General features: G+C 44.8%; 1 long non-coding RNA gene and 1 other non-coding gene across 2 annotated transcripts; one reads left to right on the top strand and one right to left on the bottom strand.

The window, feature by feature from the left end:
* Positions 1 to 34,941: 34,941 nt before the first annotated feature.
* On the bottom strand, positions 34,942 to 58,516 carry LOC125102772 (uncharacterized). The gene is made up of 3 exons (XR_007128188.1): positions 58,506 to 58,516; positions 42,566 to 42,570; positions 34,942 to 35,466 (listed from the first exon to the last, which is right to left on the bottom strand). It is a non-coding gene; the product is annotated as an uncharacterized LOC125102772 (long non-coding RNA).
* Positions 57,259 to 57,365, top strand: LOC125103359 (U6 spliceosomal RNA). The gene has a single exon (XR_007128365.1). It is a non-coding gene; the product is annotated as a U6 spliceosomal RNA (small nuclear RNA).
* Positions 58,517 to 69,836: the final 11,320 nt, after the last annotated feature.

The following is a 69,836-nucleotide window of genomic DNA, read 5'->3' on the forward strand; positions in this document are numbered from 1 at the left end:
TCCATCAGCAAGTGCTTATTCAATGGGAACTAGGAGCCAGGCACTGGTAGTTCTAGGCCCTAGGAAAAAGGCAGAAGTCCCTACCCACATGAATCTTCCATTCGCACACAGGACAAAGAGAGCAGACTTCATAATATGCTGGGGGGAGGGGAGGTAAGATGGAGGTCGAACTGGAGAAGTGGGTTGAGAGAGAGCCAGGAAAGGGGACTTGGGGAGTACTTCAGATGGCAAGGGGTTGCTCAGAAGAACCTCTCTGAGAGGAGCACACGGGATGGAGATTGAACTGCCACAAGAGATGCGTGAGGACGTCTCATGTATATATATCTCCACGGTTCTCATGGCCATGGCAGGTAGTAATAAAAATTAAAGTCCCTCCCATTTTTGCAGCAGTCAGTCATTTATCATGTGCTTTGCACTCGGCATTTCACTAACTTTTCACAATTGATGAGGTATTATTCACACTTTGCAGATGTCGAAATCCACTGCGAGAGAGGGGCGGAGACTTCCCAAAGCCATTTAGAAGAAAACACAGCAGCAGGGCTGGATTAGAACCCAGCTCTCCTAATTCCCAGCCCAGTGCTTCCTAGGGGGATCAGTCATGTTGGCTAATCCTAACATCAGGCAGATTTTGCTTAAGGTAGGAAATAGATGCCTCAGAACATTAAGAAGACTATTCTGATGTCTATCACTGTTTGTGATCTAGCCACATGGTTACAGTGGGCAAATACGTGACCCAGTTACCGTAAGTATCCCATTCTTAAATAACTGGGAGCTGAGTATATTCAGTTAAAACCCCAACAAAAAAGGAGATAAAAAAAATTGTGCACGTTTTGTCTGCAGTATTTACTATGACTGCTCTGTACATATATGTGCACTTTAACAGATTTCCTCTGGACTTTTGATACATGGGTCCCAACATTTCCTATACGTAATGGATTACGAGATGGAAAATCACTAGTCTTATGGAACTTTGGACAAAGCGTTTCCTCTCTTTGGCCTCAGTTTTCTCTTGTGTAAAATGAGCATTTTGAATTAGATGGTCTCCAAGTTTTTTTTTTTTTCCCCTTTCTGACATCCTACAGTTCTATCCAAACACATATTTTTTTTTAAAGATTTTATTTATTTATTTGACAGAGAGAGATCACAAGTAGACGGAGAGGAAGGCAGAGAGAGAGAGAGAGGGAAGCAGGCTTCCCGCTGAGCAGAGAGCCCGACGCGGGACTCGATCCCAGGACCCTGAGATCATGACCTGAGCCGAAGGCAGCGGCCTAACCCACTGAGCCACCCAGGCGCCCCCAAACACATATTTTTAAAATAATAAATCTAGATATGATTAAGGAGCCTAAGAAGCCTTTTGATGCTGTGCCGCATCATCCCTGGCCAGAGACTTTCGGTAATACCGTATCACCTTGATTCATTTTCCCAAAAAAGATGTTCTTCCCAAGCTAACATCTTCCTGAGCTTTTCTGAAGTGAGGTGCAGAGTATGTTTATTTCTCTCTCAATCTGTCAGTTGCTGACTAAAAAACTGAGGCAGGGGAAAGCCGTTGGGGACGAGTATGGGAATCAAAGGGAAGGACAGGAAAAGGGCAGGAAACAAAAAGAGGGGAAGAAAGAAGAGAAGGTGAAGAAAGGAAAGAAAAGAAGCGGTGGGTGGGGGGTGATGGAGCAGTGGGGGCAGGGACAGGAAATGTCCCAGAAAAGTATTTCCAGAGCTTTGTGATCTGTTTCTTGTACAAGGCATACGGGCTTCATTAATAAGAGTGTGTGTGTGTGTGTGTGTGTGTGTGTGTGTGTGTGTCCTGAAACATATATTAATCATGCCGGTGACGAGCAGATGAAATCAATGATTTCTAAAACTTCCTCTGAAATCAACGAGAGAGACCATGTACGTGATGTTTCCTCAAACTGGTACCAACACATTATTCCTCCGTGGGCTGGGGTCCAGGACTCTTCCCCCTATGCTACCCCTTGCTCTGGGAAAAGCCCTCAAGTTCTCTTTCCTTTCCCGCCCCCATCTCTGGTGTCTCCTCCTCTCCAGGAAGGGGAAGACATACCATCTCCCTGGCCAGCTTTAGCAAGGGAAAGCTTTTACTTCTCAATGTTCACACTTTTTCTGTATGCTTTGAGCCTCTGATTCTACTTTCTTCTTTCTGGCTCTCTTTTTCATTGAGATTCTTCCATTCATTTTCCCCTTCACCTCTATTTAGAACATCCCATATCTTACAGAAATAATCTTTAAACTAAGTGTGTGTGTGTTCCTCAAGGCCCAAAGACTACTGGGGGCAGGAGGGTGAATAATTTAAGAGAATCATTCTCCAGATTGTCAACAACCATAAACACTCTTTAACCTAGCACCTCCAGGCGACTATGTCTGAGCCTCATGTCCCTTTCACAGTTAGGTACCTGAAGAAATAGGGTCTATTTCTTGCCCATCCAAGTCTTGCTTTGGCCAATTACCAGAGTAGAAAGCTCTGGGATGCCAAACAAGAGGACAGTTCAATCATCCACTGTTCTAAAAGGAACTCTGTGACAACAAAGCAATGAAGACGTTAGTGAGATAACTAAAAGGGCAGAACCTTATTTCTTTCAGGAAACCACTGTTGACAGAGCTCTGTGACTTTATCTGTGTGACTATCTACTTATCTACGAATTAGAAATGAATGGTTCCCATAGGAACATATCAACAAATGTATTTGAACTGAAATTTTAAGTCAGTTTTTCTAACAAAAGCAAGGTTGATCTGACTGATTTATTGGAAATCCTCCCCTTTCCCAAAGGGGTTTTGTATAACCGAAAATAGGTATTTCAAGCACATATACAATATGCCAAAATTCATAACATTTTCAACTATTAAGCCTATGATTAAAACGTTTTATCAGTTTGGTTGATTTTATTTTTGCTTCAACTTATTTACTGCCTTATTCTCATAAGACGAATATTCTTTAGTTAGGCAGAGCCATATAACCTGCTTTGGCCCATAAAATGTAGGAGAAGTGATGTGGGCCTTAGCAGCCCAGAAGCTTTAAATTCATCACATGGCTCTCCCAGAGCTCTTTTTTTCTTTAACAAGAATATCATGTCCCAAACAGCAGGTGTTGCTTCAGCCTGGATCTTGGAAAGAAGACCTATGAAACAGAGCCATAAATGACCTGCATCCAGATATCAGGTAAGCAAGACTTAAAACTCTGTTACTGTAAGCCACAAGGATTTGGGGCATGTTTGCTACAGCAGCATAACTTAATAAGAACTGGTCAATTATTGATATCCACTCAAAAACATCTGAAAGGGTAAATAACTTTTTAAAATTTATTTAAGGAGCATGAGAGCAAAAAGGTTGCAGATCTTTCATTTTAGATTTATGACCATTTCCCATTAAAGAAGTCACCTTTCACACATTCTTCAGTTTTGTCAGTCACATACTAGATGCAATCACTGGGGACAGAGAAAAGAACACACTTCCCAATATCAAAGAAACGACAGACTAATACTCTAGATATTGTATGGTTTCTATGCTCTGTTCTATAGTCTACTATGTTGTACAGAGATAGACAAGCCATGAGCATGACTGTAGATATGAGCCCGGAGAAAAGAAGTGTTTTGCAGAGAAGGGTTTGATTAAATTTTTCTAGGGTAAAAGATACTGGGGAAGAATTACAGGAGACATAATGTAGGGAAGGACATTTCAGTCAGATACAAATGCATATGTAAATTCCTCGAGATGTAAAAGGACGTGATATGTTTACAGAAATAGAAACATCTGGTGTTTCTGGAGTTCGCTTTCTAGAAGCAGTGAAGAGAGATACAACATGTGGCTAACAGACCCTAGATCCTCTCCCTCTGGTGTTCATACCCTCATATAATCCTCTCTCTTTGCAAATAGAATTGCCTTATGACTGAATTCTAACCAATAAAACATGGCAAAAGCCATGGTAGTATTCTATCCCATTATATAAGACTCCCAGAAGACTTGCAGGGAGTCTCTCCTTCCCTTGCTGGCCGTGAGAGAGCAAGTCGCCATGAAGTAAGTGGACAAGAAACTTGAGGAGGCGTCTAGTAGCTGAGGGAGACCTCTGGCCTATAACCACAAGGAAATAATTTCTGCTGAGAATCAGCGTGAACTTAGAAGTGAATTTCTCCCTCAGTGGAGCCTCTGATGGGACCCCAGCCATAGCTGATAACTTGATGGCAACTTGATTTAGACTGATGCGGAACACCATGCTAAGGCAGGCCCATGATCCCAACATAGAAACCATGAGATAGTAAATGAGTTGTTTCAAGTTGCTGAGTTCACGTAAGTTCGTTATACAGTGGTGGTAAAAACTAAAATGCGTGTGCGCACACACACACACACGCATGCACAAAACGAAAACACAGCTAGAAATGCAGAAGGTGTTGTTCTAAGGAATTCAGATTTTACTATGTAGACAATGAGGAGCCAGGCTGATGGCTCAAAGGAGGGGAATGACATGGAAGGAAGTTTGGGGTTGATCATTCAGTTCACAGCGTGGGGGAAGGACTTCAAGGGACAAGGTTAAAAGCCTTTTGTCTCCCAGGAAGCCAGGCACACAAATGATCTTGTGACCTCAGACCAAGAACTACCAAGAAACACGATTTATTGTACATCTACAGGGTTCTGCGTCAATGACAAAGAATAGAGGAAGAGTCACAAAGAACGGTCCCCATGCTTAAGAAACTTTATGATGGGTTAGGGAATATGATGGCTACCCAGACAAAAGTTTGTTTGTTTTGTTTCATTTTGTCTTCTTAACTAACAATAATCAGTAAGTGGATGGTACTTGAGAGGAGGTCTAGATCAAAGTCTCTTCCCACGGGAGCAGTCAGGGAGGTTTCATGTGAAGAGTGATTCTGAGGTCCATCTTGAGGGAATGAGCAAGGGTGGTATTTAATGGCCTGTAGATAATTTCTCAGTGAGAGAAAACCAGAGCTGGGGCTTTTGGAAAGAGCTTTAGGGGAAGAGATTAAAGTGAGAGATTGGGAAGACTTTGAACTATCCCCTTCTCATTTGTCTATAGTGCTGACTACATCTTGGAATGTGATGAAGGGCCACCCAAGAAGGACTCATGGAGGAGGTGAGACATCAGCACGTTCTGAAGGAGGGCAGGCCCTACACAAGCACCATGGAAATGAGATCACCTTCCTGCAGGAGCAGGGTGTTGCCTGAGGTGTGGCCACGGAGTAGGGGGTAAAGGGACCTAGAGAAGACCTGTCTGTTAGAGAGAAGGGTTGAAATACAAATACAATATAAACATAAAGTAAATATATAAGTACTTTTATATAAATAAAGTATAAATAATTTCATTTGTGTAAGTGAAATAGAAGTATAAAGAGATGTGGGGAAGAGAAGGATGAGAAAGCTAGTTGGAGCCAGATTTTTCTCTCAAAAACTTTAAGAACCATCAGTATCCTTTTGAGCCCCTATTTTCTTAGCCCATCCATATTCATCTTACCCCCTGTCTATTACCTCTTGATCGTTTCCTTTTATCTTTGAGATAAAATCAATCCTCCAATCACCTACTAGGCATCCCCAGATCTGGCCTCTACCTCATCTGTCTGGCTTCAGCTCCTATCCCCAAGACAGCCAGCACTCTGGTCTCACTTCTTCAGAGCACCCAGCTGCTTCTGCCCTCAGGTCCTTTGCACAGTCAGGGTTGGTGGATGCAGGAAAGGGAAGGCACATTCGAGGCAGGCTCTCCCTGGACCCTCCTCACCCTGGTCTGGGGTCCTTCTTTGTTGTAAGTTCTCAAGGCCCTTTCTTGCCTCACACACTCATCACAGTGTCATTTCCACCCTGGGTGAGGAGCCATGGAGTGCCTGTGGGTCTAGCTGGAATATAGGAGACCTGGGGCATGTTGTTCCCCACCACACTCCCTGGGCTCAGGGTTGTGCCTGGCCCAGAGTTCACTCACAATAAATAGCAGCCCCGATGAGTGACGGATCCAGAGGTCCACCTTCGGGAGTTTTTCCCAGCACAGATGACAAGGACTGGAGCTTGAAAGTGGTAACTTCTACCCCTCATGCCAAGCTCTGAACCCAGAGCATGAGACAAAGCCTCCCTGTGGCTTTCCACTCCAACCCACCCGGGACAGAGGGCCACCAGACCCAAGCACACACCACTAACTGACAGTGAGTAAAATACTTTTACAGCCGTGACTCAAAACGAGGAAATGGAAAAGGACAGCTTGGCATCCCTATGCTCTGTATCTCTATGGCTGCGTGAAGCTTTTATTGGCAAGTCCTCACAACAAACTTACGGGTTGTTTTGTTGCTGTTATTGTTGTTTTTAACCATCATTGATAGATAAGGAACCAAGAGATTTCGATATGCCCAGGGTCACAAGACAAGTTAAGAGTGGAACTAAAAGTTCAAACTCAAAACCACAGGATCTTCAACCTAGTTATTGAACAGGCATTGTTCGAATGTGAGCTCTTTGGTTTCCTCTGGTGATTTCATTCCAATTGTATGGGGACTGAGAGAAACCCCAGTCTGGCAGAGGACTTAATACTCAGAATATAAGAGAATTTAGGACTTGCTGGGATTGATGCCAAATCCAGGGCTGAGGACAGATGGTACATTCACAGGAAATGAATGCCCGGAAACAGTGGCCTTTTTGAGAGAGGGAATAAGGGACAGGAAAGAATTGGTAGGACCCAGGCTGGAACACTGTGCAGGAACAAGTGTAGGGAAAAGTGGGTTTGGGGCTTTTAGAAACTCAGAAGGGTGATTTAAAAATAGGGCCACTAGACTGAGTTTGAATCCTGGCTCTTCCTATCTTGGCAACCCCAGAAAAGTGACTTGCTCTAGTTAATTAGTACTCACCTTATAGCTTGTTACACAGATTTAATGGGGAAATTCATGTAAAGTAAGGGTGGCAAGCTATAGTCTGTGGGCCAAATCAGGCCCCCAGCCTGCTTGTATCCAACAAGTTTTATTGAAACACAGCCATCTGTTTACATACTGTCTGTGGCTGTTTTCACTACTACAATGGCACAATTAAGTAACTGCCACAGAGGGTATACGGCTTCTAAAGCTGAAAACATTTGCTTTATGAAAAGTGTTTGCTGATCCCTAATATAAACCCTTTATTTCCTATCCAGGGTACTAATTTTGTACTAAATGTGACGCATGTAATAAAATGCATTTAGTGTACAGACTGGCCCAAATTATGTGCTCAGTAAATATCAGCTAGGTAATCCTCTCCTGTCAGAGGAAGGCCCAGAGAGGGTAAGTGATTTGCCCAGGACTGCTGAGCAAGGTAATAGAAAAGAAACAGGACTCAGGAAAGAGGTTTAGGTGCCAAATAGAGCTGTCAGAAAATCTGACCCCAAAGGAATGTACATCCAGGACACAGGAAGTTCCATTCAAGGAAATCTGCATGTCAGATCCATTGTCTTACTGGTTGAGCTGGATACAGAATCAAAATCCACTGTAATCAAGAATGAAAGGCTGAGGATCGTACGTTCCTCATGTGTGTTCTCTTATCAAGGAAATCCAGGAGGAGAGGTCTAGAGATGAGTTTTCCAGAAAGGATGCCATTGACTCCTATGTGATGGTTGTAACAAATTACCCAAAAGTGATTAAAGCCAGTTAGTGGGGGTGCCTGGGTGGCTCAGTGGGTTAAGCCTCTGTCTTCAGCTCAGGTCATGCTCTCAGGGTCCTGGGATCGAGCCCCACATCAGGCTCTCTGCTCAGCAGGGAGCCTACTTCCCCCTCTCTCTCTGCCTGCCTCTCTGCCTACTTGTGATCTCTCTCCCTCTGTCAAATAAATAAATAAAATCTTAAAAAAAAATTAAAACTGGTTAGCAAATCTTCATCTCAGTTAAGATGGGGGATTGTCTTGTCTTTGCAGCCTGCCATTTACATTTCAGGAAAGCAGAATGAAAAACTTTCCATTTAATTCGTGTTTTGTCTGGAATGTCAATTAGGAAACTAGGCACTGGCAGGTCAATGATTCTTTTGTAAAATAAAATAATCATTTGGGTGTGTCTGAGAGGTGGTAGTTATCGTGTATCAGAAGCTCTTAACATGAAGGAGCAAAGCTGAAGGCAAAAATCACCTTGTCGTGAGGATTTTTTTTGTTGTTGTTCACTCAGTGGCATCTAACCCAGGGATGGTAAATACTGGTTCTGTGAATACTGATCATATGTGCCTCCACTCCTTGATCTTGGCACAGTTTCCCACTGATCCCAGAATTTAGAATTCTCTGCAATGCCATGCTGTACAAAATCTCCCAGGTGGCATGCAAGAGGAAATTAAAATTGCCATCTCTAGATGCATAGGGATGCTTATTAAATTTCTATGGAATGAATGAATCAAGAAATGAATTAATGAATGGATGAACAAGTGATTCAATAATGGAACTTTCTAAAGGCAACAAACTACTTTGTTCATATCACCGGTCACGTAAAAAACCAAGTAAGGATAGCGTGGGAGCAAACTGTGGATTTTTACTGGGGAAAAACAACTCCACCACATCCTTAGAGCCTTGAACCCATGATGTTCTCTTCATCTCTAAGGAACGGAGTGTGAGATGAAATGGTCCTGGAACCGACTTGTTGCAGCGATCCAGAGGCATGGTTCACTGTGGTGAAACTTCACTCCATTTGGTCATTCAATAAATGTCCATTTCATCAATCAGGACTCCAGAAAGATCTACATACTGATAGGAACAGATAATGTCAAATGGGTGCTTTTATGAGAGCAATAAAGAGACTGTTACAAGGGCTAGTGCAGTGCCTTGGGACAAGAAGAAGGGGAGCCATTACCATCCCTGGTCCTGAGAGGTTCTGGCCAGCCTATATGCTGATGTACCTTGGTGTATCCAAAGGGAAGCCAGGGGGGCAGGGAGCCTGTGTGTGCCAGTGTTCGCCAAAGAAACACAACTGTGGGAAGAAATATGTATGGTAGGAATTGAATCATGTGATTATGGAGTCGAGAAGTCCCACAATCTGCCACCTGCAAGCTGGAAAATGAGGACAGCTGGGAGGGGTAAGGCTTATGAACTGGGGGCTGTTGGTTCTGCCTAGAGTCAGAAGACCTGAGAACCAGAGGCTCTGGTATCTGGGGGCAGAAAGAGATGGCCATCCCAGCTTGAGAAGAGAAAATTCACTGTTCCTTGGCCTTTTTGTTCCATCTGGGCCCCCAACAGATAGGACGATGGCTGCCCACATTATTTAATCCACCCAATCAAATGTTAACCGCTTCTAGAAACACTTTGAGAGACACTCCCAGAATTAATGTTTCACCAGCTCTCTGGGCATCTCTTGGCCCAGTCAAGTTGGAACATAAATGTAACCAAAGTCCACACAAGTCAGCTCCAGGCTGCAGAGGGTAGGGAAGGGTATGGAGCGCGTCTGGAGGGGTAAACAGAGACACACAGCCCATTCTGAGCAGCAGTGTTGGTGAGACCTTGTTCCAGATCCTGAGGACTGAGCAGTGAGCAAGACAGACAAGGTCCTCACTCCCACTAAGCCGACAGTCAGGGGCGTGAAGAGAAACACTGGACTTATAAACACATTAAAATAAAATGTTTTCACATACTTTAGAAAACCAAAAGCTGGTGATATTTTACCAATATTGTTTCTAGGTTTTTTTTTTTTTCCAAATGAAAAGACAAATCATCACCAGCAGATAGTGCAAATGCCAAGAGAGAGCACTCTGTCTAATTGGCTTTATTCTTTAAAGAGAAAAGAAGGCAGAGTTTTTTTTCTATCTTGTCTTTTCATCACATGCTCACTTCCAAAGTCATTCTGTCTTGGATCGTTTGAGAAAACAGATTTTGGTTTTGGAATGGGTGACTTGTTTAATCCTGGTTTCTGCAATCTTGGTAAATCAGGGAGAAAGATATGTCCAGCGGGCAATGCAAGAATGTTTTATTTGCGTAAGAAAAGGAAAATAGATATTTTTTTTTTCCTGAGTTGCTGGGGTAGAGTCTTAACCATACTTTGGTGTTTAACATCCGTTCCTCTCAAGAAACATTTTATTTCCAATCTGTTCTGGATTCTCTCCAGAGAGAACAATGACATTTCTCTTTACCAATAATATTTTAAAGCTTACTACCCTATAGGATCTTTCTTAAAGAATGTAAAAAGAGACAGGCTTTGGCCAGGGGGAGAGCTGAAGGATTTCTTGGGGTGGGGGGAGGTTTGAGGGAGAGGTTGGCAAGTGGGAAAGGGGAGAATTTCTTCTTTTTATTCTAGAGTGGGCTTTTTTGTTTGTTTGTTTGTTTGTTTGTTTGTTTTACCATGATATGAAGCCTTGATCCCAAAAATCGACAAGCTATGCCCAAAGTTAGGAAAGTGGAGAAGGTCTGGCTGAACCTCAGAAAAGCTTGCAAACAAATTCACGATATGATGGGTTCACAATATTAAATTAAAGCTTCAGCAATCACAAATCGTACAACACATTCCAGAACAATGAAAAAAGAGAGAGAAATAAAGACCCCCCCCCCCAAACCAGCTGAGCCAGTATTTAAAGCCTTTTTAATTTAACAGAACTCATTTTTTATGGTATCCAGGATATGTTTCTGGCTTTTCAGGCTGTCACATGATCTCTTATCCAGATGTGTGGGTGTATATTGGGACAGGACCAGCCAAAAACTGCAGGACTTTCCTTGGGCTCGTAGCTTGTTACTGTAACTCAACGGTGCTCCTCTGGGCTACAGAAGCACCACATTAATATGTGGTACAACAACAATAACACAGGAGGGGATAAAGTTAACCAAAACATTCACATGGATCTGGAAAAAAGGAGAGGCAGGAGGTGGGGCAGGAGAGGAAGGAGAGCCAACTCAGATAGGTTTATTTGTCAGCTCCATACAACACTGAAAATGAAACCTCCAAGTGTGTGGTGGTCTGAAAACTTCCCTTTTTCTCACCTACTGTGAACAGCTTTCACCAGAGGACAAGACTTCCTGGAGCTTTCTTCAGGAAATTAGCAAATGCCTCTGTTTGGAATGTCAGGTCGCAGGAACCCACACAGCAAGGCCAGAAAGTGCCTCAAGAACCACAAGAGGACAGGGCTTCTCCTTCAGAGAAATTTCTGGGAGCCCAGTCCTTCACCACAGAGGGGGCGGGAATGGGCAGTGAGAAGGCAACTGCCCACCTTATGTATGTGTCTTTGCGGGTGACCTTTGGGGGACTCACCCATCAAGCCTCTAAGACAGCTTCTGGCAGTCAGTTAACTTCGTTAAGCCTTGGTTTCCTTGTGTATGAAGTGGGGATAGTAATAGGACCTGCCTTGGGGGGTGGCGTTTTCAGGACTCAGTGGAATCACCATGACAGCACTTAGTACAGTGCCTATCACACAGTGAGGGTTTCAAGTCAATCTTCCATCTACAAGCGCTGTGTGGAGGTGGGGAGCAGGGGAATCAGGTGAAATTTAATAAGGCAGCAAGGGCAAGTTCCATGGAGAAGGCAATTTCTAAGTTAATTAAATAAAATAAATGTTATTTACAGTCGTATCTTAACTCACAAAAGACATCTATCAACCCAGCTGGCTCTTTCTCCAGATTTCTGGCCCTAAGAGTTGAGAACAAGGGGCTTCATCAGAAGGAACGTGAGCAGCCAGATAGTGAAGAGGTGTCTCCAAGAACACCCTGTCATTTGAAATCCTGCTTCCCCATCCGCTGGGCCCACCATAGCGGCTCACGGGGCCTCAGGCTTGCCTGTGACCACTCCAGGAGCTGCTCCGGTTCACCTGGGGGTTTCCTCTCAGCCAGAAAGCAGAGAGTTAGGACAAATAGATCCCCAAGTCCCCTTTTATGCCATTACAATTCTCCACTAAATGGGCATGAAAGGTAAGAACTGAAAATTTATTAAGGGAAGGCTTTATTTTCTTTTTAGCCTAACTCACACCCTCCCGGTGCCACAGAACAGTCTCCAGAAGGGAATTCTATGCCGGGGCCTCCCCCAACCTCTACCATTTTCAGGACACTTTCCCCTCTTCCTTTGAGTGTCAATCCTTCCAAAGCCTCTGTGTTCTATTTGGTTTGACTTCAGTGTGAGTGGTGAGAGGGAAGATTTATTTCCACAACTTTCTGTGGAGACTGTTTCACAGAAGACGTATTGTTCCAAGCAAGATTTTCACCAGGGCCGTGGGGGAGGCAAGAAATCTTCTCCCAGAAATAATGTCACCGTTCTTCAAAAGCACTGACTCCAAAAAATAAATGAAGGAAAAAAAACCCTCTAATCGTTTCAGTTAGGTAGTGTTCAGATATCTATATTTTATGTATAAATATATGTGGATATGTGACATAATACACATACACACGCTAAATCTTATAATCTCGAGGTCAGAAGGGCGCGTGTGGTCGAATTCCTTCCTTCTCCGTAATGCACTCTGAATTATGCCTGCATTAAATGTAGCGTGGGTCAGAGCCAAGGAGAAATATCGCCCATCTGCAGTCTGGCCTGTCTGCGAAATTCTGCAGATGACACCTGACAAAGTCAGAATCTCAACTCACAGCCTAAATGATGATAATTAAATTAATTGAGAAAGACTTTTATTCAGCTTAAGGTGAATTTAAAGGCCACAGAGTTAGTGAAAGGACATTTACTGAGTTTTACAATGGTTCTCATCTCTGGCTACACTTTCGAATCACCTGGACTGTGATATTTTTAGTCCATCCCTCCAGAGAATCTATTGATGAAGTATTCCAACATTCACGATGCTGGGTTCATGTTTGCAACAGAAAGAAATATTCTGCTTATAATGAAAACTTGTGGCTAAAAGGCTCATATATGTAATTTCCTCCTCATCATGGCTAAAATAGAAATCGCTCTCCCTTCCACTCCACAGTCATAATCTGATATTTTTAATTGGCCTTTGCAAAGAGCCTTTTGATTCTCCTTGTTGCAACTGTGTGGTGTAGTTGAAGGAATCATGGTCTAGGAACCAAGAAACATGGTCTTCCCCTTCTCTGACCCAAACTAGCTATATGATTTTAAGTGAGGTTTTTGGGTTTTGCTCTGTTTGGGGTTTTTGTTTTGTTTTGTTTTGTTTTTAACCTTTCTGGCCTCAGCTCCCTTTTCAGTAAAAATGGGCAGATTATCCTAGGCGATCCTGAAAAATCCCTTCCCTTAGAGAAAAAAGGTTGAGATCATGAAGGAGTCAGAGAATCCCAACTCAAGTACTTTCTAAGGAGTTGCCCTTGGGTTTGTCTCCGAATTTCAGAAAAGCCATTGGTAAACATATATCAAGAAAATGAATTGAGGTGACACACACAGAAACATGTTTAAAAAACATTAAATATTAATTTGCTCTCCCTTTGGCTCCCTTCATCAACTTATGGCCCCTTCCTAAGTTGACAGAAAACTCGAGTAAAGCACAAAGTGGTTAAGAAACCCACTCCAACAACAAAGGAATTTCTACCTGGCTCACTCTTCTGTCCAGTAAATCTATTCTTTCCTATTCAGGTAGCCCAAAGGGGGCCAAGTTGCTCATGCTGTCAGCAGAGTGTCAACTTCCTGGAGTTGACGATCCCTTCGGGACACTAATGGTGGGCATTTGGGGCTACGGGAGAGACGTACTGGAACCAATCCCTCACAGAAACCTCCACATCCCATAGTCACCCCTAGTCTCCAATATCAGACAAGCCCCATTTGTCTCAACTGTTTCTCTCTTCAGTTGCATCAGGGGAAGTCCTCTGAGCGGCCATCTTCAGGTAAACCTAATGTTCGGGTCTTTTCATAGGAGGGAAGAGACTATTGAGAGAGGACAGGAGGCAAGCAGATATTTTCTTGCCATCCCTTCCAGTACACCAGGTATCCTAGGAAATTGCCCAGTCCTCCAGGAGATGGGCTTTCTATAACAAATGGAATCATCTTTTTATTTTTTATTTTTTTTAAAGATTTTATTTACCTATTTGACAGACAGGGATCACAAGCAGGCAGAGAGGCAGGCAGAGAGAGAGGAAGCAGGCTCCCTGCTGAGCAGAGAGTCCTACGCGAGGCTCGATCCCAGGATCCTGGGATCATGACCTGAGCCGAAGGCAGAGGCTTTAACCCACCGAGCCACCCAGGTGCCCCTGGAATCATCTTTTTAATTAGCCCAACATGTCAAACTCAGTGGTAGATACACCAGCCATAATTCCTTGCCACTGTTAGCCATTATACCCCTAGAGTATACGTTTGGTGTATGGATGGTTTTGTGAGCCTGGCAATTGGAAAACATCTAAATCTAACCTGTTTCCTGAATGAATGTGTGGGGGTGTGGGGGTGGCTGGGAAAAGAGAAAAATAAGCCGGAGCTGTGTGAAATTTGACAGTTTCAGTTCACAGGGCTTCTCATTAACTAATTTCAGTTTTAGTTCATGCAGGTTTCCCTCCTGTAGAGAGAAACTTTGACTTTCAGGTTGAAAGAAGCTAAACGGAGCTGAAACCAAATTATTTGACGTACTTTCAGATTGAGTTGGGGAGAAGACAGAGGTGGGAAGGTTGCCCCAGCCTCATTCCAATTTCTCCCACAAAAACTGGCTCACCTCCAGAGTTCTGTGATTTCCGGTCATCTTTCCTCCAAGCCAGACTCACGCTGAATTGTGAAGGCAAAGTCTCGTGTATTTAGCTAATCTTGGAGGCCCATTCCCTAAACCCAGGCTCAACCTGGGAGAGCAGAGCTAGTCTGTAAGGGAGGAGGGGCAAAGTCTACCCTGAAAGACACATCCACCCCAAAGTGTCACCTTGTTGACCTTTCTGGAATCCGCCCTTGAGGCTGGGAAGAATGGTCAGCGGAGAATCTGGGTCAGAACTCCACCTCCACAATTTCTCTCTGTATGAATTTGAATGGGTTAATTACCAAACTCTTGACACAAACATTAATAATTTCAAAACAAATCCTAACACTTGCCTTACTACCTCAAAATTACATTGTTGCTCCAAGTTTGATTAGTCAGCCAGCATGTTTAGTAGGGACACATTCATCTATCTCTGGCCAAGTCCCCTAAAAGTGCTAAGCAATTTTTTTTTTAAAGATTTTATTTATTTATTTAACAGACAGAAATTACAAGTAGGCAGAGAGGCAGGCGGGCAGGGCGGGGGGAGAAGCAGGCTCCCTGCTGAGCAGACAGCCCGATGTGGGACTCCATCCCTGGACCCTGGGATCATGACCTGAGCCGAAGGCAGCAGCTCAACTGACTGAGCCATCCAGGTGCCCAAAATGCTAAGCAATCTTTAAAGAAGTTAGTGATGATGTACCTAAGAATTGTTTGGCAGAATGGGGAACTTAACAGGGATGAAGATGGGCAGAGTATGAAGTAGGCAGAGCCTTGAGTTTGGAGAGCCCAGGAGGGAACAGGAGGTTTAGGAAGTGGAGCCCAAGGGTACTGAAGCCAACCACATCTATTCCACAATTTGGCCTCAGTCAGAAGACACCCTCCTTGTACAAATGTGCTCATCTTTTTCAGAAAGCAGAACACCCCTCCCTGGTTACCTTTAAGTTTGTCAATGTGGTGTATCCCATTGATTGACCTGGAGAGGCTGAACAGTCCTTACATCCCCGGAGCAAAATTTACTTCATTGTGATATAAGATGCTTTTGATGTCTTGTGGAATTCAGTTTGCTAATATTTTACTGAGGACTTTTGCATCCATGTTCATCAGGGAGAGTGTCCTGAAATTTTCTTTGTGTGTGTGTGGCATCCAGGTGGACCTACTTTAGATCATAATCACATTGGAACAAAAAGGAGAGATCAGATCCAAAATAAGAGGAGGAACTCTGATGAATACAGATAGGCCCCAATCAGTTAGAATGTGATTTACTAGTTATTTCAAGAAACCAGAAGGTCTACATTACACGGTTAGAAGAAGAGCCTTAGAGAGATCCTATCGAGGATGGTTTTCTCTCTAGGAGAAAAGCAGCTAAAATTTGTCAAGGTCTGACCTGGGCTGCATATCGAGTCAAGTTGATCTTGCGTGATGTAAGTCTCGTGAGCTGATTCCACAAACCACACATGGTCCACAACTCTTTCTAGGCATGTCTCAAATTCCACCCAAGGGCTAAACAACCAAAGCTTACACCCTCCCACCATGGGTATGGCCTACTAGACCATGACTTGGAGAGGCCATGGTTTGGGGAGAAGGAGGTCATTTTAGTGAAAATCCTTGGGGCATGGATCAAAAACTCTCAGCTTAGCCAAGATTCCTTACCAAGGCAAAGTTTGTAGGACTGCCTTTCCCCAGATTTCACAAACTCCCTGAGGTGATGATTACTGATACCTCCCCATACCTATTCTCTCCGTCTTCCACGGTACTTAGATTCATAATGTTTTGTGAAGCACCTGGCTGCCAGATTAAAAACTGCATTTCCCAGCCTTCCTTGCAATTGTGTGACCATGTAACTAGGTCCTGGCCAATGGGATGAAAGTGGTGTGTGTAATTTGCTGGGGGTGGTTTTAAAAGCAAAGTTGTGCCCTTTGTCCCTGCTCCTCTCCCCAGCCTTTTCCCCTCCCACTGGCTGGAATGTGGAGAGCTGCAGCAGTAATGGGGACCATGGGATAACCTACAGAGGTCACCCAAAGTGGAGGATTCAGATTAAAGAAGCCTTAATCCCTGATGCCATGGAGGGACATTTAGCCCAGAACTGAGCGCCGACAAACTTCCTGAAAGGGACTTGTAAATCAACTTCTACCTTGTTTATGCTGCTGCTCATGGCTAAGCTCAATCATAACTAATATATTCCCCAACCAGGCTGGATGTTTTCTCACTTTGTTTCCTCTTCCTTTTACTCCAATTGTCCCTCTATCAGGAATTCCAATTATTCAAGAAACAGAAATCAAAATAACAATAGTTCATCTTCACGGAGTTCTTCTTATGGACCAGGCACTCTTCTAAGTGATTTATATGAATGTATTTGTCACAAAAACCTATGAAGTTGGTGCTACTTTTTATTCTGATCAAGAGTACTTATTATAAGAATATTTGCAATAGCAAAAAATAGGAAATAAACTATGTTGAGAGTGGGCTGATTAAATAATGTGGTGTGTGTGCACGTGTGTGTCCGTGTGATTAAAGAATTAGAGAGCTTTCTCAGTATTGACAGGAAACAATCTCCCAGGTGTGTAGTTAAGTGGAAAAAAGCAGGGTGTCGAAGCGCGTTTTTACAAATCAGTAAACTGAGGCATAGGGTACTTAAAGAATTTTCACAATGTTGCATTTCTTATAAATGGTTTCGTTCTGGAATGCAAACCTAATTTCAACTCTGAAAAGTGACAGGGAGAGGTTGGCTTGGTTCTTTAGCGGCCAATTGAGGTTGCCAGTGATGGAGGAATCCTCCTAAAGAGCAGGAGGTCAGATCAGATGCCTTCCGAGATACGTTCTAGTTCAAAAAGTTCCATAATCGCATGACTAGGACATGTTGCCAGATCCTTGGGCAGCCAGTGAGGTTTCACTTACGTATTACACTTCCCTTCCTGAAAGAAAGGCCGTGAACTGGAATGTGTCAGATATATTTTTCAGTACCTTTGTTCCAGGACGATTCTAGATTCAGCAAAAACTCAATCATAAATAAAGGAGCTCGCATTTCCCCACATCTCTGGTTAACCAAGCCTCTTTTCTATCCAGTCATGATTCATTCAGTGAAGAACAAGCTAACTTAATCCTTTCCATGTGCAAGTCACTACACTACCTGATCAGGGAGATTAAAATAAAGTAAGATAAAATAAAATAAAATAAAGCAAACAAAGAACATGACATCCTCTACCCCACCCCCACCAATCTGTGAACTCTAGCAAAAGTCATATAGAAGATTCTTAGGCTTGAATTCAGAAGAACTTGGTTTATGTCATGGACTATACCAAAGTCTCTTTTTCTCTTTTGGTATCCATTTCCTTATATTTGAGTTGGGATGGATAAGACTTGGATCAAAGAGTTGGCACTAAGATTAAGTAGCATGAGTAAATCTCAGAGCGATATAAACATGTTTACCTCTTAACTGCCCCTCAGAGCATGCATTTTCTATATAATTTCTTCCTCATTACAATCCAACAGGATCTGTCACATGGATCACAGCACCCATTTCACAGAGGAGCAAATTGAGACCAGGAACATAAAGTCACTTGTCTTATGACATAGAAGAGTCCGTCTTGGAGCAGACGCCTCCAAGCTGAAATCCTGACTGTGCCGTCTCCAGACAGTGAAGCCCCAGAGAGGAAATCGAGCAATTTTTAACATGGACTCAAGAGCCAGGCTCCCTCAGGGTGAATCCCAGATCCACTTCGGCAACCCGTGCCAATCTAGCAGCTGCTTTAACCTCTCTGGGCCTTGGGTTCCTCAGATGTAAAATGGAGATATAATAAGGTAAGAAAGGTAAAAAAACAAACCAAAACAAAACCTGGTGCTTGGTTTGAAGAGTTTTGCAAGCCTGTCCTTCCCTCTTTCCTTCCTTCTTTCCTTCCTTCCTTCCTTCCTTCCTTCCTTCCTTCCTTCCTTCCTGTTGTGATGGCCCAAAACCTCAAAGGAAGAGGACATCACAAGAGGTGCATTGTTTCCTCAGCTAGGGGACCAGAACCCCGGGCTGTGAGCTCACCCCGTACAGAGAATTTCCACCTCAGAACAAGGAAGGCTAGGATCTGCTGAGCACCAGAGGCCAAGTGGGAAGAAGGGATCAAATCCTAAGTGTCCAGGCTCGCTTCTCACCATGGAAACATTTCCTGGTGGCACACAGACACCCAGGGCCACACTGGCGTATACATTTATACTGGGAGAAGCAGATGAATTCACTCAATTCACCAACACTCTTGTTTAATTTGGAGCTTTGAGCTCCCAACTGCCAAGTGACATGGCTGTCTTAGAAAGCGCCTGTGTATTTTAAAGGAACATTGCAGGCATTTTAACCAGAGGTTTCCTCTGTGTGTTTATTTCCAATGGTGCAAGTGCCAAAGGGTGTTAAGTTTGCTCCATCTCATCTGTGGTTGTTGGGACGAGATGACTGGCCCACCTGAGGACACTGAATGATGGGCTACAAGGAATGAATTGGAAATCAGTGGGGGTCCTCTGTTCCCCTTGTTCAGCAAGCAGGTGGGGGCGGGGAGGAAGGTTTAGTTTTATGCAAGGGGGTTTGGAATATCTTCTGAAGTGCAGGGTACTTGGCTCATGGCATTTTTTCCCACACCATCTGGTTAATGCCTCCTGCTTGAATATTGCTTTGCAGGTTAGAATTTACTCCCATACACTCTGTGAGTCACTAGGCAGCTGGGAAGTTCCTGGTCTTATCATTGGGTCAGGTTCTGGGGCGTGGTAGAGTAAGCCTATGCTCAGGTTGCGTGCACAGCCTGACCTTGGCGGGGACCACCACCATCTTCGATCGATGGCATGTCCTAAGTAGGTGTGTGACCTTGGATGGATCACCTAAACTCTCAACGCCTTTCTCATGTTTCCTTTCTCATGTCTCCTTTCTCATGTTTCTACTTTCAGGGGGTTGTGGGGATTAAATAAGGTCACGCATGCCCAGACCTTAGGATGGTGCCTAAACCCTAGTGAGCACAAATACTAGTGATAATGGTGATGATGAAAGAGGTAATGATATGGTGATGGGGTGGTGGTAAGGACAGCAAGGATGCTTCTCTCTCCTTCTTTTTGGTAAAGTAACAATAATAATAGATTTCAGTCCCTTGAGGTCTACTGTAGGCCAGGAAACTGCCCTGATGGGCACAGTTATGCAGCTGGTGTCTAATCTGTGATAAGCCCTATGTGATAGTTGAGAAAATGGAGGCTCAGGCTAGGTACATAACTGGCCTTAGGTCACAGTCCTCATCAGAGGCAGAGGATTCGGACCTGTGGATCTCCAGCCCACGCCTTTTTCTCCATCCACATCTGTGCTTTGTCTCTTGGGCATTTTACTTCTCTTAAATACTTTCTGGAAAGGGGGGTGTATTCTACCAATAAATGAATGTACACACAGAACTTTACCAGTTGAGTTCTCAGTTGTTTTTCCTTCCCTTCTGCATTTTGGTTCACTTTTATCTGTACTTTGAAACTGCCTCTGACCCGCTTCTGTTCCCAAGGTTTCCGTTCACAACGCCCCTCATTGTGTTTTGTGAAACTTCTGAGGCCCCCAGGCCATTTCAACACCAGCTGGGAATCCCTGGGTGGAGTGGACGATACATGGATTAGAAATGACAAAGTTATAGGACTCGGTTCAGTGCAGGGATTGAGCTCCTGGTGTATGCCAGGAGCAGTTCCATGAGTAGAAACGAAGCCCCCGTCCCCAACCGCAGAACCATGTTCTGGGGTATGATGTGGATAGCTTCCATACACAAAAGAGAAATAATGATATCTTCCCGATTTCACTAAAGCTGATTCTTTATAGAGAAAGCCATACATTTCAAAACGTTCATGTTTTCAGCCCAGTCTGGAGGCAAAATTTCAGCATCCAGCCCCCAGCTAGAAGAGACAAAAAGTTGGGAGACCCAGGGTCCAGTCATGGTTCTACTCTCCCCATCTGTGACCTTGAGCAAAGGTTAACCCCTCTGATCTTTGGATTATTCCTTTTGGAGAGAGATGGTGTCTAATCCCTCCAGAGCAATGCCTTGAGTTTGCCTGATATGTTCAACCATCCAAGAAGTTTCCCATTAGCATTTCATTTCACTGTGCCAAGCCTGGTCATCTAGGTCATGTGGAGCATTGGCCCCCTGGATCTCTCTGGAACCCAGTGAACTAGTGGCCGACCACCACACAAGGACCATTCAGCCCATCGTGCAGATCAGGATGGAGAATTCTAAGAGGAACACCACCACCAGCAGTTGCACTGGCTGAGAATGAATGGTAGCCAAGGTCAGGAGAGGAGACTGGCCGGTCTCAGATAAAATATCCTGTGCCTCCCAGTGCCCCCCTGCTTGTCCACAGTTGCTGTTCATTTTGCTGATGGAAATACATAAGTGAGAACTATTTCAGCTAAATGGTGTTTATGTGCATTTTCTCTTGGCATAGAGATCTACATATCCTGAACCTAGATCCTAGTTTTCACCTTTTGGAGTGGTTCTTCAAAGGAAAACATTGGCCCCCCCAAATACCACTGAAGGGTCTGTGTGTGGGTCAGACCACTTCCTCAGTCCTGCTCTTAGGTAGAGTGGTTTAACTTAGTCTTTGAGTATACACAGCTTAGAGGCCTGAATTCAGATTCCACCTCTTTACTCACAAGCTGTGTGACCTTGGGAAAGTTGCTTGACTTGCCTGTGCCTTGATTTCCTCATCTCTAAAATGGAGATAATAATAATTAGGGTTGTTTTAAAGATCCAATCAAATAACGTATGTGAAGAACTTAAGACAGCAAGCAATTAGAAATTAGCCAAAAAATCCACAACAGATAATTCTTATCAGGTAGAGTCAGGAGGGAAAAAGGGGAGGAGGATGCTCAAGAGATATAACTGTGCCCAACGTACCTTGAGCCCTGGCCCTATGCAAAGGACGTGGGGATTTAGCCTTGTCTCAAGTGCCCACTGAGAGCTAGGCATCTTCCAGATGTCTCAGGGTGGATGTGAATTTCCTGCTTTTACAGAAAAGTAAGCCAACTATGGTTCAGAAGCACTAAGATCCTGACATCACCCAGGTAGCTAGTGACTTTCTTGATGATGGGGACCACTTAGGTCCCCTGCCCCATTATTACCTGGCATGTGTCCCTCCCAGATGACCCGTGTCTGGTGGGCAGAAAGTGAGAGGATGTCCAGACAAGTGGGCATGGCAACTGAGGGAAAGGGAAGTTATTAGAAACCCTCCTTCCAAACCCTCCTACACTGTTGGTGGGAATGCAAGCTGGTGCAGCCACTCTGGAAAACAGCATGGAGGTTCCTCAAAAAGTTGAAAATAGAGCTACCCTATGACCTAGCAATCGCACTACTGTGTCTTTACCCTAAACATACAAATGTAGTGATCTGAAGGGGCACATGCACCCAAATGTTTATAGCACCAATGTCCACAATATGGAATGTTCCAAACTATGGAAAGAACCTAGATGTCCATCAATAGATGAATGGATAAAGAAGATGTGGTATATATACACAATGGAATACTATGCAGCCATCAAAAGAAATGAAATCTTGCCATTTGCAATGACGTGGATGGAACTAGAGGGTATTATGCTGAGCGAAATAAGTCAATCAAAGAAAGACAATTATCATATGACCTCTCTGATATGAGGAATTTGAGAGGCAGCGTGGGGGGTTGTGGGGGGTAGGGAAGGAAAATATGAAACAAGATAGTATCAGGAGGGAGACAAACCATAAGAGACGCTTAATCTCACAAAACTGAAGGTTGCTGAGGGGTGACGGGGTAGGGAGAGGGTGGTTGGGTTATGGACATTGGGGAGGATATGTGCTATGGTGAGTGCTATGAAATGTGTAAGCCTGACGATTCATAGACCTGTACCCCTGGGGCAAAAAATATATTATATGTTAATAAAAATATTTTTTAATAAAAATAATTTTTAAAAAATAGATATAATTGACATAAAAAGAAAGAAAGAAGGGAAGAAAGAAAGAAAGAAAGAAACAAACCCTACTTCCCAGACTACTTCCTTGTCCCTCTGGCGTTCTCTGGGATATGAAGCCCCTCAGGCTTTCTAAAGGCCAGATGCCAGCTGGTCTGTGGGGCCCTGAGGTCCAGACCACTAGGAAGAGAGCATCACCAGCATGCATTTGTCCAAACAGCTTCCCTCTCTGCACGTGGCCTCCTCCCTCACCCCTGAGCAGGAATGATGTAGAGTGCACGCCTCCAGTCTCCTGCCACTGGATCACCTCTCAGCATCACCTCTGCTCCCACTCAGTGACTCCTGTTGGGACCCTTTCTCTACCTGGGATGTCCACCTTTTCCTGTGTGTCCTGGGATTGAGACCAGTGCCTCCACCTCCAAACACACACACCAGTTCTTGGCCAAATCCTGTTCTACCCCAGGCATTACTCTCCTGTTTCCGTTCTTCAACTTGCCCTGCAAACTCCACCCCTGGCCACTTTGAGAGAGGTGGGTGAAGGCTAGAGATGAGGCTTCTGAGGCCTCTAAGTGGGAAGTTGCCCAGCCCAAGCCAGGGTGGGGACCTTGGACCCAGCCACAATGGACAGTAGAAGACAATGAGGGACCAGGGAACAAACAGGACAGAGCCAGCCCTTGCAGGGAGGGCAGAAGTGGTCCGGAGAAGGTATCACTGTAGAGGTGTCACATGAGCTCAGTCTTGGAGGCAGGTAGGATTTTGACAGGCCCAGGAGGTGTAGAGGGTGATACCCCACTCAGAAGCCTGGTGCACAATTGGTGGGAATGTAAACTGATGCCCCCACTCTAGGGTGTCCTTAAAAGCTTGAAAACAGAACCACCATGTGATCTAACAATTCCACTTCTGAGTACTTGTCTGAAGGAAATGCAAATACTAAGTCAAAAAGATATGTGCCCCCCCCAAGTTCAAAGTGGTGGCATTTATAACCATCAGGCTATGGGAACAACCTAAGCACCCCAGTGTCCATCAGTGGAAGTATGGATAAAGAAAATGCAAGATATAGATCTCTATATCTATATCTATCTATATCTATCCAACTATCTAGAGAAATAATCGAATATTATTCAGCCATAAAAAGAAGAAATATTGCCATTTGCACAACATGGATGGACCCCAAGGGCCTTAGGCTAACAGACGTGACAGACACGGAAAGACAAATACCATATGATCTCACTTACATGTATAATTTAAAAAATAATGAAAAGCACATAGATAGAACACGTAGGTGGTTGCCAAAGGCAGCGGGGTTGGTGGAGGGGGGGGGCACACAATGGATGAAGGTGGCCCAAAGGTACACATTTCCAGTTCCATGATAAATCAGTCCTGAGGATGGAAGGAACAGCAAGGTGACTGGGCGTAACAATACTGCTTATTTGTATATTCGGAAGCTGCTAAGAGAGATCTTTAAAGTTCACACCGCAAGAAAAACAATTTTGGAATTCGGTGTGGTGCTGAAAGTTAACTAGACTTGTGATGGGGATCATTTGACAGTATATAAACACAGACTCATAACGCTGTCTGCCAGAAACTAATGGAGTGGTGTATGCCAATTACACCTCCATTCACAACAAAAGAAGATGCCCTACTGAGAAGACCCAAGCAAACAGTTTTATCTGAGCACTGCCCCGACTGGGAATGGTGAGCCAGAGCCCGGGGGTTTGCACAGTGGGGTGTGACAGCTCCCCGGCCACTTGGAGTCTTGGCAAACACGAGGGTTTTGAAGCTCTATAGACATGAGTTCTAATGCTGCATCTGTCCTTCTCAACTCTGACGCCAGGAACAAGTCATTCACCTTCCTAAGCTTCAGTTGCCTCATCTGCAAAACAGGACGGTCAAAACCTACCTTGACTCAGTTGGTGAGAGGATTAAGTAGCAAAGTGTTCATACCTCACACTGAGCCTGGACGTTATTCTGAGCTACTCTGAGCTATTCCCTATTCTGAGTGAATGTTTCTTCGCCACGCTCAGGGTCAAACACAAACCCCTCAGTCCTTGCCTGCGAACTTTAATACAAACATATCCATTGCTGTAATTTCATTTTGTATTCAGAAATGGATTTTTAAAAACTATTTTCATAAAACGCACCACAAGATACAAAGCTCAACAAAACCTTGGCTGGGAGGGACGCAAATAAGAAAAGGTCCAGACCTGTGCATAGCAGGGTCACATGACGTCAGCATAAAACTCAGGCTTGGGGTGTCTGGGTGGCTCAGTGGGCTAAGCTCTGCCTTCGGCTCAGGTCATGATCCTGGCATCCTGGAATTGAGTCCCACATCATCAGGCTCCCTGCTCTGTGGGGAGCCTTCTTCTCCCTCTCCCTTTGTCTATTGTTCGCCTACTTGTGGTCTCTCTCATTCTCTGTTAAATAAATGAATAAAATCTTTAAAAACAAAAACAAAACCAAAAAACACTCAAACATTTAGGGGAGAAAAAAATGCTGCCATCTTTTGATTCCAGAGTCCATGCCACAAATTTTGGGACCCATCTTCACCCACTTTTCATCTCCCCTCCCATCTTAGCCAAGCACACAGAAGATTCTGAGTGGCTTCTCCATCCCTCACACCAAGTTCTAGCCTTCTGGGCTGTAGAAAAAATCTAGATTCCTTACAGATCAGCACCTGAGATTCCAGCTCACTCTGGTCCTGGCAATGACTAGACCCTGCTTGGGCATTGGTGATGCTGGCCCCAGAGCTCAGCTAGCCTCCGATGAAATTTCCCCAGGGAAATCTGAGCTTCCAATCTCCTCAAAGCTGTGTTGACTCTGGGTGTACCTGCCTGTTCACATTTGTGCCTTGAGAGAAGCACATTGGGGAAGAGACACCCAGGCCAGTCTGGGGAGGAGCATGAAAAACTGTGCTAGTGTGTCCAAGACACAAGCCTAAGTGTGGGCAGATGAGGTAGCCCAGGTAGGTCATAGCCTTGAGCCACTGCTTCGTCCTCCCACTACCCACGACCTGAGCCGGCTGGTTCGTAATACCCGTATGTAGACAACAAGGCAGCCAGGTGAGAGTGTGGAAGGACCAGGGGACTTGTCTCTGCGACCACAAAAAGAACCCAAGCCAGCCCCAGGGTGGGGATAGACTAGCTTCATCTTGGGGAAAGGATCAGTCTTCTCAAGGAGCTCCATCACCGTGGGTACCAAACATCTTCTCTGTCCCCCCAAATGGTGGCCAGGATGGCAAAGAATTGCTCAGTACTGGAGAAAGCGTTTCAGCAGGAGTCCTGGTCTGAGACCTGAAGATGACACAAGGATTTCCCTGAGTCTGAGGCTCCCCGCCCCAGAGTCCCCGCTCCAGGATGTCCCTCTGATCCTGTGGTTCCTGATATGACCTCCCTACAGAAGGTTCTGTGACAGGACGGATTCAGCAGAAGAGCCTTCCCTCGGGACTTGCCCATCGTGTTGGTGAACTGAGCGGCCATGAGAAGCGTGCGCTCTCAGGACCAGCTGGCAAAGGGTTAGCCCGAATCTGGGATGGCCTAGGTGAAGAAAGAGCTTCCTCCCCTCCCCAAATCCAGCTCAATTACATGTTTTTATATATAGTCTCAGCGATAACTTTTTATAACACAGTGCATTTTGCCCACAAATAGGAACCGCATAGAAGACAGTGTAGTGACCCCCGCCACCACCACCACATGTGGTCCCTACTTAAAGGAGCCTCAGGGCCTCCTCGGACCCCTCACCCAAAAACCTCTCTCCCCCAGGCTTATCATAACCAAGGAATTGCCATCTTTAGAATTTCATTCCTTTGGGTTAAGATAGTGTCCCCTGTCAAAATATAAAAATTCCTGAGAGGAATAACACACTGAGTATCAGTCTCCAGCATCTCAGAATCCATTTATCATGCTTTCATCACCACCCCCAACCCCGCAGCAGCCCCTCCCCAGCTGCCCTGCACTGTTTTCCCCCCAACCCCCATTCAGCTTCTCTTCCCAGCGACTGCTTTAAAAAAAAAAAAAAAAAAAAAAACCAGACAAACAAATAAAAAAAACACAGTCCTTGTCGCTTCCCTGCCTAAAAGCCTTTGTCAGCTGCCCTTCTCCTACAGAATACAACTCAATCTCCTCACGTTTGGGCGTTTTGGCTCCTGAATGGAGATGGCAGCCCTCACCTTCCTTACCCACACCCTGAGTGCTTCCCAAGTGAACCAGGCTCTTTACATCTACCTTCCCCATGCTGTTCCCATGCCCTTCCTCCACTTCTCGTGAAGAACTTCATCTCAGCCTTGGAGACCCACCTGAGATTTTGTCTCCGGTGTGCTGGGTATCCACATGCCACACCACTCCCTCTGTGGACCCTGCTCCATCCGGAGGATTCTTTATGGACACCTCTGCAAAGACACTCATCCCATGGGCCATTGACTGTGTAGGGTTATAACCAATACTATAGACTCTTCTATACTAATATATCACAGATATAATAATATTCCTTCCACTCTTTCCCCTGTGGGCTGTTTATGGGCAACGGCTGTGTCTTAGTTGTCTGTATGCCCCAAGCCCTAGCATGCGGGACACAGCCAGCCTTCAACAAGGATGGGCTCCCTTCTAGCCCGATGGTCAGGAAGAGGGAGTGACAGGGTGGCATGGCATGCAGGCAGCAAATACTTTGCACAGCAATGTGAGGATAGCAAGCAATCACTCCAAGCCTGGATTAAGGAGAAGAATCATGAAAGGCAAGGTCTCAGGGCATGTATCACACACTTTGTCACATTCTCCAGGCCAGCCCAAGCCTAGTGAAGAGTGCTGGCCACTGCCAGCTTTGCAAACTCATTTGCCAGAGTTTCCATCATTGTATCTTGATCGCCAAATTATTTAGATGTTTGAATTCACAAATGGGTATACGTTACCATCTGGCCATTAGCTTCTACCTACCTTAATTGCCTTGTAGCCAGAAAACAGATTCTGTATGTCCCTGATTTTTGAAAATTTGGTAGCCTTTCTTTGTTGCCTAACATATGGCCAGTTTCTATAAACATTTATGCAAAAGAAAACATATCCATCCCAACGGTGGGGTGCTGGCCTCCCTGTATGTCCACCAAATAGATCTTGTTCAACGAGTCATCCAGATCTTCCACAGCTGAGCTCACTGTGGTCGGCTTGATCTTAAGGGCGAAGTGTTGAACTTCTCCCACTGGGACGGTGGGTCTCAGTCTCTTCTAGCTGGCTCATCCTCTACAGACTTACCTGCTCTCATTGGCCTCAGAGGGCTGTCAACTCCAACAAGGCAGTGTCTGCAAATGACAAAGCTTCGTGGGCAGGTTACTTATGACTGCTGCAAATGTTTGCAGTTGGGGCACCTGGGAGGGCTTAGTCGGTTAAGTGTCCGCCTTTGGCTGGGGTTTTGATCCCAGGGTCCTGGGATTGAGTCTGGCATCGGGCTTCTTGCTCAGTGAGAGCCTGCTTCTCCCTCTGCCTGCTGCTCCTCTTAGTTGTGCTCTCTCTCTCTCTTTCTCACTCTGTGAAAAATAAGTAAATCAAATCTTAAAGAAAAGAAAAGAAAATGTTCACAATGTCTATCATCATCTTGAGAAAAAGAGCACTTCAAACAGTTCTCTTATGGGCCTTCTCTCACTTCCTCATCACGATTTCCCACTGCTGAACACCTACTGTGTGCAGGCCCTCCTTCTTCGCTCCCCGCTTTCCCTCAGGTGCCCGTGAGGAAATGGCATTAGTTGCAGAGGGACGTGTCTTGCTCAGACCCCAAAAGCAGAGCCCAGACTGGCCTGCCTTTAACATTTCTGCTTTTATTATGCTTCCTTTCATGGTCTAAGTTGTTTTCCTAATGATGAAGAATTTATATATGTACTAATATACATAACACTATGTAGAAGGTAGAAAGAATAGCACAACAAAATCTATGTTCCCACCACCCAGCCTTAAATGGTATATTCTAGATCCTTTCAAATTTACCTGTGTGCCCACCTAGTTCTTTCTCTCCATCCCCTTCTCTAGGGTAGCCATTCTTCTGAATGTCACGGGTATTTTTTTCTTGCTCTTTTCTCAATAGTTTCATTATATAGATAGATAGATAAATAGATATAGATATAGATATACAGATGCACACCTATGTATATGTACATACATAGTCATAGATCTATAATGATAGATTACTGAGTTGTACATAATACTGAACTTTACTTAAATAGGTTCATACACAAATAATCTGTAACTTCTGAGAGTTATCCACATAGATATGACTAGAGGACTACATTCATTTTCTGTGCTGTATAGTATTCCATTGTGTGACTAGATTACCATTTATTGATCTCTTCTACTACTGGCGGACATATATCTTGTCCTACTTATCTCTATAACAATGGCGCTATCAATGCACTTATCTTTTGGCGTCCACGTGCAAGAGTTTCTCTAGAGTGTAAATGCTGGAAAAGTCTCTGAGTCAGCTTGGATGGCCTAAGAAAATACCACCTGGTATCTTGAACAACAGAAATTTATTTCTCACAGTTCTAGAAACTAAAAGTCCCAAATCAAGGTGGCCACTGCATGGTCAGTCTCTGGCGAGAGCTTTCTTCCAACTACTTCTCACTCCGTGGCAGAGAAAGACAGCCAGCTCTCTGAAAAGGCCATTAACCCCATCATAAGAGCCATATCCTCATGACCTCATCTAAACCCAAAGCCCCATATCTGAACACCATCACTCTGAGGATTAGGGTTTCAACATATGAATGAGGAGAGGGGCACAGTTCACTCCACAACAGAACACAATTGCCAGGTCATAGCTTATGAGTATCTTCAACCTTACTACATGTTGCCAAACTCTTGTCTAAGAAAAGTCCATTTAAAATCCATGCTCTAGACCGGTTTCCTCATTCAGGCCACCTGGCTTCTTGATTAGGCGCACCAGTCACTTCCTTCAATCAAATTCAACATTTTTCCTCTCTGAAAGTTTAAGAATCTTTTTTGTGTTGTGACCTATTCCCCTCCTGTGCTCTCCCACTCCGACCACCTTGCCTTCTCTGTTTTCTCCCACTGTCCCTTCTTTTACCTTCCTGCTGATGACATTGGCCAACACACCCCCACACCTCACCTGTGCTCTGGAAATCGGGAGCATTTCCATAAGCATGAAAGAACATCTGTCTTTCAAAGACCCTCAGAAAAATGGCGCCCCGATCTCCTTGCTGTTAACCACCATGAGTGAGCCAAACAGTTACAGAAACGGTGGACATGGAACAACATTCTGGAAGCGGTCCAGAAAATCATCATCTCAAACCCCCTTCACATAGGAGGAAATGAAGACCCATAGGGGAAGGTGGTTGGTCCGAGGTCACCAAGCCAGTGGGGGCAGCTGTGCTATTGCCCCCAGTCCTGTGTTATAAGCAGAAGTTACCATCCAATTGTGCAGGGACAGGGGAGATATTATTCCATCTTTGAGCTTTGGATGCCAACAGCTAGCTTTATCATAAGCTAAAGAAAAACATTAAAATTTTCTAAAATGATTCACCTGTTGGGGGGAATTTATTGTGGAGGGCTAAGGTTATGTGCAGTGAAAGCTAATCAGTATATTATTACAAGGGGGGTGTTTATAGCATATGACAATTAATACCTTTAATCCACTTTTCCTTTCTTCATTCAGTAAGACTTACTGAGCAGCTGCTGTGTGCCATATTCCAGGCACTGGGATACACCAGAGGAGAAAAAAAGCAGGTGAGAATCCCTGCCTTCTTGGAGTTTGATTTCTGGTGGATAATGATAGACAATTTAAAAAAAAATCAAAAACACAACAAACACATGGAAATAGGAAAGCAGGATGAGGAACAAAGCCAGGTTAAGAGAGAGACCGGGAACCACAGCCAGCAGGGGGCGCTGTTTTCAATCAGCGTGCGAGTGGAATGGGATGGGGAGAGAAGGCGGAGCAGTCATCGGGAAGAGCTCTCTGGACTGCAGAACTAGCACGTGTGGAGGAGACTGTGTGGCTGGGGCACCTGAACAGGAGTGGGGAGGAGAAGACTACGTCAGAAATGATGGGACCAGAGGACACAGGCCTTGCATGCTATAGTCAAACCTTTTACTTTAACCCTAAGTAGGATGAGAAACTCTATGTTTCCATCGCTGCTGTAACAAATTGCTGCAAACAAACCAACTTTGTGGCTTAAAACAACAACAATTTCTCATCTTGCGGTTCTGGACACCAGAAGCCTGACATGGTTCTCACTGGGCTGACATCAAGATGTCAGCGGGGATGGGATCCTTTCTGGAGGCTCTGGGGAGAATCCCTTTCCTTGCTCACCTCTTCTGGTGTCCAGAGGCTGACCTCATCCTCTGACTCAAGGTCCCCTTTCTCCATCTTCAGAGTGAGCTACAGGGGCCAGATTCTTCTCACATGACAGTCACGGAAGCCAGGGTACTTTCCCCATAGCAAGGCCTATACCCTTTCTGACATCTGCAAAGCTCCTTTTGCCCACATGTATCAATACATTGGCAGACGACACGCATCACGCTGTGGACATATTGAGGGACCATTAGTCTACCAACCACCGACACCACTGGGGGCTCTGTGTCGAAGAGTGAGCTTCTTTCTAAGCAGCTACTGGGTGGGAACAGGCCATGGAAGGCGAAGCTGGAGGCAGGAAGACTGGGGAGGCTGCTCATACAATGACCCAGGTGGGAGAGAAGGGGACGGGGCTGGGAACAGAGGAGGTTATGAAAGGTGGTCTTGTTACAGGTATATAATTTTTCTTTCTTTATTTATTTTTATAACATATAGTGTATTATTTGCCCCAGGGGTACAGTCTGTGAATCATCAGGCTTACACATTTCACAGCACTCACCATAGCCCATACCCCACCCCCCAATGTCCATAACCCAACCACCCTCTCCCTACCCCCCCACCCCCCAGCAACCCTCAGTTTGTTTCATGAGATTAAGTCTCTTTTGGTTTATCTCCCTCCCAATCCCATCTTGTTTCATTTTTTCCCTCCCTACCCCTCACGGCCCCCCGCCCCTGCCCTGCCTCTCAAAGCCCTCATATCACAGAGATCATATGATAATTGTCTTTCTCTGACTAATTTTGCTCAGCATAATACCCTCTAGTTCCATCACTGCATATGTCAAGTTTTGGGGGGTTTTGATAGCTGTGTAGTATTCCATTGTAGGTACATCTTTAAAGGTAGAGCCAATAGGATTTCCGGACAGACCGATGTGGAGGGTGACTGGAAGAGAAGAGTCAAGGTGATTCAAGGGTATTGTTCAGAGCATCAGAGAATGGAGTCACTTGCAGGAAACGAAGACTCACAGAAGCAAGGGATGGGGAGGGATGAAACCAAGTAGTAGCATTTCCACCAACAAAAGCAAGGCTGTGCATCTCCTCTAGTCCCCAGCTCTCAGGATCTTCTGTTTCACTTGGGAGATCAAGACCCACAAAGCTACACAGCTGATTACTTCCTGACTCATCAGACCTGATTCCTACAAATGAGCAGTATCCCCAGAGCTATCATCCCGCGAAGATGTATGCATTTATTCCCAGGCGGCTGCCAAATAGTCTTGGAATTCCTTTCCAGAAATTGGATTGATTTACAGACCATACAAGAAAATTGGACTTGCTGTTTCTCCCCTCATTTATTTTATTCACCAGACCTGATTCGACTTCCAAAAAATGGAAACTATTCTTCCTGGTATGACAACCAATGAGGACATTCAGATTTCCAGCTATGGCTGTGTCCCTGGAAGAGTCAGCTACAAACTCCAGTGGTGACAAACTTCCTTCCACATGCCAGGACCCCCTCAATGGAAAAGAGAGCCACCTTCCTCCTGGAGAGTATCTTGGGGCACCCAGGTGGCTCAGTCGGTTAAGGGTCCGACTCTTGATTTTGACTCAGGTCATGATCTCAGGGTTGTGGGATCGAGTCCCATGTCGGGCTCCATAGTCAGTGTGGCATCTGCTTGTCCCTCTCCTTCTCCTCCCCCAACTCATGCTTGCTCTTTCTCTCTCAAATAGATCCATAAAATCTTTTTTTAAATATTGGGGGTAAGTCTTCTTAATGTGGGTAAAAATTGTATCTTCTCCATTACATAGTTTTGAAGAGGAAATCCGATTTTTTATATAAAGCACTTCACACCAATGCCTAAGTAACTTAAGAAATCTTGGCTGAGATTGTTCCTTTCAATCAGTGTGTGTGATCAAATTTACTAGATCAGTGCTCACCTTTTGTTCTTCCCTGGAAGAACCTACTACTCTCAGGCTCCAGCTGATTCTGTTGCTTTCTTTTGATGCCTGTCCGGTTTTCCTAAAATTCCCTCTGAGTCGCTTGGCTGCCCAGTTGGTTGGGGAGACAGGGTATGTGAGCAATGGTTTTCTTCTCCTTCCTTTCCCTCCCTTGCCCTCTCTCCTGTGACTGTCAGCCTATGCTGAGACAGGCAATTGCCCTGATATCCTACAAATTCTTAGCCACCCCAACATCTTTCATGACTGACAGCTGGACCTCATCTGCATGAAACTGTATAAAGATTTCATAGGCTGCAGGTGAGAAACTGTTTTTGGTGATTACCTGGATGCTAAGGGAGAAAGGTGAAAATTATGTCTCTATATAGAGCTTTGGGTCTCCATCCCTCCCAACTCATCCAGCTCCCAAGTTTTCCATTAACCTGAGAAATAACCACTTGCCGATGCTGTGGGCAGGGATGGGGAAGCTTTCCTTCTCTCACAGGGAATTTCAGGGACACTTAACAGGGGTTCCTGGAGTCTGTGGCTCATGCATCAAATCTGATTCACCAGTGGCTCAGTTTTTTGGAATTTTAATCTACTGGGGACTATAGTGTGGACCAGAGTATCTTCTAGAAACATCCTCCTCACCCCCTTCCCCAGCCAACCCGTCTCCTGTCCCGGAAATGACAGAGAATAATCCTCCATTTTCTCAGCTTGGCCATGGGTACGGTGTGAAACTTGAAGGTCCTCTTCATCCCCTCCTGCCCCTTCTCCCCTTCCTCTCCTGATCCCACTCCACGCTTAAAGGGGAGTCATGTCCCATGGTTGAGGCCATCATCCATATTAGAAGAGAAAATTGACTTAAAAGTCCCTTGTTCTGTGCCTGGCATAGAACAGGCGCTTTATCCACGAGTCAGCTTAATGGTTTTTCCCACCCTCCATGTTTGCTAACCAAAGCCATAAAGTTCGGATCTCAACACCGAACTGGCCGTGAAGGTCCACATCCTTACAGAAGGTTCCCCAACCCATTCACAACATCGCTGTCTCCTAGAGCAGCTGGTACAATGGACCAGCCGTGCCTGTCTTTCTTCCTGAGGCTCTGGGACTTTGCAGTAACTTCCAGCCGCTTGATTTGACAAATGACTTTCTGAGTAGAAGGGGGTTTTACATTTAATACATATCATAAGAGACATCAGAGCTATGCTCAGGAGATCAAATAGTTTCTTCAGCTAAGTATGTAAGCATTATCCCTATTAATATCTTTCCAACAAAGGCCCTGGGCTCCCCACCCCCGTTTCTCTGTGATCTCAGTTTATTAATGTTGCCGTCCCCTCCCCCTGGCTAAGCTACCCTCACCGCAGACTCTCATTCCAGCCTGATGTATACTCTCAATAGAACACACCTCCTTGGCAAACATTAAATGTAAAAAAAAAAAAAAATCCATCATCATAAATCGTAAAATCAAACAACTGAACACCATCTCTTGGGAAATAAAATCTGAAGAGTTAAGAAGGGGAAAGAGAGGGCTATGATTATTTTAATCCTATTCCAGATGCTTAAGTGCTCTCCCCAAACAAAACCCAAATTAAACATGAGCCCGTTCAGAGGGATGAAGACTGTGATTGTAGAAGACGATGTTTGGCCAATAATAGATGCTCAGTTAATGTTTACTTAAAAATAAATAAGCACAGCCGGGTGCCTGGGTGGCTCAGTCAGTTAAACGTCTGCCTTCAGCTCAGGTCATGATCTCAGGGTCCTGGGATTGAGCCCCGCATTGGGCTCCCTGCTCAGAGGCATATCTCTTTCTCCCTCTCCCTCCGACATTGCCCCCAGCCCAGCTCATGCTCTCTTTCTCTCTCTCTCTCTAATAAAATCTTTAAAAATTTTTTCTTAATAAATGAGCGTGTACACAACAAGCAGACCCCTGGACCACATTCAGTCAGGCTTCCAGCCCAAGCAGACAGAATATGCTGTGGTAATTGAAATTCCCACATAAACCCGGGGTGCTGGGATTTTCAAAAGCACCTTCATGCTTATTAGCTGGTTGGACTGATGTACTGTATTGAAGCTTGTACCTAACCTTGAGAGAAAGTAGCCCTCTGAGGTCCTTCAAAAAATGGATTAATGTAGACACCATGCACAGACACACACAAACTGTGAGAGAAAATCTTGTTTCCCCAACATCTGGGGGACCACTGAAAGATTTTGGAATCTCTCTCAGCACTAGAGAAAAGGCTGAGATTGAATTTCAGAATTTTAGAATTTAGAAAAATTATAGAATTTTTTTTTTTTTGAAGCAAACAGCTGCTTTATTTCCGAACAAGACGCCACAGCCTTGTCCCACCCCCGCACCTGGGAACCCTGAGCACAGGTGAGCCGGGCAGCTTTGGGCCTGGAGAGACAAAGCAGAGGAAGGTCTGAGTGTGTTCCTCCTCTAACCAGAGGGATGGGTCACCACGACTGTGGTGTGACTCTTCAGCTGTCCAGGGAATAGGGAGTAAAGGGATCAGGGTCCTCGAAAGTCAAGGTGAAGCAGGAGGGGGACACACCTTCCCTGTTGGCAGGAGGAGAAGGGATGGTGGCATCCAAGGGCTTGGAGGACAGTAGAGCAGAAGGGCCATCCTTGGGGCTGGGTTTTAGAATGCCAAAGGAAGACCCAAAGTGACAGCAGTGCAGAATCTGAGGGACAAGGGTGTTCCTGGGAAGGCGTCCAGGATGGGGGCAACCACAGTCCTGAGCTTTGTTGGCTGTCCCCTCAGGCTGGGCTTGCTCTCTCCCTGGGACCCAATCAGACACAAGCAGAGGCTCGCCTGGGTGGCTCTTTATCACATCTGAAGTGAGTAAACCTTTTCTTGACCACTGACACCCACAAGAAAGTTCCAGAAGGATATTGACCTTGTAGGATGGATAATTTGGCCCCAGAGAAGCTCAAGAGGGCAAATGTACCAGCCAAGAAAGTTCCCTTTTATTTAGCCAACCCCACCCTGAAATCAATGGCAAGCCATGTAATGCGCTGGCCTCAGTTAATGCACCTTTAAAATGGGAACAAAGAGGTCAGCTCCATCCACTTGCCAGGATTCTTGGGAGAATAAAATTAGACTGCATGAGGAAGCTTTCTGAAGAAACAGAAACTTAGATATACAAACCGGCAGTGATAAGAAAAGGACAGATGGCGGGTGAACCAAGGAGGAGCACTTTCAGCTAAAGGAGTTCCCTGCCCAAACAGTCCTAGGTACCAGGAGTACGAACGATCAGGTTGTGTCACAGGTTGTGTCCTTTCATTAGAGGGCACCATCCTAGTACCTGGGTTCAGATCCTTGGCTGTCCTGGGTGTGAATTCCAGAGCTGCCATCTAAGCGCTGAATGACCTTGAGCTGGGCCCTTGGCCTCCTAGCGTGCTGGGCGGACTGCAGTCTCCTCCCTGATAAAGAAGCATTGTGGGAATCTAAGGGAGGTGGCCGAGGCCAGAGCCCACAGAGGTGCTGCTCAGACGATAGCTCAACCTGAGAGGGAGTTCTTCAGAAAGACCATTCCACTCTCCTAGACCCTCAAGTGGGGAAGGGGCTTCATTACAGCTTCCTAGGAAAGTTTGTCTCCAGTTCTGCCTCACTGCTCCTGGTTCCCTCCCACCACCCTCTCTGTAGCACTTCCAGGAGCCTTAGAGGGCCTCATGCTAAGAGGCAAATGGCCCTTTGCCTCATGCTCTGTCCCCTGCTGTTGGTGGTGGTGCCTGGAGGGAAGGGGGGCAGTCTGACTTGTTGCTGGTGGCAGCTCTGGATAGATAGCCCCAGCATCTCCCAGAGGGCCCGAGCAGTGCCCTCGGTGAGAGGGTGAAGCAGGCAAAAGCTCCTTCCTGGTTGTCCCATCGGCATTTCAGCACCTCCCCTCCCCACCCCTGCCAGCAAGACCCAGATCCCCCCAGGAGTGCCCCATCAGCTTGCCCATCTGACCTTCTGTCGAGGAGACGCAGACACAACTTAGAGCTCTATCTCATCCAGATTCTAACTTGGGTCCTTGAGCTCCAAAATGTCCCAGCAGACAATAATGGGGGCACTAGAGATATTCTCAGTATTTTTAAAAGCCGTTCATAAAGCATGCATGTGCCTCATATGAGACCGAGCAGGCTAATTATGTCTCAGTATCTCTGGGATGGAATGCTATCAATTCATTGTGCTCGCTCCAGTTAGCTGATGCTGTTGAAAGTTCTGAGAGGAGGGGCACCTGGGTGGCTCAGTGGCTTAAGCCTCTGCGTTTGGCTTAGGTCTCATGATCTCAGGGTCCTGGGACAGAACCCCGCATCAGGCTCTCTGCACAACGGGGAGTTTGCTTCCCCCTCTCTCTGCCTGCCTCTCGGCCTACTTGTGATCTCTATCTCTCTGTCGAATAAATAAATAAAATCTTAAAAAAAAAAAAATGTTCCGGGAGGAGTTTGCAATTTTAAAATGTCAGCAATTATTGCTAAATGACTGCTGTTTGTAAAATAGACAAACTTTTCTTTTTAAAAAATTTTTATTTATTTGAAAGAGAGAGAGAGCACAAGCAGTGGTAGCAGTGGAGGGAGAGGAAGAAGCAGACTCCTCACTGAGTAGGGAGCCCAATGCAGGACTCGATCCCAGGACCCTGGGAGTATGACCTGAGCTGAATGCAGACGCTTAACCAACTGAGTTAAACTTTTTTTTTCCCCTAAACGAGTCCACAGGGGAAAAATAATGAGAGTTCTCTTTAGTGGCAAAGAGCCCAGAAACGACCAGCCTCCCCATTTTATAGGTGAGGAAACAGTGTCCCAGGAGTTAGGTTTCCCCAAAACCCACGTGGTTTCTCTGGGGCAGACGCAAGACTACAAATTATAACCCCGATGTTTTGCTTCCAGTGCTGTTTGTACAGGCCGCTCTGCCACATCCTCTCCACCCAGCTCTGCACATTACCGGGTGACGCCTCATAATAAGGAAACCATAGTTGTTGGCCAAGTGATGAATGTATGTCAACAGGTCCTTCTAGAACGGTGCTGTCAGTTGGGCAAGATACATGTGGATATTTAATTTTAAATTAATTAACATTAAATAAAATATATAATCCAGTGTCTCAGTCTCTCTAGCACATCTCAAATGCTAAGTAGTCATAAGTCATATGCTGTTAGTGGCTGCCATATGGACAGCATAGATACAAACCATTTCCATCCTTGTAGAAAGTTCTGGGCAGTACCACTCTAGAAGTAGTGGTAAAAGGAAATAGAGGAAAGAGTCTGGGCCTGCGACTGGGGAGAGCATGGAGGTGCTTTGCATGTCACCCAAACTCTGCCTGGAATTATGTCTACGGGTCACCATCAAAGACCTGGGGACCCTAAGAGAGAAACAGACTAAAGGAACACCTTCTCCCTGGACTGGCCCTATGGCTTCCATGACCAAAGGCGGCCTCTCAGGACTCAGCCACACTGAGTGTTTAAAAGTCACTCTGTTGCAGGAGGAAGAGCACAGAAGAGGGGGACGGGTCAGGAGAGGGCAGTTTCAGACCCAGTGTTGCCTTTTACCAGCTGGGTGCGTTCAGCAAGTGGCTCCCCCTCGTTACACTGCTAGGGAACAGCCCAGTCTCCTAATGCTGGCCAGCCTGCTCTCATCTACATCATTGCGTTCGTCTCTCTCCATATGTGGCTTACATTTCTTGGGTGTGTATACATTCAGAGAATGTTTCATCCTAACCCAGGGAGCAGCAGGAGAATGTGGGAGAAGTCAGCTTGACCAACACCAAAATGTGTCTTCACACAGAGAAACCCTTCTGAGGAGATTCAAAGGCAGCTGAAGGCTTTCAGGGAGGTGTTTGCTACCTAAAAGTCCAGTAGAGGGGGATATTGCATAGAGACCGCTTCTTCACAGACTGCCTGAAGCTTGTCATTGTGAGTGCCCAAACTCAGAGGGTAGGAAATGTGTCTTTCATCCTTGCAGGACCCCAAATGTCCTCCCCGAACCCTGGGACCTGACGAGTCACAGCTAGAACCTTTGCACAGACCCGGGAAAGCCCCTTGAGTTCTTCCTGTGCCTTTAGCCCTGATGAATTTTCCCTTCCCATTTCCAAATTGCAAAATTGAAACTATTTCCTCAGGTGCCTTATTTAGCAGCTGTCCAAAGCTGGAACCTGGCAGGATTGACAAGTGTTTAAAAGCTCAAAATTCACTAATGTCCCAGGTGAGTTTTCCCCTCCTGTGCCCTCCCCGTCCTTCCTCAGAATAGACTTTCCTCACCAGCACGGCTGCCTGAGACCCTGGCAGTGGGCCTCTTTCGATATAGAATGCTTCTAAGGGAATAAAAATCCAATCCCCATTCCCTCTGTCCTAACTGCCTTATTGTCCTTCCCTCTTTGACGACTGGATTCAAATCTTTCTCCCCAGATGAGGGCTGATCGGCCCCCATGGTCCACAATCTCTCACCATCTTCTGAGAAAGAGACTCGCCCACCCTCAGAGCAATAACTGAGAGCAAAGGGTTCAGTGGGATTTCCAACTCCTGTGATTTCTCCATTCAGTTCTTCAGAGGTAAAGATGTGAGTAAAAGATGTCAAGAAGGTCTCTGGCTGTGAGCGCCCAAGGAGGGGGGTGGGGGGCATGCATCCTTTGCAACTTCACAGTCACATTTCCACGGAAGGACTCTTTTCCCTCTAAATGTCCCGTTTCAGGCTTAAGGTTCAAGATGGCGCCTGGATCCAGCCTCCTCAGCATTTGTCAGCTCTGAGGAGTTGGGGGAGGGGTGCTGAAGACAGTGACCTCCGGTCAGGACACTTTCTGTTTAAAGCAGAGGCACCTGTCCTGCTAAATGAAGCCAGCTCAGCTGCTCTCTCAAAAAAAAAAAAAAAAAAAAAATCAAAAGAGAACCTAAGTCATAGTCGGAGGGACATTTCATTCCCCAACTTCGGTATCCATGCTGAGCAGACAAGGGAGCAAGAAACAGGGAAGTCCTCAAGCAAAATAAGGTGTATTTGTGGGGCTGGCTGAGCGAGAATTCTCAAAATATTTTCTGAAGCTCTGAACTGTTTGGGGAGCGTAGCCACAGCATGTACAGGAATAAATGCCCCGTGTTCATTAGGAGAGCCTGTGTATATAAGGGAAAGAAATGTCCAGGCTTTGGGGCCAGATGTCGGTTTAGATCCCAACCCTACCGCCTTCCACTTGGATCGCCTTGGACAAGTCACCTAGACCTGTTGAATCTTCATGATTTTCCCATCTGTAGAATACAGTGGTACCTACTTTCATAGGCTTATTATTGCAAGGAATCAATGAGATAATCGGTATAAAAACACCACGTCTGGCATATAGTTAGCACACCCCAGATGTTAGCTCCTATTCCTCACTTTACGAATAAAATAATACCACAACCACCTTCTGAGTTTAGAGATAGAGATGTATGAGAAAATCCTCTCTTCCTGTAAGTTATGGGAACTTCTTTATTCTGATACCTGTGTGACTTAAGTTTGACCCCAATTTTGATACTTACTCCCCTTCTTCGCCATAGCCTTTGTGTGTTTGGAGTTCCACGAGCGAAGCCACATGGTTCATATAAATGGGAGAATATTAATCAACCGAAAAACAAGTATTTCTCAGATCCAAGGGCAATAAAGCACTGTGAACGAGCTCCACCCCCACCTGGTGACTGGAAATCAGAAGCAGAGGTTGGATCCGTCCTGATTTTAGCCCTCCCTAACATGACCCTATGTGTTAGGCTCTGGGATACTCTGGACCCTGCTTCCAGCATCGTGCTGGAGTTTGGGGTCTGTGTGGAGCACTGCGCCAGCAGCCCTGCATTGGGGGCGGGGGCGGTGGGGGGGAGCGCCATGAAGGTGTTTGCCAGCGTGTGCTTCGGTTCCCATCCCCCTCCTCAGCCGTGCTCTGGGTGGTAACTCAGTGGCAGCCTGACTCCTGTGGGCTCTCACCCCAGCCCTGCTGCTCCTACGAGTGAGAGTAATATTATCATGCAAGAAGAACCCCGTGACCACACAAATAAAAAAATAAAAAAGGAAGGAAGGAAGAGTGCTGTTGCCAAGTTTGAAGACCTCAAGCCTGCTTAGAAATTCGCTATGACATGCCCCAAGTGACCAATAACATGTTGCCACCCCTAATTGAAAAGTGGGCTGGTTTATTCAGTCATTTCACCAAACTTTTATGAAGTACCTACCATATGTCAGACCCGGGAAAACTGAGAAAGAACTGGACGCCAACCCAGCCTTTAAAGACCTCACAAAGATGCAGGGGAGACCAATAGTGAATGGTGATAGGTGACACGCAGGGCAATCATGGGGCACTGTGGAGCCCATGGGAGGAAGAGAAGCCCCAGACTAGTCGTGATGAGCAATGTTGCCCAGAACCAGGAGGTCACGGTCCTAAGGTAAGAGAATCAGTGTCGTGTGGGGCCCTGGAATCCTGGGGATATGGAGGAGGAAGCAGGCTCAAGTAGGAGCATTGGAGGCCAACAAAGGTCAGAGGGATCAAATGCACAGGCTCTGAGGTGGGAGCCTGTGAGGAGGCGGGGGATCCTAATTCCAAAACCTGCACTGTTCCACCCACATCCACAACTCTCTGGGTTGCACCCAGATTCACAAGGCACAGAATTGTAGCTCAATCAGGACCAAATTCAAAAGAGCATTTAGATGCTTATTCTGGAATCAGAAAAGACCTGCAGGTATCCTAGAAGGCTTATCTCCCTGACCCTCAGACATTGAAATGAAGACCGCCTGTCAGGCTCTAAAGTTCAAGTTCTTTTTTTTTTTTTTTTTTTTTTTTTTAAGCTCAAGTTCTAATAGCCTCTGACCCCTCTCCTAGAAAATCAGGAAACGTGTCTTCATGTGGCCCTTATCACATTGTGAGCCAACGGCCTCTTGCTCATGAAAAGAGCCTAATATTATTAGCTAAATAATAACAACTATTAAAAAAAAAAAAAAGACCCCAAAGAATAATAGGAGGAATGGAATGCCTCAAACATTTCACTTAACCTCTGTCCCTAAGTCAGCAACTACAAAGGTAAGTGCTGGTTGGGAGCTGGTTGATCTAGTCTCTGTGCAGACCGAAGCCAACTCAGACCTACACTTAGGTAGGATTTGAGGGGCACCAAGAAACCTGCCCTTGGTGGCAGAATTCGAGTAAGTAACTTATTTTTAAGTGAAGGTCGTAGGAGTTTGGGGTTTTGTTTATTTGTTTTGCCTTTTTTTTTTAAGCAATGGAAAATTTCTCTCAAGTGAAAGCTTGCAGAGTACCCCACCCTGTACATATCACAACAGCAAATTCTTAAATAGAGTTTACTATGTGCTAGATGTTTTAACTCATACAATGTAGTTACTACTAATATTTCACGGATGACAAAACTAAGGCCCAGAGAGATTTAATGGCCAGCCCACCATCACACAGTTGGCAGGTGGTAAAGCGGGTTCTAGACCCCACCCTCTTCCTGACCCCACAGTGTGGCCCTAATGTGGAAGGCCTATCAAAACAGCACGGCCCTGGCTAGAGCCTGGGGAGAGGGCAAGGGGTTCCAGCCTCCATAGAGCAACCCTTGGGCACATTCTTGAAAGCTTAGAACCCCATGAAACCCAGTTCTAAAGCCCCTGGATGGAAACATTACCTACCAAGGGTCACTTAAACAAACAGTTCCTTCCTGGAAGGAGTAACAGATTAGTGCATTAGTAGGAATCACTTTTCAAAAGCCAAATTCTTTATAAGAATGGGCCATAGGAAAAACAATCTGAGGGTTTTGAAGGGGCGGGGGGTGGGAGGTTGGGGGATCCAGGTGGTGGGTATTGGGGAGGGCACGGATTGCATGGAGCACTGGGTGTGGTGCAAAAATAATGAATACTGTTACGCTGAAAAAATAAAAAATTATAAAAAAACGAATGGGCCATAGAATAGGTAAGCAGTGACAGGAGAGAGTCCAGCTGCAGGACACAGAGGCTGGGGGTGGGGGGGCAGAGGTAGGGGGAAGGAGGGTAGACCCCAGAGTCTGAAGCGTAGGATGAGAGGGTGATGGGAGAGAATGGACCTTCCGGACAACAAGCTCCCTGCCTAGCTGGCCAGCTGGAGACCAGGCTAACAGCAGAGTGCCTGGGCCACCCCTTTAGAAGGGCCTCCAGGCAGACAATTTTGTGGGTGCCGAGGAGCTCAACAGCAGGTAATTCCCTGGCAGAAGCATAGCGTGACTCGAGCTGTGGGGGGTGGGTGAGAAGATCAGTCTGATGTGAGAGCATCAGGGCTCCCCAGGAGGCAACACTCAGGGTTTTCAGTTTCTATCTTGATAAAAATTTTGCAATTTTCACAACTGCAGAGCAAACAGAACCATGACTCACATTTCACAATTTGCTTGGCGAGTTTACTGTATTATCATGACTCCGACAATGGCACATTTGTGGGGGGGGTGGGATAGAATGCTTGGCACAGGGGGCCCGGTATGATGGGGATGGTGGGACACACACTGCCCCTATCCTGTTTCTTAGCTCAACACCAAAAGCCAGGGATTTACATAGATTATGGGTTTCCGCGGACTGGGAAGTATATGACACATTTTGACATTCTCCACGTGTCTATGTTCTGCTTGTTTTTTAATGGTCTCTGAGGCACGTATTCATCTTCTGTAACTTCATGAGATGAATTACTTGGGGTTCATCTTCTTTTTTTTTTGAAGGCTTTGACATATGAAAGTTTAAATGGTAGGAGCTTGAGTAGAAACTTTCACGATAATGTAATTTAAGAGCTAATGATACAGACAATTAAATCTTGACACTTTAAAGGGACAATTAAAACCCTTGGTGAAACTGAAAACCAGAATTTTGCCCTTTGGCTTCTATGGAATCAAGCGAGAAAATCTTAGTCTCCTGGGGAAGGGAAGAGACCTGGCGGCCAGTCTTGTCCCTGATAGATACCCCCTGGTATTGTGGCAGCAACGTAAGAGGTAATTATTATCTGTTGAATAAGTGAGTGAAGGATAAATACATATATGCAAATAGTCCATACAAGTTGAAATACAGGGTCCAGTCTTCCCATACTTAGCAACCATTTCTCTAATTAAGATTTGGATGATATTTATTCCTTTTTTTTTTTTAAGATTTTTATTTATTTATTTGACAGAGACAGAGAGACAGGGAACACAAGCAGGGGGAGTGGGAGAGGGAGAAGCAGGCCTCCCGCTGAGCAGGGAGCCCGATGCGGGGCTCCATCCTGGGACTCTGGGATCATGACCTGAACCAAAGGCAGATGCTTAACGACTGAGCCACCCAGGAGCCCCTATTTGTTCCTTTTTAAATGTGTATTCATGAATCCTTGAAATGAGTTGATGCAAGAAAGGAAAACTACTTCAAGCTTTCAGTGGTTGTCTCTCCCATTTGCCCGGCACACTTCACTCAGATCCCTTGATAACTGTTCACATTTTTAAATTTTAATTTAATTTAAAACTGTTCAGAGCCCCAGTGGGCTGTGAAGGCCCAGGGTAAATGTCATGGCCTGCCATATCTCACGCCATCACGGTCACTCTCCCTCGGTGCTTTTGTGGAATATAAACCTAATTTCAAGAGACTTGTTCTCATTAGAAGATGATTCATTTGGAGAGTCTGAAACTCGCATTTGTGGAGTTGCCTACCTACCCGGGCATGGAGACAGACACTTCATCACGGTTATTTCATGTAATCCTCTCAAGTGTAATTTTGCCCATTTTAGGAGATCAGGCATTGTGGTCAGGGAGAATCGTCCAAGCCACAGAGACAAGAAGGAACAGAATTGGGATCCCAAATCAGGCTGAGCCCAATGCCCATGATCTTTATTTTGAGGGCTAACAGCTGAGTTCAGATGGGGACGGACAGAAAGGGACAGCTTAACAGGACTAAAAGCCAGACAGGGAATGCTAACCAGGAGGGCTTTCAGACTGATGAGTGGGGTGATAATTGGAGGCATCCTCCTGTTCCACCACAATTTCCACGTATATCAGCTTGACCAGTAGGACGCCGGAGGGGCCTTCCAACAGGTCACGAGCTCACTCTGGCCCACCTCTGGGCCATTCTCCACATTCAGCCAGAGTGAGCGAATGCAAGTCTGATGAGGTCACTCTCTTGTCACAAGCCCCTCAGCCCTGCTCATGGCACTCAGAATAAAGGCCTCGATCCCCACACACCAGAGGACCCACCTGATGCACCCTGCATACCTATCTACAGGCTCATCCTGCTTATGCTCTTCTTATGCTCTCACTTTCTTCTTCCTGCCACGGGGCCTTTGCATGTGTTGTCCCCTTTCCCTGAGAGCCTGAGCCCACCATGCCCTCCACCAAACCACCTTCTTTCTCTTTTTCCTGTGTCAGCTTACCCAACTGAGTCACCCAGATGCTCCCCACTTCCTGTTCCAGCTTAAATATCCTTTCCTCAGAGAAGCCTCTTGGGATGACCAGGTTGGGCCCTCTGCCCTTAACTTTCATTTCACTCATCACTATGAAAATGGGATAATTATTGGCATTACTGTGTGCTGAATGTCATTGCACACACCCCTGCAGAGGAGGAGATTTGGAATAAGCAACACCATGAGGCAGGCACCCATCCATCTTGCTCACTACTGTCCCCCAGCATCTGCTTTAGAACCTCACAGATGGAACACGTTCAATACAAGCTTGTTCTACCCAGGAGACAATTAATCAAAAAATCAGCAACTTGCTGTTCTAGTTTCAGGCCCAAGGCCTAGGACTTCCCAGTCGTGTTTACTCTGATGGCCCCAAGTTTTATCTCAAGGAGCTCATGGAGGGATGTGCAGCACACTTTACAGGAAACCTTTTACCACTCGGCGGCCCCCTCTCTCTACCACCTTCTAATCGGCTTCAGAGTAGCTACAGAGAACATTTTTTTTAAGTGCTATGTTCTCACCAATGTGTTCACTTGGGACAACCTAGGTCCACACACCGTGATCCTGTTCAACTGAAATCAGTTCCTGTCCTTGCTCCATTCCCCTCCAGAGGCCTCATCTCCCTTGTAGTCAAAGCCTGTATTCTAGGCAGAGCCTGTAAGGCCCAGAGGATTGGCTCCTCTCCGACCTCATCCCCAGCTTCAGCTTCCCCGAAGCTCCTAGAAACGACCTGGCATGCAGCCTCCCTGGCCAGTGCACCTGCTGTGCCCTCCCTGTGGATCCCTCCTCCCCAAGCAGCCGTCCTCTCATTCTAGCCTCTGCTTCAGATGCCCCTTTCCCTGACCACTGCCCCACAACCCCTTGGCCCCTTTCTTGCTACATTTTTCACTATCACTTTACAACTCTAACATACTCCCACTCTTATTTATCTATGTGTTTGTCTACCTCATCGCGTCCGAATGGAAACGCCCTGAGCGTGGGGTTTCTGCCTACGTTGTTCCTGCCGCGACTCCCCACCCGGCGCCAGGAGGAGCTCAGCGGATAGCTGTGCTCCAAGCACCTGTTCTTCTACCCCCCTTGCGTTAATCCCGAGGGCGGCGCCCACCAGCCAAACCCCTCCCTTGCCACCTGTTTCTGCCCAGGCTATCCCCACGGCCCTCTGGTCGGGTGGTAGAGAAGAGAACCAGGCAACTCGGGCCCCTGGACATTCTGCGTTCACACCCTGTCCCCAAAGCCTGATGTAAAACAGGTGTCCTGGTTCCATTTCCCACTTCTTTAGTCGAACCCAAAGTGGGTTTCTTTACACATCAGGGGTTTCTCTTCAGTCTTTCCCTTGTCGGGTGTGGTAGCTGAGGCTGCCATGTGCTCAAGATGGAGGCCCGAGGTGAGCAAGAAAGGCCCCCCCATCGGAGCTCCGTTAGAAAGCCTTCCTGCAATGGCTGGGTTTGCTTCTTCTCTGGTTCATTTATTTTTCTAGTCTCAAATATAGATTCTGTTACCTTTCAAAATACGGGGCATTTAAGAAAACAGTATTTTAAAATAGTGCTCATGACTAGAACCGAGAGTGATCCTTTCATACCTGGCGGTCAGGGCCTCCGAGGGTGGATGGGATGCAACTTGGTCCCAAGGGGGAACACTGAGCTTCTTAAAACCAGGTACACGGGACAGGTTCTGGGCCCTGGGATAGCAGTGAACTCGGCCATTTTCATTTCAGGTGCCATTTCTCTGAATACTTTCCTCCCATTCCATGACCACCCAGCACAGTTGTCCCGTGCTTACGTCTAATGGCCTTGTCATTATTCACAATGAGGACCCAGAACATGCCCCATGCCCCACCACCTGCCTGGGATCTGCTTTTTGGTCCCATCCACTCGCATCATGGCTCTGTCATTTCCAAAATTGTCCCTTGGTATTCAGGATGACCAATTTCTCCGGCTCAATCAAACCACTCTGCTTCCAAATCCCCCCTCTTCTTAAATCCCTCTTCACTCACCAGTGACAACTTCTGCCTCCGTGTCTCAAAGAGGCCCTTTTCTCCTGCCACCCTGCCCAAGACTCTAAAAAGGAAGGGAAGATAGCAGTACCGAGGTAACTGTCAGGTTCAGCTAACCTGAGCAAAGCACGCTGTCACCAGGTGTTTCCCATCCTGCCACCCGACAAAGACAGGATCACAAAAGCCAAGGGCAAAGATGAATACAGTGTGATTTCATGGATGTGTGGTAGTTGCCAAAAGGAAGGAGAGGAGGGGGTAGGTGAGACAGGTGAAGGGGGTCAGGAGGTACTCCCAGGGATAAAATAAATAAGTCCTGGGGATGTAATGTACAGTGCGGTGACTGTAGTCACTAATATGGTATTGCATATTTGACAGTTGCTAAGAAGTAAATCTTAAAGTTCACATTGCAAAAGGGGCACCTGGGTGGCTCAGTTGGTTAAGAGTCTCACCCTTGATCTTAACTCAGGTCTTGATCTTAGAGCTGTGAGTTCAAACCCTGTGTTGGGCTCCACCCTGGGTGTGGAGTCTATCTGTACTTAAAGAAAAAAAAAGTTCTCATCACAAGAAAAAATTTCGTAACATTGTAGGGAGAGGGATATCACTAGACTTACTGTGGTGGCCATCTTACAGCACATACAAATGTCAATTATGTTGTGTACCTCAAACTAAAACAATACTATACGTCAATTCTACTTTAAAAAATACTTTTAAAAACTTGAAGAAAAAAAAAAGCAAAGGTTAAGAACTGTTTGTCCTCTATGCTTGCAGGCTAGACTATCAGAGTCAGGACTTGTTTCCAAATAGACAAGATTTGGACGTGTCTGCACAATCAGATTAGAAGAATTATCAGCGCTCTGTGTACCCATTAATTCCTTAATGCGGTCCTTCATTTCTGCAGCAAATAGTGATGGAGCGATTACTTCTTTGACTGCTGAAGGTTTTACGATCTACTCTTTAAGAATACACTATTACATTGTCAATAGTCTTACAAGGTATTACATCTTATTGAATGGAGTTCAATTTGACAAAATTTAGTTCACTCATTTGAACTCCTGTGGTATTTGCCAGCATAGTAAAGAGCACTAGGCTAGGGATAAGGAGAATCAGATAGGAATCCTGTCTGTTCTACTTAATGGCTGATTAACCATAGGAAAGTCACATGACTACTTTAAGCCTCGGTCTTCTATATTCATAAAATGGGCGATACTAACTGCCCAACCTACATCATAGGAGTTGCTATATCTTATTAATTTCAGTGTCCTTGCCAATCAACACAATGCCTGATACATACCAGCCTTCCAAAAACAAAATGGAACCAAAAAGATTGTAGTTAAATTGAGTCAGTGTTAATAAAGGACCTTTTTGTTGAATCAAGCATTATAGACATGAAAGCCTTGTCACTGTTTAACAAAGTTCCATGTGTCTTTCAAGCCCTAAGTCAAATGCAGTTTTATCTGTGAGGTGGTCCATTCTCCCAACCCCAAGATAGAAAAGAGGCCAAGGAGGTCGGTTGGTGTCTGAAACCCCAGGCCATAGCTGGAAGGTACAGTCCACCAGAACAGAGCTCACAAGAGCTGCCATAAGAAGACCGTGCAGGTACCCAAGTCTGGAAACCCAGACCTTTCCAGGGAAAAGGAATAAACCAAGGACTCAGAGCTAAAAGGCCTCTGAGCTACGGAGATCAGGAATGGAGCAGATGGGATATCTGAGAGCAAAGCTGGGAGTTTCTGTGGAGCAAGTAGCTATGGTGTCAAGGGCCAATTAGATAAGGATGGACTGCCATTCTGAGTGTCTGAAATGCTCTCATGCAGCTGAATCATGTTGGACAGAAACCATCCCACCCTTTCTCAAAATCCCATAGCACTTTGCACCTCTCAGATCACTGTGCACACTGCCTCTGTCTTTGTGGTTCCTTGAGGATGTGCATATCTTCCCAGGTCTTACTCAATTTTGTACCCCCTGTCCAGCCCATACCCAGTGCCTAGTCCAGTGTCTTGCATATGATCAGTATAATAAATATTTGTTTGTCAAATTAATAGAAACATTGGTCTTCAGTTTCAAACATGACCAAATAAAACATGACCCCAAATATCGAACGTTTAAACTAGTTTACTCATCATCTAATTTTATCATCTGGGTTTTGAATGTTTTCTCTTATCCTTCAGAATTCTACAGCATGTCAAGTTTTCTCATCTAACAAAACCACTGCTCATTTGACTATGTGTTCCTACCAATTATTGGGCATGGTGGGAAAATGGCTAGCTGTTGGTCAGAACATTTTGGCTCCCTTTTCAGAGTATGGTCTTACTGGTAAGAGGGTACTGCTAAGCTGGAACTACATTTCCAGCTCTCCTTCTACCCAGGTGAGGCCACATGACCAGTTGTCATCAAAGCAATGGGAATGAAAGTGGATGAGTCTCACCTCTGAGGCCAGGGCTTTTAAGACACAGGGCTCCTCCACTCTCACTTTCTCCTTTGCCACCTGGAAGCAGAAGACTTTGAGGTTCCAGGGTGTCAGAGAGTCACAGGATGGGAGCCTGAATCCCTGAATGACCACATGGAGGAAAGCCTTCTGCTTTCCCCATTTAGATGAGGGAATATGGAAGCCTGGATCCCTAAGTCACCATATGGAGGAGAACCTCCTGTTTTCTCTATGTAGTCTAGTACATGGGCAAGAAATAAATTTTAGTCGGTTTGATATTTAAGTGTTAGTGCGTTTGATATTTAAGTGTTGCAACAGCTAGCGTTACCTTAACTAATACAAGTACCTACTCTGTGCCAGGTGCTTCCCACAAATTATTGCACTGAACACTTGTAATAGCCCCACGTGTTAGACACTATCACTATCCTTCTTTTTATTTTCCAAACCAATAAACTAAGACACAGATGGGTTAAGTTACTTAGACAGGATGTCACAACTAATAAGTGTTGGAGCTGGAATTTGAGATTTGTCTGGCTCCAAATGCTCTGTTTCCACCCCTCTACTACATCACCTTGTTTCCCATCCATCAGCGATCTTGGACTGTCTTTGACATCATTTTTAAATTAGAGGTTTCTGCCCTGATTCTGACCTATACTTTTTAAAAGCAGTTTAGAAATATGTCTCCCCTTCCCTTCATAGAATTCCTTCCCTCACCTGGAAGAATTATGTATTCCAAGGCCTGGAGTGTTCTACAAAGACCTTAATTTCTTCCTCACCTGTTTTGACATAATTTTTTTATTACTAGAATTGAATTATTTCTCTAAGGAAATATTTAAGCTTGTTACTGCATGGCTTCTGATTTTTTTCACCAGTTATAAAGAGTAAGAAGAGAATTCACTATGGGTTTTAGGTGGGGGACAGGAAGGAGAGTGGGGGAAAAGAGAGATCATAGGAAATCATCAAATCCCACCTGCTTCTTGCTTGCTCGAGAAAGTCTCTCAAAACTTTTGTCCTAATTCTCAGGCACTTTGTTGATGAGATTTATGCCCCGCACAGTTACAATTGTGTTAGTTCTCTTTCTTATTTACCTTTTGACTGAGGTGTAGAAAAATTCAAATGACTTATCCAGAGTCATATAGTATTAAGAGGTAGAACTAGAAAGCAAATTATATCAACTCAAAAAGGAATAGAAAGAAAGGTCAGTATAAACTCGTTGGTAAAAAGGAGCTTATAAAATGACAGGGGATTTTGTTTTGTTTTGTTTTCTTTTTCTCTTTACATATAAAATGATGGTTATCCAACTCAGAAAGAAAAAACAAAAATAAGGTAACCCTGGTCATTTTCAGTAACCTTTTTAAAATGTATGTACTTGGGGGCCTTCTTAACATATACTAACTATTCTTCATGACTCAAGATAAACATCAATTATTGAACTGGATTTTTAACCGATGACGCCTCCAGAGAATATTGAAGAAAACAAGGCTGTTGGTCTCTGTATTAAATGTCCTCAAAGTGGAGTGTTTTACTTGTTCTGTACCCTCCATGAGGGCAGAGATTTAGGTCTCTTTTGTTCAATAAAGTAGGTCAAGCGCCTAGACACCTAGACCTATACCTGGCATGTAGCAGCTCAGTAAACATTTGTTTAATGATCGAATAAATGAATGAGTGTTTTGCTCCCTAATTATTCTATCTCCACCTTTTATACTGGGTCATTTGTTGTCATCATTCCCTTTGCCCTTAATTTGCTATTTCTAATCTGCTGTGGCTTGAGAAACTTAAAAGAAATGATATAGATAGATAAGATAAATTATAATGTAACTCAATAAAACTTTTAGAACTTTCTGCAATGATGGAAACTTCTCTGTGCGCTATTTACCACTAGGCAGCTTAATTAACAGCTAGTTCAGCTAAGGAAGTGAATTTCAAGTTGTATCTCATCGTAATTAAATTAAATTAGACTTAAATAGCTCTGTGTGGCTAATGGCTACTGTACTGGATAGCACAAGTTTTGAACAATGTGCTAAATTAGAGTCAATGAGCACTTGTCTGAAGGCCAGGGGACAGATATTTTGAAAATGTGGCGGCCTTCATTTTTTGTTTTAATTTACTTCTGCCCTGCTCTGAATGAATAATGAAGCCAGCCAAAGGCTCTCCAGCAGACCTAGATGTGGCAGTGGAGTCAGACAGTGATTTGGTTCAAAGGGGACAGTTCAGTCTTAGTGATAATGTTAAGGGCAAGGATGGCCAACCATGAGATGCAGGAAAGTTCAGTCTGAGGTGTTCCTGGGGCCAGGTAAATCTGGAGAGAAAACCTGGTATTGTCAGGAAGAAGTGCTGCATGGTCTGAACTCTTCCATCTGGGTCACTCAGGACAGGGAGTTGGACAGCGGAAGGTCCTGAGACACCCAGACCAGCTCAGCAAACAGTCCCCTCAGGCGCATATCACGTTGCTGGCACCAACATGGGCAACGGCAGCACATTGATGTGGGGTTTTGTTGGAGGTAGGTAGGAGTGGGGGTTGCTCTCCAGACTTGCTCACAGTTTTTCCCAACACAGAGCTTGAAGCAACCAGAATTAGCATTAAAACTCCTTTTTGTCCCTATCCGAGAGAGGCAAGTCTCATTCTAATTCATCAGGGAAGCTTAGGGTCTCTTACCTGACTGGAGCATGTGGGTCCTGCAGGGGTGACTTGGTGGCTTTCTGAGTAGGGCAGAGGCAGCTCTGCTGGAAGAAGTTTACCCCCAGCATCTTTGTTAGCTGGTGTTTGCGAGAGCTAGAATGAACGCAGCAACTTAGACCTCAAAGATCCCACACCAGATACATTCGTGTTCAGAAATGGCATCTGTCTGTCTCTATGCAGGGAGGCCAAGCTTCCTCACTGGATGTGGATACACGTATATCTCTTTCCTGGTTAAGGATAACATTGCTTATATGTGGCCTGTAGGCACACACCACTTTCCAACACACCAGCTCTCTCCTTAGTGAAAGGGTCAATTTAGCCTTGACTCCCTCACTATTCCACCAGCTCCTGTTTCATAATCTAATCCAAGCAATTCTTTTGTTTTTATCTTTTAATATTTTTTAATTTTTATTTTCTAGAGAGAACACGCATGTGAGTGTGTGAGTAGTGGGGAGGGAGAGAGGGAGAGAGAGAATCTTAAGCAGACTCCAAGCTCAGCACAGAACCCCAAACACAGGGCTTGATCTCATGACCCTGAGATCAGGACCTGAGCCAAAACCAAGAGTCAGATGTTTAACTGACTGAGCCACCCTGGTGCCTCTCTTTTGCTTTTAAAATAAAGATATACCTGTATCCGTGCATAAGTACAGATAGGTGTGTGCATGTGATGTAATAAAAAACAATAATTGATCATTACAGAAAATGGTATACAAAGAAAATTTTAAAATGCATATAAACAAAAGAATCCAAAGAACCCCCGTTCAGGGAGATCTGGCTGGCTCAGTTGGTTAAGCAGCTGTCTTTTGCTCAGGTCATGATCCCAGGGTCCTGGGATTGAGTCCCACATTGGGCTCATTGCTCAGTGGGGAGCCTTCTTCTCCCTCTGCCTGCCGCTCCCCCTGTTTGTGCTCTCTCGCTCTCTCTCTGACAAATAAATAAATAAAATCTCAAAAATAAGAACCCCCATCCAAATACAACCTCAGTTAACATGTTGTTATATTTCTCCCTCCTATTTCTGCACAGAGATTTCCCCCTCAACCTAGTTCTAAGCTTTTTATAATCAGTTTCTTGTTCTCTGTTTTATCATGAGCACTTCCCTGGTAATCCCACAGACTGAACAGGCTTCACTTGTAATGCCTACAGAGTGTTCTGTTAAGAGCAGTTACCATATTCACTTAATCATTTCCCTTTTGAAAGACCTCAGTTTCCCAGCACTGCCCTTCTCTAAATTAGGATAGCAAATAACTCTGCCTGCAAAGGCTTGCCCCCTGCCTCCAGTTTGGGGGCACCCTCCTTACATTAGAAGCATAGAAGAGAGGTTTCTGAGTCCAGAGTCATGAAAGAAGGGAGCCACGGTTCAGGAGAGTGAACCAGCAGAGCCAAGTTCAGGGACTAATGATCTTGACCTTGTTGGTGTTGCCATTCCCAACAGAAGACATACTGGCCCAGGAGCGCCTAGACATCTATTCACACAGCAGATTCCTGGGACCCACCTCAGACTTGCTGAACTAGGGCATCCTGGGTTGAGCTTGGCCATCTGGATTTCTCAGTCTGTAGGTGGCCGTTTGACAAGCACTGCTTCCGAGCACAAGACCTCCAGGTGGGAACACGTTGGCAAAACTGACTTTTTAGGTCTTGCGTTTATCTATCGCTTTCAAAACTGCAGATAACAGGCCTATTTCTAACCATGCCACTTGGCAGGGGGAGAAAACATCTTAGGACTACAATCGGTTTGTTTCTTCGTTTCTTTTTGAAGGGTTAAGTTTTAAAAAAATATTCTTCATCACCCCACATGAAGATATGGAAGTTGAGATCCCACTGATTAAAAACCCTGCCTTTACCTTACATGATCTTTGAAAGTAAGCCCTTTCCCACGTGGACTGCGATTCTTTTTCTCAGTCTTTGCCTTGCTGAGCCCATTTCCAGTCCTTCCAGAACTCCAGAGTCTTATTTTCTCTTTACCGGAGGATAGTGAGAGGGGCTCGTCGATTCTAATTATAAGCCTCAAAGACTTCAGCCGGAATTTTAGCAATATAACATTGCACTTCTGCCAAAGGAGAAGTGTTTGGGAACCACTGATGGGGTCCTCCAAGGAGGAAAAGTGAACCTGGCTCAAACCCAGGATGGGCCAGAACGCTCAAAACTCTTTCCGGCTCCCTGAAACTGAGCGTGCTCCCATGGTGTTCCTTTTTATGAGGAACAATGAATTCACACAAACCAAAATTGAGAAACAAAGATACAGAAACCAAGTCAAAGGCGGAGACGATTTTGGAGTGCACTGGACTGCAGGCCAAGCTGGGTATAATCCCAGAGGCTGCCATCCAATGGGATTCCAGAGAAACATCTTGCCTCCCACATCTTGGCGCCAGGTCAAAACCTCTTTCTCAAAGGAGGCGCTGAAAAGGCGTCTGAGTATTAATTTGTCTGTTGTGAGAGGTTTTAGTGCTGTCATAAATCACTCCAGATCACAAACAGGGCTTCCGTGGCGGTGTCCCTAAGCTACTTGAACTTGGTAAGACCTGAAAAGAAGAAACTTCCATCGAAGCTGGGAGGGAGTACGACCACAGCCTGTCTTTAATCACCTGAGGAGGATAGAGACAATAGCTCTGGTCCCACTGAGTCACCCGACAAAAAGGAAGCTGACGTGTGTGGGGTCCTGGTGGTTGAGAGATTTTTAAGGAAGCATTTCTCTAAAGCAGGGTGGGTTGAGACACCCTGAGGCCGTGGTTCAAGGTTCAAGGGTCCAGGTCGGGAAAAGACATTATTCAGTGGGCTGTAAGAGGCCTCCTGTTACTATTACACAGTCAGCTGTATCTAGATGAGAAAGGTCTAAAATTGAGTGTGAGTTGTGACCCGGCCAGGTCATGGATGCGACTTCAAAGTAGTTTGAACTAGAACTTTGAAGTTGCTTCACCCACGTCTCCAACAATACTCAGCCTGTGATGACTTGGTACACTGAACCCAACCCAGAGTCCAAACTGTAAGTACCCGCAGATGAAGAGAACAAAAGCAAGGTGAGGCTCTTGTGATATTGTCCATTTTCTAACTGACTATATTATTATGCTGTGCCTCTCTCCAGCATACAGAATCACCGAGGATTCCTAAGGTAGTCCAGGAACCTGTAATGTTAAGCCTCCTTCTCTGAGTAATTCTGATTTTGGTGGTCCAAGGACCTAGTGTGAACAAGACCCTCTCCCAATGGGCCCTGGCTCCGTTTGTGGGCCCCAAATATAAAAGTTTTAGTCAAGTTTGAACAACTGTAAGATAAGCTCTATGCTCGTAGGGTGAAAAGGCCATGGTTTCTTGGCCCTTCTTTTGGAATGAATCACGGAAGGAGGACTGTGTGGTTGTTCTTTGTGCATACAAGCCAATGACTCAATTCTGGCATTGGTGTTCTTGTAAAATGGCCCATGCTGGGCCCCATAAGCAAAAGACTTAGTCAAATGTGCTAATTCAGCTAGCCAACTGTAGCTGACTCATCCTCAAAGTGCCCCTTACAGATTGCATTATTGTTCCCAAATATTCGTTCTCTCCTCCCCACTTCCCCAGAGCTTCAGCCAAGTAATATATGTAAGTCATAGGCTATAAAGTAACATAAGCAAGAAATAAATGTTTATTGTTTTAAGCCAATAAATTACTGGGGTGGTGTTTGTTACTGTAGCAAAAGCTGGCTAACACAACCTGTTCCTTGACAGGTACAGGAATGTAAGCCATTCTTCTACCCAACATAGCTCTTTTAAGCACACTATGTGCTAGGCGTTATCCAAGGATACACATGCAAACCTTACAAATACAGAATCTGACTACACCCTACCATCCAGCCTTATCCCCTTTGGCTAGGGAAAAAAATCATGTCACTCTTCTACTTTGAACCTTTCCATGGTGTTCCAGCTAACTCAGAATTAAAGCTCAAGTCCTTGGGGAGTCTGGGTGGCTCAGTCAGTTAAGCATCAGACTTTTGGTTTCAGCTCAGGTCATGATCTTAGGGTCCTGGCATCCAACCTCTCATCTGGCTCCACACTCAGCAGGGAGTTGGCTCGAGAATTCTCTCCCTCTGACCTTCTCCTGCTCTCTCTTATTTTCTCTCTCTCTCTCTCTCAATCTTTCTCTTTCTGTCTCAAATAAATAAATAAATAAATAGATCTTAAAAAAACACACGCAAAAAAACTCAAATCCTTATGATGACCTGGAGGACCCTATGGAGTCCGGCTCTTATCTCCTCTCTGACCTCCTTTTCCATTACACTTTTGCCACCTACTCCTCAGCTGCCCTGGCTTCCTTGCTGTTCCTCGAATAAGCCAAGTGTGCTTCTGCCTCAGAGCTTTTGCTCATGCTGTTCTTTCTTCCTTGACTCCTATTCCCCAAGATACTCCAGGGCTTCACTCCCTCTGTTCCATAAGCCTTTGTCTAAATGCCACCTCCTCATTGAAGCCTGCCTTGACTACCCAGTTTGAATTGCAATCCTCCTGTTACTACCCCCACACCCCTTCCCTACTACCCCTTCCCATTGCACTTCTCCCTGGTCTATGTGGTAAATACACTACACACCAACAGTTCTCAGAACATGGTACACAGACCTCTCAAGGTCTCCAAGCCGCATCTAGACGATTTTCCTAATAATACTAAGACATAGTGGCCATTTTTGCCATGTTGGTGTTCGTGCAGAGAGTGAGTAAACTGTTGGGACCTTCGCATGAATCAAGTCAGTGGCACCAAAACTCGTGACTGGTCACTGGGTCCCTCACAGCCACACACAATAAAAACGATGATAGTTTCACAAAGAAGGTCCCTAAGGAAACTGCATAAATGTTTCATTTGATTAAATCTTGACCCCTGAGTGCACGTCTTTTTTAGAGTCTGAGAACTCGGCATAAAGCCTCCTGTCGCCTACCAAAGTATGAGTTACCTGAAGGAAAAGTAGCTGTGTGATTGCTTGAGTTGCCCGTAAACTAGCTGTTTTTTTTCTAGCATACATTTTTACTTGAAGGAATGACTGGCTGATAAAATGATGGTCATTGAGACCTGGGTCATTGACAGACATTTTCTGGAAAACATCCAACTGGTGGTATTTGCTGTCAAAAATAAAATACAAGCTTTCAAGCAAAAACAAAATTTTCGCAAACTGCCACTTCCCAGCCCTTGAAGAGTTGTCTGATAAGATTGGTGATGCTAGTGCTCGCTTTGGCAGCACATATACTAAAATTGAAACGATACAGAGAAGATTAGCATGGCCCCTGCGCAAGGATGACACACAAATTCGTGAAGCATTCCATATTTTTAATCTACTTAGAAAGTGTTCAGAATAGTCCCTGCAGCCTGGGCATTATTCAAAGATATGACTCAAGTCATTCTACTTTTAGTTTGTTTTCCTCATGGAAATCTTCTTCTATATGTTTAATGCTAATCTAAAACATTTAATCTAGCTTTTAGCTAAATAATGATTACCTATATTTGCATATAAATATTGGGAAAGCCAAATAAACAAACGGATACATTAAAAAAAAAAAAAGATTGGTGATGCTATTCATGAATGTGATTTTGGGAACAGATAATGAAATGTATTAATATTGGGAAGATCTGCACAATTTGGTGAACCCATTCTTTCCAAGTGATGGATTCATGATGCATGGGTAGAAACTCAGTTCAAAGGTACATTCACGACACATTCAAAATGGACCAGTGGATTTTAATTAAATGGAGTACTGATATCTTTTCAGATTTGACATGGCAACTGATCTTTAGTAAACTACGACGTATTGAGTTCTGGTGTAGAATCAAAGAAGAATATCCACAATTAAAAGGCTATTAAAATACTCTCCCCTTTTCAACTACATAGCCACGTGAGGCCAGATTGCCTTCATGCGCTTCAGTCAAAACACCATATCAACACAGGTCAAATGCAGATATGAGAATCCAGCTGTCTTCTACTTTTGTTGGAAAATAAAGAGATCTGCAAAAATGTGAAAAAATACTACTCTCCTCTAAAGTTTTGTTCCTGGGGAAAAACAGTAATTTTCACTAAATCAATGTTATTCATACTAAAATATAATGCATCGATTGTTATTTTTAAATTTCCCTATATATTTTACATTTCTCAGTTTTAATTTCTAGTACTGTCGTTACCAGCAGCTATAACCTGCCTAGACAAAAGTTCTCTGAGGTCTTCAATAATTTTTACGAACACATAGGGGTTTCTGAGACCAAACATTTGAGCACTGCTGCTATATATAACTTCTTGTTATTTTTTGTCTTCCTCTTTTAGAATGCAAACTACATAAGAGAGAGGTTGTTTTCTGTCTTGTTCACTGCTAAGTCCCCAGTTTAGAAGTGTCTAGCAGTAGTAGGCACTCGATAAAGATCCACCGAATGAATGAGTAAATGAATGAATGCCACCAACTACACCTTCCAGTCACCAGGACCCATCTGCTCACCTTCCCAAGAACATCCCCGAACATCCCTAAGGCACAGAACATGGGCCCTAGCTAAGGCCCCCATATCCATCCATCTGCTCTAGAGCATTTGCCAGCATCCTACCCTCTCCAACCAGACTGTTCACCAGCTCTGAACTGACCTTCTGAGTCACTCATTCTGGCCCTTTAGGCTTCCGCTCACCTTGTTTACCTGCATATTCATTACTCCTCACCAGACTAGAGGACCCTGGCGTGCCATGTGTCACAATTCCTTAGTCTCTCCTTCAGCTCTAAACACAGGGCCTCACACAGAGTAAGTGTTTTTTAAATGAATACAGTAGGTGCCTGCTCAGCTGTGGGGGATATGTTTCAAGATCTCAGTGGATGCCTGAAACCACAGATAGTGCCAAACTCCATCAATATAGATCTTTCCTATACATGTATACCTCTACTAAAGTTTAACTCCTACATTAGACACAGTAAAAGAGGGACGCCTGGATGGCTCAGTTGGTTAAGCGGCTGCCTTCGGCTCAGGTCATGATCCCAGCGTCCTGGGATCGAGTCCCACATCGGGCTCCTTGCTTGGCGGGGAGCCTGCTTCTCCCTCTGCCTCTGCCTGCCATTCTGTCTGCCTGTGCTCACTCGCTCTCCTCTCTCTCTGACAAATAAATAAAATCTTAAAAAAAAAAAAAGACACAGTAAAAGATTAACAATGATAACTAATAACAAAATAGAACAATTATAACAACATATTGTAGTAAAAATTACATCGATGTGGCCTCTCTCTCTCTCTCAAAATATCTCATAGTATCTCACCTTTCTTCTTGTGGTGATGTAAGAGGATAAATGCTCACACCATGAGATGAGTGAGGGGAAGGACACAGACATCCTGACACATTGACCTTCTGACCATGCGGCAGAGGGAGGTTCGTCTCTTTTCAGACCTCTGGGGACCAACACAATGGAAGGCAAAGCCACGGAAAAGGGGGACTATTTCACATGCTTTTAAAATAAGTGAATTATATACAAAATAAACCTCTGTTGGCATGAATAGCGTATATACACACATTCAGAAGAATTATTTCCAGCAACCAATTAAAATCCTTGTCCAAGGACCCCCTGAATCCCACACATTTTTTAACCCATAGCTTAGCTTTTTACTCACTCCTGTAGGTTCTCTAATCAAGCCTCAGTGGCCAATGCACCTGACCTAGCATCGGGGTGTCTGCCTTATGGCCGTAGGTCCAGTAATGGGGCCCAGGCACTGTCCCCTTGCAGGAGTGCTTGCCTTGGTGATGACAGTAGCATTTCTGGAGCATCTTCTATAGGTCAGTCAGCCTGGCCATAGATATATATAATCCTTAGACCTTCCAGCAACCTCAGAGGGAAGACCCATATGAAACGAGAAGTCATGCCTAATTAATCTGTTGTGTCTCCATTCCCTGGCACAGTACTTAGCACATGGTATGTGCTAAGTCAATACTTAGAAAAGAAATGGATACATAAAAGAATCCCGTAACATGTATGTTCCTATTCCATTTTACAGAGGAGCGAACTGAACCTCCTAGAGGTCAGGCAGCCCAACCATGATACACACAGTTTTGCCTCCACAAGCCTTTCCACCCACTTGTAGGAAAAGAAAAGAAAACAAAACAAAACAAAAAACAGTTTTCAGGTCACAGGCTCTTCTGGTCTTGGTTCATCCTACTATTCATTCAGCAACAATGAATGCAATAAGTCAGCTCGGTCCTTCCAACCCAGCCATCCTCCAAGGAACAGCCAGGTGCATTTTCATAGTGTGTTAAACCTCTTGAATTAAACTTTTTTTCAGCTGGTTGGTCCAGACCCGAGACCAATACCACCATAGGCAGCTAACAGCCCAGAGAACAGCACCATCAGCCCAAAGGAAGCCATTCTGCTTTCAAAGAGTGTGAGGCCAAGAGTACATGTTTCTGTCCTCCCCAGTTTCTGTTTCGGGGAGTTGGGGGGGTGGGAGAAAAGTGAAGAAGGAAGTCGGGAAAAGATAGGCCACCTTATAGGCTCAAATTGCCCCCAACCTCTGCACCCTGTGTTACAGATTTTGCTGGAAAGTGGTAGACCAATGACCTGGGTAAGTCTATGGTGACTAATGCTTGGTTTCCTGAATGTTTCTAAGAGTTGCACTTAACCAGAAGAAGCAGCTGCAAAAGAGCTAGGAAGGCCCAGCTTTGCTTTCTTCCCCAGTGCCCACACGCTTGAGGCCTGGCCAACCAACCTTGGCTCAGTTATTGCCACTTACAGCACAAGGAGCGAGTCACCTCTTGTGCAGGCTAACCATGGAGCAGAGAAGGAGCACCAGGGCCCCAGGCAGAATGGGAGGGCCCCAGGAACAGGCCTTCTCAAGCTTTCTTGCAACCCATTGTCCTCAAGGCACAGCACTACTTGGCAATGGGAGAGGAGACCAGAAGGGACAGGCCCTTCCCTGCAGCGTCCATACAGAACAGAGTGCCCCCTCTGCCCCCAAATTCTTTTATTGCTTCAGGGTATTTTCTACTTTAAAACATTTCCAAAGTAGAAAATGTGATAAACAATAGGAATAATTCAAAGAAAGGAAAATTAAAATGACCCGTGATCCCACCCATTCCCCAGAAATGTTGTGGATATTTTGATCAAAACATCCAGTCTTTCTTCCGCACATGTCTTTGGTCTGTGGCACATTGATCTGGACCTCATGATGTTCATACGGTTTTGTAAATGGGTTTTCCACCAATTACAACAGGGTAAACATTTCCTTCATTACTGTAAACAAGATAGTGATTATTTTATTATTTTATTATTTTTTAATTATTTTTTTTTAACAAGACAGTGATTATTTTAAAAGCATACACAGGATTCCATCATCATCTGGAATTTATTCAAGCATTAATTTTTTTTAACTACATCCTCTCATAGAATTTTTTCACTCTTTTAAACACTGTGCTGAAGATCGTGAATGTAAATTGGGCACTTCAATTATTTCCTTAGGAGGGTGACGAGAAATGGATTTATTGGGTCAAAATGTACACATATTTAAAAATTGTTTAAACTACCTTATTAAGGCATAATTGACATATGATAAATTGCACATACTTAAAGTGCTCAATTTCATAATTTTTGACATATGTACACACCCCTAAAACCACCGACACAATCAAGATAATGAATGTATCCATCACCCTTGTAACTTTCTCTGTGCCCCTTGTAATCTCTCCCTCCCTCTGCTCTCCCCATTTCTAGCAACCACTGCTCTGCTTTCTGTCACTATAGATTAGTTAGCATTTTCTAGGGTTTTCTATAAATGGAATCATACAGTGCTTAGTCTTTTTCCTCCGGCTACTTTATGTAGCGTAATTATTTTGAGTTTCATTCACGTTACTGCACTTTATAAAGCACTCACTGCTTCTCCCTATAGAGGAGTATTCCACTGCATGGATAGGAAGGTGCACACATTTTTAACTCTTGGTGAACACTACCAAATTGTCTGTGGGGACTTCTGGAGACTTGTTATTATATAATTGTGGTAATTTGGAGTTGACCACCCCTGAAAGGTGAGTATAGAAATTCCATTTGTTCCAAGTGCATCATTCTGCTGCCTGAATTACAGAGCTTCCAACATGGGTTACCAGGAAGAAATAAAGATTACCAAGAAGAAAGGCAGGAGAAGGGGGCCAGTGAGGACAGCATTAGGGTTTCAGGGGGCCTGAAACCCTTGTGTCAGCCCTCCAAGCCCAGGAGGGACCTGTTTCCTAGATGCTGTGCTCCTTCCCAGCAAAGGAGCCTGCACCGGGCCAGTTTCACTAACAGGTAGCAACAGGTGTGATGAGCAAGGTAATTGGCACAATACATGTCCTCAGACCACACAGACAAGTGTGTGTGAGGCTCGTCTCCTCCCCTATAGCCATGAGCGAACATTGCATCAACACAGACAAATATAACTGTAAATTAGGAAGAACAACAAAACAAAACAAAACAAAACAAAACAAAACAAAAAACACAGCATTTGCTTTGCTACCAGACTGTAAAACCACTTGAGGATAGAATCTGGGGCTGACTTATCTTTCTACACAGCCTCTTGCTCTGGTAAATTCTTGATACATTTTTCTTGAATGCTGTTGACTACATTTTCTTTGAAATGTAACAACTCACCTGCCCAGCACCATGAAGACAGAAATCAGGTGACCGTAGGGAAAATGGGCTGGGGGCTGGGCCCCTGGCAGCCAGGGAAGGATACGTCTTTCTGAGGAAGATGAACATGAGAGTAGCTGGAGTGGATTTTTACATGTCACACACGAACATGTTTACAGACCAACAAAATAAGGAGGAATTGTCATGAAAATTATAGTCCTCGTTTCTGCAGCTGGCCACATGGTTATAGCTGGTATTTATAACTACCTTCTTTTTTTTTAAGACTTTATATATTTATTAGAGAGAGAGAGAGAGAGAGTGAGAGCACAAGTAGGGGGAGGCCCAGAGAGAGAGGGAGAAGCAGACTCCCCACTGAGCAGGGACCCCCCCCCCCCATATGGGGCTCAATCCCAAGACCCTGAGATCATAACCTGAGCTGTAATCAAGACACTCAACCGACTGAGCCACTCATGCACCCCTATAAACTACCTTCTTCCACTGCTCATTCTGCATTTCCTTTGTCTTCAGCAAGCAGCTAGGCTGGTCAGGGCCCTTTACCTGATGGGCTGGTCCATACCTTCACTCCTGACCGTTTTGTCTGGGCCATTCGTTGTCCCACCTAGATTGGGTCATTTTAGGTTTCCATTGACTACCACCAGTCCATAGGTCAGGAACAATGAGGGAGATGTGCAAGGGATACAGTGGCCCCACTGAGGAAAGACACCCATAACAGAGCAGTCAAAGAGGTAACAAAGGTTTTCTGGAGGGGTTGGGCCTTAAAATAAGCCTTGGAAGAATGAATAGGACTCATCCTGATACAGGATGAGAAGGCAGGGATGAAGGAGCAAAGGGAGAGAAGCAGTGGGTGGGGGAAGAGATGTGCAGAAGGGAGAGTCAGCACATTCACCCCTAGAGGACGAGAAGACCACCAATACAACATGGCTGAAGAATGACTCAGATGCTCAAGAGCCTCATTAAGGGCGGAGCTGGAGAGGCAGGTACAAGCCAGGGCACCATGGACTTTGTACACCATGTTGGGTGGGCCAAGGGGAGCCATTGAAAGTTTGAGTGAGTGACTTCGCTAGCCATATATTTTAGGCAAGGCATTGTTCCTGCCATATAGAAGAGCAAATAAGGAGGATAAGACCAAATCAGACAGACTAGTTATGAGGGAAGAACAATGATCAATAAAAGAGATGTGAAAGACCTAAAGTAGGGGAATGTGCTGGAAAGCGAATTACAGATGAGTATGATGAATATTTCTAAGGCAGAATTGGGAAGGGCTGGTGTTTGATAGCAATGTGATAGCTAAGGGAGAGGAAGAGTCAACAGGGACTCTCAGATTTTCAAAGGTCACTAGGACAGACCAGGGTCATCCCCCTCTCCATTCTCAGAGATCAACAGAGTTCCTAAGCTATATCCAGTGCTTAATAATATTTCTGAATGGATGAATGAGTCAAAAATAGGGCCACACACACACACAAATAGGGCCACAGTCTTGCTTAAATGCCAGCACTTGTATCTACAAAGGGTACAAAATGAATGGTGTCCTGGTATGAGGTAGCTGGAGGTCCTTCAGGAACACCTCAGTTTGAGGATGGGCTCCTGTTGCAGCAGCCTGAGTTCCATGAGGGAGAGTGCTAAATGAACCCTCAGCCATGGCAAGGAAGAGAGGACACCAAATAACAACAGGCAGAGGTGACTTGGATCCTTGTCACATTCAGGCTACCGATAGCTTGTCAGGTCTCTCGCAAGAGAAGAATCCCAGGAGCTTGACCTAGAAAGAGAAGAAGAGATTTGGAGACTTTGGTTAGCAAAAGAGACTGAATAGGGACAAGTCAATGTTTACAGAGTCATGAAGTGAATACCAAAACAAAAAGATTCCAGCCCTCTTCTAAGTATAAGAATGTTATCAGAGGATAACTAAATAGAAACTCTACTTCCTGGAGAAGGGATCACATTGAATTTGGATCCCTGTCTGTTGAGAGGAGGTAAGGTCAAAGACTACAACAAACTTTTAAGGTGTTAAACTGATTATGGCAAATAAAGTTATTAGAAGTTACATGGGTGTTTGTGGCACATCCCTTATATAGGATGGGATAATTAACTACTTTCTCCATCCCTCTCCTTTTTTGTCTTGATTGAGAACTCCTCCATGGGCTTTATAGATCTCTAGTGGGAGCCTTCTCAGCTGAGTGCCTTGAATAAGTTTTTAGACTCTCATTTTCATATTTGCACCACAGAACAGACAAAGTAGCCCCAAGGTCTGAGGGTCCATGGAAAGAGGATGGGGAAGATGGGGAAGATTGTAATATGATTGTAAATATTGTAAATATGACCCCAGTTCTTCATCCCTCCTATATCCATACCCTTTGTCATGTAACTTCATAACTTTGTATTATCATCCAAACCTGTGTCTGGGCTTAGTTATGAATTCGTTTTGGCCAACAAGATAAAGTGGAATTGATGTGTATCGGTTTTGAACCCAGACCTCATGAGGCCTTGTACATTTCTTCCTGCTTTCTTTTGCATCTATCACCATCCTTAACCTTGAAGGGCTGTTGTGGGACTGAATGAGATACTACACATGTAGTACCCAATAAATGTCAGATTTTATTCTCAGGGGCAAAATCCTGTCATTATCTTACAACCAATCAATCTTTTAGAGTTTTCCAAAAGAAACGACTTTTGAAAAAGAATGACTCCCTTTTGTGAGAATTAAATGAGATAAAGGATGGTGAAGTGTTTTGCATACAGTGAAGAATTCTCTTCAGAATAAAATGATGATGGCTTTGTGGGATTGATGAAGGAGAATCAGGTCCCTTATTCTCTGGAGATACTGAGGATTTTCACCCAGAGTTTCACCCATTTTGTCTTTAATTCAAGGCCTGAACTGCGGTTCAGATTGGAGATCTGTGCACCAGAATGCTCAAGAAGGAGACTTGGGAATCCCCTCCAGGACCACCCAGGAGTCTGAGCAGCCACAGGACGCCTGCAGCTTGTTGACTTAAGAATATGAGCCACTGGAATGTACTACACCTGTCTTTACTGGCTACCTAGTCTTGTAGTCCTTCAATGTGTTTAATTTAATCTGCAGAACTCTATACAGTGGGACCCTCATTCCCTCTGAGCTTATTGCTTGCTTTTATGACATTGAGCTAAGGAAGCTGTAAAATTACAGAGTGTGGGAAAAAGACTGAGAGCCTAACCTTGGTTTGACCACCTACCAACTATGTGGTCTTGAGCAAATCATTTGACTTCTCTAGGCCTCAGTTTCCTGGCCTATAAAATGGGGCTTATAATTTGTGCCTATCTCTCAAGTTTATGAGAATCAAGAAAACAATTGTGTATTGTGCACAGTTATATAAAATATAGAAAATTGTTCATACCATGTCTGCTATATTAGATGAGTTAGGCTATCCTCTGCTCCAAGAACACAACAGAGAATCATTTCTTATTCACATAAAGCCAAATGTGGATTGGGTGGCTCTTGAGGGCAACTCTCCCCCATGTAGTGATTCAGGGATCCAGGTTCTCTCTATTTTGAGATGCTGACATCTCAACATCTGAGTTGCCCTGGATTGTGGACAAGAAGAAGGAGAGCGATTTATCCAGGATGTTGTTAAAATCCATGCCTGGGGGGTGTTCATCAATCACTTCTGCGACATCCCATTGGCAGAACCCAATCATGTGGCCCTGCAAGTGAGAGTGAGAAGTTTAGGGGAGCCCATGGACCAATTGGTGAATACCACTGTCTCTGCTATACTCACACTAATGACAAGGGATTCACATGTTTAGAAAACTTCAGGACAAAGTAAAAAGACCTTAGAATCAGACAAGCCAAGGTTCAAATCCAAGCTTTGTTGCATACAAGCTATATGACATTGAGCAGTGCTTAACTTTTCAAAGCCTCAGTTTCTTCATCTTTAAAATGGGAGAGTTCTGGGGTGCCTGGGTGGTTCAGTTGGTTGGGCATCTGACTCTTGGTTTCACCTCAGGTCATGATCTCAATGTCGTGGGACTGGGCCCCAAGTTGGGCTCTGAGCTCAGTGGAGAGTTTGCTTGAGATTCCCTCTCTCTCTTCCTGTCCCTCTGCCCCTCTGCCCCCTCATTCTAGGGTGAATAAATGAATCTTTACAAAGAAAACAATGAGAATGTTAATAGAACCTACCTCACAGTTTTGCTATAACTACTATATGAGGTAATAGATGTAAAGTGGTTTTTATCTGACACATAATAAATGTTTAATAAATGGAGGATGTTTATTCTTATTCTAATCTCTGAATCTTGAAACTGCTCCTTCATTTCTGTGACTATGAATGACAGCTTGAGAAGGAAAGATCTTAACACTGACCAACTCCCATCTTAGAGACACGGTATTGCTAGTGGAACATGACCAAAATGACCTTCAGAAAGAAGAAATCATCTGAGGGTTATTCATTTTTCAAATAAGTAGCTTGTACTGTGGTCCAGGTGCCAATGACCAGAGTATCTATGTGCAAATTAGGAAAGAAGCACTTCTTGGTGTATCACAATCCAGTGGGGCCCATTGCCTGATGAATGTGGATTTTACTCACTCCTCAAGCCAAGCACTCTTGTGCAGTGACCAACATGCACAACTGTACCCACAAGCCCTATCCTACTCTTGAGGAGCTTACTGGGAAGCTCTGGGAAGATAAATCCACAGCAAATCGACTCCATTTCCCAGTGGAACAGAGAAGAGAGAGCAAATACTTTTGTGGATACTCACTCCAGGGTCTGCTGATAGAAGACTTATGTTCAAGCAGCATGATCACAGCTCGCTTGGGGAGTTGAATGTCTTCCCAGAAAGTAGAGAGATAATGTCGGGAATTTTAAACAGTGGAAGAGCCAAGATGACAAAGTTGCCCTTTCTTCCTTTTCTTTCTTCCTACAAACTAGCCTGTCTCAGAGTGCACTGCCTTTCAGTCTTGGATGGTCTCTGCAGGGTTAAAAAGATTCAATTGCCTTTGGTCTTCCTGACTGGGGTCAGTCACAGCCCAAGATACAGAAATTAAATCACTTTAGCTTGGTCTAGTTGAGATGTGCATTAGATCCTCCCTGAGAAAGCCTGGGGAACCTGTTTTCCAGTCCCTCCTGGGGAACCTGTTTTCCAGTCCCTCTGCAACTCTCTAACAGGTTGTGTACTTTGGAGAACTCATTTAAACTTCTTATGCCTCAGTTTCCCCTACCATAGAATGAAAATGGGATAATAATCACAAGTGTATGAAGGGGGACAAGTAAGAACAGTGTGAGCTTTGAAAATTATTAACAGATGTTATATATAAATACAAATACATAGAGATTATTGTTATGTGTATAAGTGGTAAAACTCTACAGTAATTAGCAGTCATATTTTCTATGAAATATCTTAAGAAAGCACTTTTACATATTTGTTCTAAGCACTTTCTCCAAGACAGGACAAAGTAGCCCTTAGAATGTGATACTAAGAAGTACCGTAAGCTACAAATAAGAGAAGCTGGAAAAAAGGTAGCACCAGTGATTAAGAAGTTTCATTTTTTCTCTCATATAACAAGATGTACAAGAAGGCTTCTAGTACTAGTACAGTACTAGCCCTGTGGCCATACTCTCCAAGACCCAAGCTCTTTCTGTCTATCCTCCCAGCCATTCTTAGCTTAGCTGTGCTCAGGGTCAGAATAACCTCCAGCATTACATTCTCATTTCAGGCAGGAAAAAGGACAGGGACAAAAGGAACCTCCATCCCCATTTGGGAGTTCTACTGGATACTTTGTTTCCTTCTCATTGGGCAAAGAAGTGTCACATGACAACTCTTTACAGCAAAGGAAGCTGGGAAATGTAGGTTTTTAGCTGGCCACATGGTTTTGTTTTTTTTTTTTTTTTAAAGATTTTATTTATTTATTTGAGAGAGAAAGAGAGAGACCTTGAGCAGAGGGAGGGACAGAGGGAAAGAGAGAAGCAGACTCTCTGTCCAGCAGGGAGCCTGATGCAGGACTCCATCCCAGGAACCTGGGGTCATGACCTGAGCAGAAGGCAGATGCTTAACCTATTCAGCCACCCAGGTGCCCCACAGCCACATGGCTCTGATAGCTGTGAAGAAGAGAATTATGGGTATTAGGTAGACACCTATAGTGTAGACCAGATGATTTAAGTGACCATTTGATTGAAATAAGGATTAAAATTTGATAATAAAAGTATATGGGGTAATGGCCCATATCAATCAGCCACTTCCACAATGAAGACTTACCATCGTGAAACCTCAGAGACACACAACAATAAACATCAAGGGATCGCCACAGGTCAGCTAAGTGGCTCTGCCAATCTTGACTGGTCACATGTCTGAGGATTGGCTGGTAGTTGGTCAATCTAGAGTGGCTTTGGCTGCGACAATTGGGGTGACTTGACTCTGCACCTCAGTGTAAACCCTTTACAACAGGCTAGCTTATGCCCGTTGTCATGGCGGTGATAGATGCAAAAGAGAGCAAGAAGAAACATACAAGGCCTGATGAGGTCTAGGTTCAGAACCAATACACGTCAATTTCACTTTCTCTTGTTGGCCAAAACAAGTTCATGCCTAAGCCCAGCCTTGGAGGATGATACAAAGTTACACGACAAAGGGCACGGATACAGCAGGGATGAAGAATCAGGGTCATATTTACAATCTTCCCCCATCCACTTTCCATGGGCCCTCGGACCGCGAGTCTAAAAGAGAGATTATCCAAAAAGGATTCTCCAGGCAGTAGGGTTCATCACATTCTCACTCACTCCCAGGTCTGCTGATAGAAGAGTTACGTCCAAGCAGAGTGATCGCTTTATTTCTCACAGCTCGCTTTGGGAGTTGAGTGTCTTCCCAGAAAGTAGAGAGATAATGTCGGGATTTTTAAACGGTGTAAGAGCCAAGACAACAAAGAATTGCGTCAAGTTAGCAGGGGGAATACAAATCCTTTAGCTGCAGAAATGGCCCTTCACCTGAACTTGGCTCTTCACCTAAACTTGGAACTAACATACAACTGAACCTGTTTCAAAGCTGCCTTTTCTGCACAGTGCTGCTATTGTGCGGTGGGTGGTACGGATTTAGCTAACCCTACAAAATCCATTTCCCTGGACACATCCTGCAAGGTTTCTCTGACTGCTGGTGGTAAAACACCTACATGGAGCTCATTCGTCAAATAGTGCTGTCATTCAGCCCCATTCCTCCTA

This window comes from Lutra lutra, chromosome 6 (genome assembly GCF_902655055.1).
Source record: "Lutra lutra chromosome 6, mLutLut1.2, whole genome shotgun sequence".
Classification (NCBI taxonomy): Eukaryota; Metazoa; Chordata; class Mammalia; order Carnivora; family Mustelidae; genus Lutra; species Lutra lutra.